General features: G+C 45.8%; 6 protein-coding genes across 6 annotated transcripts; 1 reads left to right on the top strand and 5 right to left on the bottom strand.

Moving 5' to 3' along the window:
* Positions 1-259: 259 nt before the first annotated feature.
* On the bottom strand, positions 260-2246 carry LOC109774013 (ubiquitin-ribosomal protein eL40z fusion protein). The gene is made up of 3 exons (XM_020332733.3): positions 2089-2246; positions 1812-2001; positions 260-529 (listed from the first exon to the last, which is right to left on the bottom strand). The coding sequence occupies exons 1-3, from the start codon at positions 2189-2191 to the stop codon at positions 433-435; spliced, it is 390 nt and encodes a 129-aa protein (XP_020188322.1). The 5' UTR covers positions 2192-2246; the 3' UTR covers positions 260-432.
* A 4375-nt stretch (positions 2247-6621) lies between these two features.
* Positions 6622-8157, top strand: LOC109774025 (peroxidase A2-like). The gene is made up of 3 exons (XM_073496842.1): positions 6622-6979; positions 7070-7424; positions 7546-8157. The coding sequence occupies exons 1-3, from the start codon at positions 6749-6751 to the stop codon at positions 7971-7973; spliced, it is 1014 nt and encodes a 337-aa protein (XP_073352943.1). The 5' UTR covers positions 6622-6748; the 3' UTR covers positions 7974-8157.
* Positions 8158-8450: 293 nt separating this feature from the next.
* On the bottom strand, positions 8451-14473 carry LOC109774014 (uncharacterized). Its single transcript, XM_020332734.4, has 8 exons — positions 13909-14473; positions 13321-13469; positions 13187-13235; positions 12354-12437; positions 11666-11785; positions 9678-9740; positions 9106-9179; positions 8451-8803 (listed from the first exon to the last, which is right to left on the bottom strand). The coding sequence occupies exons 1-8, from the start codon at positions 14407-14409 to the stop codon at positions 8710-8712; spliced, it is 1134 nt and encodes a 377-aa protein (XP_020188323.1). The 5' UTR covers positions 14410-14473; the 3' UTR covers positions 8451-8709.
* A 2553-nt stretch (positions 14474-17026) lies between these two features.
* Positions 17027-21784, bottom strand: LOC120962552 (uncharacterized). The gene is made up of 9 exons (XM_040386282.2): positions 20915-21784; positions 19828-19904; positions 19694-19742; positions 18956-19032; positions 18819-18867; positions 18095-18171; positions 17978-18026; positions 17245-17321; positions 17027-17159 (listed from the first exon to the last, which is right to left on the bottom strand). Exons 1-9 carry the CDS (start codon positions 21053-21055, stop codon positions 17027-17029), a joined length of 729 nt encoding a protein of 242 aa, XP_040242216.2. The 5' UTR covers positions 21056-21784.
* Positions 21785-22548: 764 nt separating this feature from the next.
* Positions 22549-24583, bottom strand: LOC109774026 (peroxidase A2). The gene is made up of 4 exons (XM_020332747.4): positions 24243-24583; positions 23937-24128; positions 23237-23402; positions 22549-23125 (listed from the first exon to the last, which is right to left on the bottom strand). The coding sequence occupies exons 1-4, from the start codon at positions 24471-24473 to the stop codon at positions 22704-22706; spliced, it is 1011 nt and encodes a 336-aa protein (XP_020188336.1). The 5' UTR covers positions 24474-24583; the 3' UTR covers positions 22549-22703.
* Positions 24584-26340: 1757 nt separating this feature from the next.
* LOC109774015 (peroxidase N) lies at positions 26341-28188 on the bottom strand. Its single transcript, XM_020332735.4, has 4 exons — positions 27841-28188; positions 27565-27747; positions 27234-27399; positions 26341-27154 (listed from the first exon to the last, which is right to left on the bottom strand). The coding sequence occupies exons 1-4, from the start codon at positions 28063-28065 to the stop codon at positions 26739-26741; spliced, it is 990 nt and encodes a 329-aa protein (XP_020188324.1). The 5' UTR covers positions 28066-28188; the 3' UTR covers positions 26341-26738.
* Between the last annotated feature and the right edge of the window lie 32760 nt (positions 28189-60948).

The following is a 60948-nucleotide window of genomic DNA, read 5'->3' as shown; positions in this document are numbered from 1 at the left end:
AGCTGGCACGGCGGAGTTTGGCATCCATGGAACCAAAACTCAAAGAGCTTAACTTACTTGAAGACTACAGTTGCTCAACTCGTGTGCAAAAGCATTTGATCATCAGCCATCTGGCATGATATCAGCCGAAGAGTGGACAATCTGAACACAGCCAACTCCTGTCCAGTAGCCCGGATGCAGAGAGAGGAAACCACAAGCGTTCGCAGAGAGATTGCCAACCAGTCAAGAATTAAACAGAACGCAGAACAAACAGAGGAGATACGGCAAAATTATAGGTTTGCTACCATATACCAATACTGTCAATTATCATCACCACAACGATTGGAGGCTGAAAGCAAAGTAAAATAAGGTTCAACGACAACGAGACGACAATAGCATAAACGCTAACACAGCAATGGATTCAACCGGTCCATGAAACTGACTAGTAGCACTCTAGTTCTTGATCTTCTTCTTGGGCCTCAGCTGGTTGCTGTGGCCACACTTCTTCTTGCGGCAGTTGACAGCCCTTGGGTGCAGGCGCGCGTAGCATCTGCAGATAGGTGAGAACATTAGAACTTGTAAGATCAAAGTGTTACTGTATTAGACTAGACTGTTCACAATGTTAATTTACAGGTGGCTTAATTTATCTGTAGAAGGCGATCAAGGAAGTAAAATAACCAGCAGAATTGAAAAGGTCGGAAAGGGCAGACAAAACGACCTAAAACCGAAACATTACCGATCAGAATTCAGCATGAAACAAGGATTCCATTGAGGCTCAGTGAAGGCCAGTTTTTTCCACATGGGAAGATAAGATCAGTGTATTAGACTAGACTGTTCACAATGTTAATTTACAGGTGGCTTAATTTATCTGTAGAAGGCGATCAAGGAAGTAAAATAACCAGCAAAATTGAGAAGGTCGGAAAGGGCAGACAAATCGACCTAAAACCCAAACATTATCAATCAGAATTCATCATGAAACAAGGATTCCATTGAGGCTCTCAGTGAAGGCCAGTTTTTTCCACATGGGAAGATCCTTCAGAAGAGACTCCTCCTGCCTCCCAGTTGAGGATCCCCAATCTCAGCGCATCCTTCTATCTCAACCTTTAGATGAAGAACAAAGTTGCAGAAACTAAATCCCGCTTAGTTCTTCACCCAAAGGAATAGACTTCACAAGGAACCGCGAGAGAGAAAGACTATACAGTAAAAGATCATCGAGCCAATAATTCATTGCCATGAATGCCAAACTCTGAGCAGCAGAAAATGCAAGAGCCCACAAGAAACGCCCACTTGAACTCTTTATTGAAGAATGCTCTAGGTTATCTCATTACAATACCCAGGTCCATAAATATAACAAAAGGACATGATACAAAGTACAAGTTCACAAATAAAACAGCAAAAAGAATAATGTGGGTATGGATTTTCTTGATGAGAAGATTGAAATGGGTGCTACATCAAGGTAGCTAAATAGTACATTGTGGGTTTATTTTACCAGTTTAAAAGTCAGCGCGGCATGATAAAACTAAACTAAAACTATGTACCCTGACGCATCATGCTAAGATGACTAACTCATTTCCAAAAGTAGCAATAGCTAAGAGGAGTTTATACGATGAAAACGTGGGCTCAACCGAAAAATCGGACATATTTCTATTCTTACTCTTGAAAACAACTGCTGTGCAAGGCATCTAAAAACATATTCTAGTGATATCAAATCTCACTATATGTAAATCATTCACAAGAGATATTTTACATCTAACAGAGAGATAAATTAATTCTGAAATGATATGTGGTCAAACGTAAAGAAACGAGCTGGCATGTCAGACGACTGCACTTACTTGCGGCAGATCATCTTCTCCTGGTTGTACTTGCGGGCAAGAGCCTGCAGGGATGGCTCGATGATGCCTCCGCGGAGCCTGAGGACGAGATGGAGGGTCGACTCCTTCTGGATGTTGTAGTCGGCAAGGGTGCGGCCGTCCTCCAACTGCTTGCCGGCGAAGATCAGCCGCTGCTGGTCCGGCGGGATCCCTGCCGGAACAAAACAGAGATTAGCCACGGCGGCCGGCAGAAATGAAAGAAAAAGGAAAGAAGAACATCTGAGAAGAAGATACTCACCCTCCTTGTCCTGGATCTTGGCCTTGACATTGTCGATGGTATCGCTGCTCTCAACCTCGAGGGTGATGGTCTTCCCCGTGAGGGTCTTGACGAAGATCTGCATTTTGGCGAAGGGTGTTGAGGCGGCGGCGGCGGCGGGTGAGGCATTTTATAGGGGTCTGGGAAGCTAGGGTTTGGTCTGAGGAAGAGGGGTGTGTGGGGAGTGGGCTGGGCTGCTGAACGGGGCTTTGGAGCCGGAGAGCGCGGCTGGACTTGTGAATTCATTGTTCTAGCCAAGGCCCAGTGAGTGGGTGCTCTGCGTCCTGTGTCGAGTGAAGAAATGGACTCCCTCAAAGAAAAAAGGAGTGAAGAAATGGACAGTCTCATTTTTTTTTAAATGGACAGTCTCGTGGAAAGAAATCTACAGAAGCGTGGGCCGCAGGCGATTTTAGGTCGGGCTGGTCCTTGTAGCGCTGAGGCTGGGTATCTATGTATCTGGTACCCCTCAAAAAAAAATCTATGTATCTGGTTTTTCTCAAAAAAAACTGTGTTTCCAGTTAAACTCATAAAACCCGCCAAAAAGTTAAACTCAAAAAGAAATCTCTCAAAAAAATAAACTGAAAAATAAAAGGAAAATGTCACGAATCTACAGACTCATCCACACTTTCGTCAACTGTGTAGCTAGCAGTTGGATCGTTTCAACAAAGGGACCATGTGAAGTCGGAGCAGACGGAATGGAAGCTTCGTGAAACCTTATCTTCTCTCTCGTTCTCTCCTATCCTATCACCGCCATCCTTATCCCCTCACTTCTCATGCTCATTTTTCTTTCTACCATTTCCACCATGGGCATAGGTGCCGATGAGCTCTGAGCCCTCTCTTTCTAGTAGCTACATAAGTGTCTCTCATCGTGTCTCTTTTTCTATTAGTTGTTGCACATGAACTATCTCCCATCCCCGTGTGGTCGCTTGGTCTAGGTCAAGGTCTAGAGGGTCTAGAGGTATCTCCCCAAGTCTCTCCATGATTGCAAGGTCGACGGCTACTGCAACAACCTTATATCCAGTGATGTGGCTCGATGTTACAAGGTGGTTGTGATGCGGACATAACATTGTCCATGTTGCGGAGTGCTAGTGCTTGTCGGCGGGCCTAAACGACTACGAGTTGCAACGTCGTCCATGCTGCGGTCACAACGGTATCTGTGTTGTAGAGCGATTGCAATTGCGGGCAAGTTGCAGATCGACGAGTGCAACATGACCCATGTTGGACTCAGCGAGCGCAACATGGCCAACGTTGCAGTCGGCAAGCGCAACATGGTCTACGTTGCAAACCCGCAGGTCACACTGAATGGCTGACGTGGTTAGATCAGACGCATGTCACACACGAAATCTAACGGCTCGAAAGCCAGCCAATCTGCTCTTTGCGTGAGCCGGCGAACGCCTAGCATCGTCCAAAAAATGTGTTTCTTGTTTCTTTTTCATTCCTTTTTTGCTAGGGACAATCAACTGTCATTACTACATGATACCCCAAGCATTGTTACAGAGGTTTTGCAACGATAATTGATGAGTTGATAAATTTCTAAAACCGTGGGAAAAAACTGAGACATACCACCAACATACGCAAACATGTCCGGCCAAGCAAGCCCCTCATAGGGTATCCGGACCACGCAATAACACTAGACTGGACGAACCGAGCAAACATGACATCGACCACCTAGCTGGCCACACATCCAGCTGACACAGGCAGAGTAGAATAACGACCCGGGTCCGTGAAACGCCAACACTGGCATGTACTTCAAGAATAGCTCGCTAGTCGGCGTGATTGGCAACCGACGATATGTGTAACCTAGGTACCGCCGGTGCATATATAAGCCGTGGGGTCTAGTCTTTAGGGACATGATTAGTAGCCCTAGGGTTTAAAACACAACATAGGATCTCGAGGTAGATCATCTTGTACTTGATACTCCATCATATCAATATAATCAAAGCAGGACGTATGATTTTACCTCTTCGAGAGGACCCGAACCTGGGTTAACATCGTCTTCTGCTTCCCCCCTGTTACCAGTGTTCCTAGATACAGTTCGGGACCCCCTACTCGAGATCCGCCGGTTTTAGTAACGACACCTAGCCTCGCTCAACGCATGCGGGCACGCCAAAAAGCCCCTATAAAAGGTGGCCCCAGTCGCGCACGCGGCTCACACGTAATGGACCCGCAAGGAAATTCTACCGAGCACGAGGCATCTGCGCACATCGAACGGCCGGGAGATCGCCAGAAAAGGCATCGACGCAGGCCTTGCACACCGAAGCCCCCAAGAGACCCCAGGAGACGAGTACCATCGTCCTTTATCGGAGTACTTACTGTCAATCTGAGCTAGTTCACGTAAGTTTATTAAGCTCCCGATGGGATGCAATCACCTCAAGTTTGGAGATACCAGTAGTACGCAGCCGGGAACCTAAGGTCCTCCAATCCGGCCGTCGGCGTGAGGAAGATGTCTACTTAACGCCCCCCCCCCGGACGATTTCACATATTAAGACTGGTACTTCATGGTGAAAACCTAGAATTTGGCCTTTGATGGTCGAATCCGGTGACAGCGACGCTTGGACGTCGTTTCCTTCCTAGAGGCGTTGCTGATGAAGAACTGAGGTTGTTGTTGAAGAACCTCGTGGCAGTGGCGGATCCAGAGGGTGGACAGGTGGGCCGCGGCCCACCCTGGGATTTTGCGACGGCCTGCATAACATAGTAGAGAAGGCCCGAGGAAAAAAAATAAAAAAGCCCAGGAAGCACTGTCTCGACCTACTGCGCACAACCACACTTGTTCCCGTCTCCTCCTTCCCCTCTCTGGCCTATGCGCCGCCGTCCCTACTCAGCTCAGCTGCTCGCCTAGCGGCGGACCTCGGCGGATCCACTGCCACATCCCGCTCCCAGGACGTCAGGAGCCACTCGTCACTCGCCCCGCCAGGCCGACGCGACAGCGACAGGCTGGCACCACCCCACGCGCGCAGTCTTGCCCGGCAGCAGGCGGTATGCAGCAGTCAGCAGGAATTCATGATTTGTCATTTGCGTAGGGTTCCCTTTGTTCACACTTCCAATTTCTAAATTCTGATTGATTGCATGTCATATTTGTTGCTATTAAGAAGAAAAAACGTGAAGAACTGCCTGGTCATCTATGATCAAGAAAATTCTATGAAGTATGAAGAACGGGAGTAATATGTGTTGACTTACGATAATTTGTGTTTTGTGAAACGGTATAGTAAATTGGAACTAGGAGTTAAAATCAAAATTGTAGTATGATGCAAAGCAACTATTTCTTGAATGGCAATTCTTCACTGCCATTTATTCCTACACATAAAACATAAGTAAAATTAGTAGTGAAGGATCGTAGGCAAAAATATTCTTTTTGCAGAAGATACTCCCTATATTGATGGTAGGCATGTCATATTTGTAGTAAATTTTTTTAAAGATGGACCACCCTGTTTCAAAATCCTAGATCCGCCACTGCCTCGTGGTCTTTGTGGTGTCTAGAGATGGTTGGTGTGGATATGGTCGATGTACTAGTTTGTCAACCGTTGTTTTGATCGCTTCGGTTTTTTTTTCTGACTTAGGCATAGCTTTGGTCATGTATGACTTTGCTCTTTGCCGGTGTTTTTCTTGTGTGTGTGCGTTAGTGTTGGCTGTGTTCATCCTAACTATGCAGAAGCTTGTGTGTGCTCAATGTCTTTGTATGTACTTGATGTTTCATTTTGAGTAAATAAAATCCGCCATTTATCGGAAAGTACAACCATTTGTTCATCACACCTGCACTAACTCGATCCTCGGGGAGGTTTCCCAGCACACGGCGATGGCTAGCTTCACTTTGATCACGTGTGATTTTTCCTGCAAAGTTCTCCTTGCAGATGACATCAAACGATAGAATTCCATCCACCTGAGGAGCATACTTCTATCCGTTACCTGCAGTGCGCCTCCCTCGTGGTATACAGACTAATTCTGTATCCGGAAAATTCACTCCCATAGACTAATTCACGAGCTAAGCAGCTAGCATCAGGAACAATTAACGTGTCAAAGAAAAAGCACCGCCCAGCCGCATCCTCAACAACTTTGCTATACGTACGACAGAATACCTGTCCAACATTGTACGATTAAAGATAATTGTAGATAACTCAATTTGTGGGCCATAGCATTTAGAGATGATATGCTCTCTTGTGGTACTGGACGGACGATAAAACCATCATACGCAGAGCAGTTTCGCATCCTCAACATATAAACGTACTCCTACACGCGCCTTTTCGAATATACCCCTTTTCTAAGAATATAAATTACGGGGTTAGTTGAGTGTGGACCCAGTGCTAAACCGTATCAGCACATAGTTTATGGTTTTACAGACCATTTCCCGCCCGCCTCTGTATATCTCGAAACCTCGGTAGTCAAGACCCTTTCAACCGCAGTGCCAAAACTACCAGATCAACCTCCGCGTTGCGTCGCGGGAGCGAGTCCACTCATCATTCCAGGAAGCCCCGCGGTAGCCTTGCTATAAGTACCGCCGTATCGGCATTGCCCGCTCCAAGAATCACAAGCACGAGCAGAGCAGATCAGCAACCAACAAGCTAGCTAGCGCGACCGAGCAAGCGAAACTGAGATCAAGATCGAATTGATTGATCTTGTTGGTTCTACTTCTCGGTAGCAAATCAAGATGGCGTCTCCTTCTCCCGCGCCAGCGACGCTGCTGGCCGTGTGCGCCTTGCTCGCCGCCATGGCGCTCTTCCAGGGCGCGCGGGCGCAGCAGCTGAGCCCGGCCTACTACGACGAGTCGTGCCCGCACGTCTACGACACGGTGCGGCGCGTCATCCAGGAGGCCCGCACCGCCGACCCGCGCATCCTCGCCAACCTCGTCCGCCTCCAGTTCCACGACTGCTTCGTCAACGTACGTACCGTCTACCTCCACCGTGCGTGCATGCGCCGCCGCTGCTAGTATATGATTTGAGCTGAAGCTAACGTGCGTGTTCGCGTGCAGGGCTGCGACGGGTCGCTGCTGCTGGACGACGGCCCGGCGATAAGCAGCGAGAAGAACGCCGCCCCGAACAACAACTCGGCGCGCGGGTTCCCGGTGGTGGACGACATCAAGGCCGCCCTGGAGAGCGCGTGCCCCGGCGTCGTCTCCTGCGCCGACATCGTCGCGCTCGCCGCCGAGGTCTCCGTCGAGCTGGCGGGAGGGCCCTACTGGAGGGTGCTGCTGGGCCGGAGGGACGGCACGACGGCCAACTTCGACGCCGCTGACAACCTCCCCAGCCCCACGGACGCCCTGAACGTCCTTAGGCAGAAGTTCGCCGACGTCGGGCTCGACGACACCGATTTCGTCGCCCTCCAAGGTACTACGACGTACTCCATTACTGATCCACCATCAGCTCCTCAGATCAGATATCGGTCTCTATATGTTAGTACACGACTGGAGCGGTACAAATGACACGTACGTCTCGCTTCATCTTCCAGGAGCACACACGATCGGCCGGGCGCAGTGCAGGTTCTTCCAGGACAGGCTCGACAACTTCGCCGGCACCGGGCAGCCGGACCCGACGCTGGACGGGGCGTACCTATCCGCCCTGCGACAGAGCTGCCCGGCGACCGGCGCCGACGCGCGCCTCAACAACCTCGACCCGGCCACGCCGGACGCGTTCGACAACAGCTACTACCACAACCTCCTGCGCAACCGCGGCCTGCTCCGGTCCGACCAGGTGATGCTCTCCGCACCGGAAGGAGCCGCGGCCTCCACGGCGCCCATCGTCGAGCGGTTCGCCGCCAGCCAGGCCGACTTCTTCCGGAGCTTCGCCACGGCGATGATCAAGATGGGCAACATCGCCCCGCTGACGGGAAGCATGGGGGAGGTCAGGAGGAACTGCAGGGTGGTGAACAGAAGCTGATCGCACCAGTGCTGTTTGTTGTTCAAAGGAGTCATTCATTTGATTTATTATTTTTTCTTTTGAAGGAATTCATTTTTTTCACGGATGGTCGTTGAAGAGTTCATGTAAAAATATATTTGTAATGCGTCTCAAAATGTTCTGAATAAATGTCCCAACTCTGGGAGAATAACTTGCACAAAGACAATAACTGTCTCACAAATTTTCTGAAGTGTAGTCAGTGAAACCCGCTCAAAGACAATAATTAGTCACCTAGGATGTGCATACGAACTACTTGCCAGCAATACGTTATTTTTCCTAGCTAAGCAAGAGAAACTCAAGCTAAGGGTTCCCCTGATGTTGAGCTCATACCCTAGCTAGGCATGCTTCGAGTCTAAATCTTCATGTTTCTAATGGCTGATAACATTTCAGTTGTCACAAAAAAAAACAGGTTAATTAGGTGACAGATGACAACTCTAATAGCTACATAAAGAGCAGAAATTATACCATGCTAGAAATAGTTCAATTGTTGGTCTAGAAAGATTCACGACACACATTTACATGGAGCAAATGTTCCAAAAAGAAAATGCTAAATTCTCCTGAAGAAAAACATTCCAAGCAAAGATGCAAAGTTTAATGTTGATTATTTGGCGGCTGGAACGAATTCTAAAACAGAGTAACAGTACAACATCTGGAATTGTCTCCGCTTCTACAGATTCGGTTACTTAACATGACAACACAATGGCAACATGGAAGTCCATCATGGCTCGCTAGGTGGGGGTGGTGGAGGAGGCAAAAGAAGTGCAAGGCGCTGCTTGTATCTCTCGATCCGGACTTGCCGCTCCTTGCGCAATCTGCCAAACAAAATTATGTTAAAATGAAAGACTAACTCAAAATCCAGCCAAGGTCATATTCGCATGTTCACATTTTTAATGCATGCTTGAGAGCTTGCCAATACAACAAGCTGACAGATCTGAACATGGAAAGGCACACCAAATTATCAAACTGAATGACAACTCGACAAACACGAAAACAATTACATTGGTCATATTTTGGAAATTATTACTGTCTGCACAATATTATTGGCCTAATCTTCTTCTGGTGATTGATTCAACCTCTATTAAAAAGACAGAAGAGGTCTGGGAGAAGTACATACTTGGCACGTATATTTTTTGCACGAGTTACATGCTCCCTCAACAAGTCAGCCGCGGTATATTCACTAGTATCATTCTGCACATAAAACATCAAATATAATGGTATCAGAGTCAAAACACTGCATCTAGTGTTTTTGGTGATAGAAAAATAAGATAAGAGGTAAAATTAACCAAAGCAGGGTGAACATACTGGGTAACAAAAGGTCATAAAACAAAGTCGCATTTTAAAATTGATCCTTCATCCATTTGGTCTCAACAAATGAGAAATAATCTACGGAATTTAACATATTTTGGTAAGGTACAACAGATGTGCCCAATCTTGCCAGCAGGTTAGGTGTGGAATGTTTAGCTATTAATGCAATGCTCACCAACCCAAATTAAACCTTCAACATGAGCAAATGAGACACAAGTTTTCACTTTCCAGAACAGACAAATAATGGACCCATAATAAGGATTAAAAGCAATCACAAGCAACAGTTAGCATATGCAGGATACAAGGCTTCAAACACTTGTATAAACAGAAAAGAAAAGGTAAAGGGTAAGGAATGAATAAAACACTGCTCATCCACATTACATTGGTCAATGCTCTGTCCATCGCGTCTCTGGTGCACAGGGCGTTCCTTTCTTGGGCATATCTCTGCAAATTGTGAGGGGATTAATACTGCCAAATATTTCTGGAAGCCTAAGATACAGATTTCTAAAGTGAATGCCAATCAGTCCATGAAAGGAAGGATATATGAGCACAACAAGCAAGGAAGTGTTCAAGGATCTTTGATATGGAGGAAAAAACAGATTTATACATCTCAATGTAATTTCAGGGCGGATCGTCAGCATTTGATTTGGCAACCCAAAATGAATAGACAACAGACTCCTACAGAGAACCAAAATGAAGCAACTCCTCATGGACTATGCTGATTCCATTGGTCTGAAAATTAATTTTCAGAAATCTTTCCTAGTACCCATCAATACTACTGGAGCTCTGGCTGTTAAATTAGCTCAAATCTTTCAGTGCTCGATCGGTTCGAAGCCATTCACCTATCTGGGACTGCCGATGGGAACTACCAGACCAACGATCACAGATCTTATGCCAGTGGTGGACAGTGTTGAGAGGCGATTGTCTTCATCGCTCAGCATGCTCTCTCATGGCAGCAAACTTCAGCTCCTGAATTCAGTCCTGACCTCTATGATAATCTACCCGATGTGCACCATTAAATTCACTCCAAAGCTGATTGAGCACCTCGACAAGATCCGAAGAAGATGTCTTTGCGTAAGAAAATGGAAAATCATGCAACTCTCTGCGCAAGCGTACGAGGAGGTCCAAGACATGCAACTGTTGACTGCCTCGACGTCACCCGATAACGCAACAAAAGGCAAATGGGCCTGCGCGATGCGCGCGCGCGGGGGGGGGGGGGGGGGGCTTCAAGGACGTCACAGCCGACAAGGCGTTCGTGTGGATCTGGAAGTCGGCCTGTATAATGAAGCTCAAGGTGTTTGCATGGCTGATCCTAGCTGACAGAATCAATACGAAAAACATGCTGAGCCATAGGCACTTCAATGTGGACGACAACGTGGACTGTGTCCTATGTGACTCGGGGTCTGAAGAAATGGTGGAGCACTTATTTTTCACGTGCTCATTCAGCAAGAAGTGTTGGGAAGACCTGCAAATGACCTGGCTCTCAGATGGCAACAGATTAAATTTGATTCACTCCGCTAGGGATGGATGGTCGAGACCAATGTTCATGGAGGTTTTCACGGCAGTCGCGTGGGGTATATGGAAAGAGAGCAACGGCAAAAATTTCCAACGAATCCCCCCCCCCCCCAACTCATAGATCCTGGATCAACAGATTCAAGCTAGACTTTGCCCTCTTAGCCCATAGAGCTAAGTCTAGACTTGGGCCTTTTATTGATTCTTTGATTAGCACCCTTGTGTAGGCGGCATCTCCCCCTTCACTGTTTTCCCTCTTTTAGCCCCCCTTCCCCTACCATCCAACCAATGTCTCTCTCACTCCCTTCTCCGGGATGGAAGATGTAGTGGCTTGTTTGACATGTAATACAAAAATTTAAATACAAGACAGTAGGAGCCTCTCCTACTGTCCTTTACCGCTCAAGAAAACAGGAACGAATGAAACAAGCCAAAACTGAAACTCCCGATCTAATCTATTCGAGTCCCAAACAAGAAAGTGAAAGGGAACTCTGTACTTGGGTACAGGAAAATGGTTCAAAACATGAATAAATGAAGCTATAGCTCCATCAATCCTCTTTTTGACAGAACACAGAACTTGTATTAGAGTGTGAAACAAACTACGCCAATTGACCTACTATTCAATGGTATTGACAACGAATTAGCAAATACCCACCCCTCACTTTAAAGGAATGTTTCAGAAAACAGATATTGCTACTGATGGAAGCTTATTAACTTTAGTGTTCAAAAGCCTAAAATTGGCTATAGGATTGGGAAAATATAGATGTCATTTACAATCCAGAATTGCCAGGAAAATATTATAACTAAGAGGTATCTCGAATCAACATACCAATGTTGTAAAGATGATTTTTACAAGATACCTGCTCTTCTTCTGAAACTTGATTTTCAACATCATGGTCCTTTTCTGACATCCTAGAATCTACAACTGAAGCAGGCAAAGGTCTTGGAAGAAGTGGTGCAACGTTTCCAACAAAGCTTGGCTGAAAACAAAAATGACACAAGTGATAAGAAATTTGAATAAGAAAATACAAATATATAACCTCTGAAAATAATATGAGGCAAACCCCAAAACACACAACAATAAATCCAGTCACACTATAGTAGGACACAGATATCTATGGATGATCTTTGTGGACAGAAAGTGAAGGTCCTGTTTAACTCAAATCATGTTTTGGAGTACAGAATACATAGATGCAATTAAAGCAAATAAGAGTGAGCATTACCAGGATTAACGAATAATAATTTCAAGAAAATATATGTGTCCTGGAATAAAAATTCTTAGATTTACTTTGACCAATACCCATAGGCCAAATTTCCTAACACAAAATTATCTAACTAATAACATGTTTTCTTTCTCAGCGAGCATATAGAATATTTATCTAAGGAACATCCATAGATTTAATCAAGGAGTCAAAGACAAAATTTTGAAGTGCAAAAACCACCAGAGAGACATCTGAAGTGCGTTTCAAAAGGAGCTGATGCAGAGAATGCCAGAGTACAGAAAATGTTCAACAAGCAGGAAAGGTGAAAGAATGGAAGTATGCCAACCTGAATTTCATGTGGAACACCATTGCGTAGCCAAGATCGACAAAGAGCATACAAGGATCCTGACTCACTGTCTAACACGTTAACCTTTGGAACAAAAAAAAAGATCAGAAGAAATGTCAGTTCTAGTATGATATCGAACTCGCCTGTCTAGATGACAAACAAGGAATTGAGAAATTTGATCAACATATATTTGTCCTTCCTGAGCCGAAGGTCTACTTTGTTACGACTCAGGTACTAAGCTCAGCCCTTAAATGGAAGTATCTGATTAGTACCCAACCATATAATCTCAGCCTCATAACCCCTTTATAATTGCTTAAAGTGGAATATTTTTATATCATTTTTCATCTCGATGGTAAAAAGACTACTCTCCATGAGGTCATATTACCATAGGAACTAAAATAGCATCTCAATAGTCAGTACAAAGTACGAACTCATGTCATGCACACATCTGATGAGCGTCAGAAATTTAAAGGCAACTAAAGATCCATTTGCATTTGCGGTAGTAACTGGACATGTTAAAACTAGTCAAATAGTATAACCATTCTACTCTTACTAGACCATTAACCATAGTACAAATGAGCACAGATATTGCATATGTCAACTCCAATCAGTACAAAATACAAATTCCACCCACCCATACATCTTCTGTGCATCACAAATATACAGGTAACTGGAGATCCATTTGCATAATTGCATTTGCAACAGTAACTGGACATGTAAACTAGTAAAAAAGTAGAATCGTTCTCCTTTTACTAGAGTGTTAACCATAGTACAAGATATCACATCTCTCAACTCTATGTGTAAAGAGGAAGTTTTAATAAAGATGGACTTACTTTGCGGTCATTGATCACCACAGTTGAAGCGTTTTCTTTGGTACTTTCTCTACAATGAATCCAAGTATTACAAAATTTCACTTCAAATTTTCAGTCCGAGAGACAAACTATAAGCTTGCAGTTTCGTTATTTACCTTTCCTTTGTGGTGACATGCTCCTGAGGAAATGGAGTAAAAGCTGGAGATGGGGTAACAGCTGGAGATGGAGTAACAACTAGAGATGGAGTAACAGCTGGAGATGGAGTAACAGCCAGAGATGGAGTAACAGCTGGAACAGCATTAACCTACATTACCCCAAAACACAAATGTTACAAGAGAACCTCACAAATCTTGACAGCATAATTTACAGGTAAGGAATATCCTAATCAGCACAATGCCTGAAAGGCCATAAATCAGAACACGAAACAGCATTGTGTAAAATCAAATAACATGTGCCCTGACAACAAGATACACCATGATTTTCTTTCTCCAATGATTTCACGGTCTATAAATCACCATCGCCTGCCCATTCACAAGGTGGCCCTATCTCAACAACAATACTTCATCAGATTGCCAAAATGAGTGCAATAAACCTCAATCTGCACATGAAACCCTAGCAACATTACCGATTAGGGATTCAGTCGGCGAGATCCAAAAGCCTTGGGGTGAGAATTAAGGGAAGGGTCGAGGTTTAGTATAATTCCCTTCCAGTCGAAGCCCGCAAACTAAAAAATAGCCATTCACCTTGAGCTGAGGATGCGGGGCTATTGGAACCCCTCGGGGAGGGTGCTCTGGACGTGGCGTCACGCCCGCCACCACCGCCCGCGGCACGGCGGCGTAGGAGCGCGGCTGCGCTGGCGCCTGGGGCTGCTGAGACGGCGCTGTGACGGGGACAGCGACGGCGTGGGCGCGCGGGTACGCGACGCCGATGGGGGGAGCGCGGCGATGGTTCGCCGCCACGGCCGCCGCGGCGGCGGCGGCGGCGGGGATGGAGGATGATGTGGCGACGGGGTAGAGGATGCCGTGCGCGGGGGAGGCGTGGCTAGGGTTAGGGTTCAATGGGCGGCCGGTGAAGAGCGGCGGCGGCGGCGGGGTCGAGTTGGCGGCGCGCTGCGGCGCGGTGGAGGTGGCGAGGAAGGCGCGCGGCAGGGGCTGCGGGGCGGTGGCCGGAGGAGGAGGGGGCGTGGCGGTAGGCGGGGGCGCAGTGGTGCTGGTTGGTGGCCGCTGTGGTGGTGGGGACGACATGGCGCTGACTCGCGAGGATCGAGAGACAGGGGTTTGGTGGGGTCTCCGCTTTGAAAAATGGCTTTGAAAACTGGCACGCGCCTCTCGGCTGGGGTTTTTATTTCGAAATTTTTGGGCTGGGCGGGGGCGGGCCGCTTTGCGGCGCTCCTCCCCTCCTGGCTGGCCCCGTCGCAATCTCGAGTAGGCGGCGCGGCCGAATGTTTTTTTTTAACACAGTACAACAGTACAAACGCAAGTGCTCATATACACGCGCATACACTCATCCCTATAAACACACACGCACACCCTATCCCTATGAGCATCTCCGAAAGACTGAGCCGTCATATCATCTTGAAATTTACAAAGTCACCGTAGGCACCTCGTCGTCGACGGGAACGTCTGCTTCCACTGAATGCGCATCGTCGGAAATCCTAAAATAACTCCAGGAATAATTGCGAGCACCTGAACTTGAACCCTGATGGACTGGGGATACCACAATCCCTCTAACCATCCAACCACATGTTGGTTCGCGGCCAAATGTTCTGTAGCCTGGACAGATAGAAGCTTCTCTATTTAAAAAGAAAAAAGAAAAAACAACTTCTCTTCGGAAAAATAAAAAGGAAATTTTTTTAGAATAAAAATGAAAAGGAATTGCTTTGGTTGGATGGTTAGATGGACAGTGGTATCTCAGCCCACCAGGGTTCAAATTATAGTACTCGCAATTATCTTGAATTTATTTTAGAATTTTGGCGATGCGCGTTCAGTGGAAGGAGACGTTCTCGTCGACTACGAGGCGCCTATGGTGACTTCGTAAAATCTCAAGATGATTCGCCGGCTCAGCCACTCGGAGGTGCTCATATGGGTAAGATGTGCATATGTACGTTTATAGGGGTGAGTGTATGCGTGTATATATGAGCGTTTGCGTCTGTACTATGTCAAAAAAAAGAATTGGTTGGTCCATTTGTGAAGCACGCACGTTCTATCAGCGTCAAGAAACAGTACAAACTGACTGGTGACATGTTACCAAGAGCGTAAAATAAAAAGGAATTGGTTGGTCAATTTGTGAAGCCCCGAATGCTTTATTTTGAGTCAATATATCCCATCCTTTGTCAAAAAACAAAAGCGTTCGGAAGTTAATCTAGTCTAAATATTCACCGGAGTCCATCCTCCAACTCCTTGTTGTTTCCCTTCGTGTCCATGTTCGACAACCATGAGCCATAGGAAGTAAAGTTGCAGTTTCTGGCGAGGAGGAGTGAAACATGGGACACGGACTTGCCCACATGAGACACGAGGCAACGCCGTCTCCCGTGTTCTACCTTCCTCATCAGAGTCTGCGGCCTGGGCATCGCCGTTGGAGGTGAGGTCAATAATGGACGTGAATAGGCCGGCCTCATGGTCGTAGCGGTGCCAATGACACACAACTGTTGGCGTTCCCATTGCAAACCGCATGAGCTTTTGATGCCACCGTGCGACCATTGCATGTGGCCCGGTCGAGCGCCCGATGCTCCTCGACGAAGTTTGGGTTCACCGCGGCCATGGCTGCCACGGCCTTCTCGCTCGCGAACTCACCGTAGATTTGGCCCCCACCAGCCGGTGATGCGCGGGGAGGGAGAGGTTGTAGTGTTGCTCCTCCTGTGCTAGTTGGAACGCCGACACACGGCGTCGGCTGCACCTCCGCCATGATGGCGGCTAAGTGTGCCTACTACTCATTCATGGTGAGGTTAACATGGATCAACGCGGGTAGGGGTGCCCGCTCATCGTCGCCCACCTCTGACGAGGTCGCTGGCATGCCTGCTTGTATCCACCATGCATGACGGCCCTGCTAGCCAGCCGCAAGGGCAGCCACCTCGTGCTTCTCCTCATCACTCTAGAGAGCTCGCGATCATGGTGGAGGTGGTGCACGAAGGAGGATTGGAAGCAGACGTAGTGTGGTGCGAATGGCATCAGGCGAGGCCATGTTTAAATAGCGAGTACCGGCAAGGCCAAGCGGTGGATTGCGTTAATGCGGGCGTTGGCGTGGGTTTCTCAACCATCGTGCATATTTACTGTTGGTTGGCTGGCGGACGGGCAACCAGTTTGAATCTGGTACATAGTCGTCCCTCCAGTAACGTCGCTCCGACATTGAACAGGCTCGGAGACTGGAATGCGGCGCATGCGGCGCTCTCTGACGGTGTGCCTTCAATGTCGGCTCCAGTGAGAGGTCGTGTCCGCTCTGGGCCAACATGGGGACGCTCACCAGCATGAATGTGGACAACCGCTTCATGTGGGAGGGGGCGTGAGATAGGATTTGAGTGGATCTCGGGTGGCGAGCGTGTAGGTGGCAGTGGTCCGAACATACGCAAAGCCCCTGGTTTGTGTCCAATTTGTGGGATTTCTGACTGGTCCGTAGACCGATGGGATACCATGTTGGATGGTAAACTATGCCCAGGCAGCTACGTCCAGACATATGTGGGCGTTTTGAGGGTTCGCGTTGAAGGTGCCCTTACGGTAGACTCTTTTGGAATAATTACACAATGGCGTGACAGGCATTGCAAACTTATGTCACACATGCACCTTATGTGGTGATAAATATATAGGTAACTAAAGATCTAATTGCATTTGAGCAGTAACTAGCCAAATAAACTAGTCAAAAGTAGAATTATTTTCGTCTTACTAGAAAATTAGCCATACGATACTTCACTTTCTCAACTCTATGTCTAAAGAGGGGTTTTAGTGCACTTACATTGAGGTCATTGATCACCACAGTTGTAGCATCTTCTTTATTACTTTCTCTGCAACGAGTTCAAGATTATAAATTTGTGCTCGCAAATTTTCATCATGGGAGACAGATTATACACTTGTAGTTATGTTCTTTACCTTTCCTTTGTGTTGGCATGCTCTAGAGGAGATGGAGTAACAGCTAGATATGGAGTAATAGTTGGAGTTGGAGTAACCTAAATTACCCACACACAAAAACCTTATAAGAGAACCTCACAAGTCATATACAACAAAATTTATGGCTCAGGAAAATCCTAGTCGACACACTACCGAAAATGGTATAAATCAGAATATAGATCAAGCGAGTTCGACAACTCCCAAGAAATACTCGCACGATCAACATCGCCTTGTCGTGCCAACAAGAAAAATGATCATCACTGAGAAAGAGGCCAAGTCTGCTACGAGAGAGGTGCAAAACAGGATCCCCCGATTGGCGAGGAAGTATACTCTCCGCTAGAAACTCGTTATTTGCAACGCTAGACACGTCACCGACCAATATCTGTGGGAGCACTTTCATGCATACTATGTGAGGCAAATCGGTTGTATGCCAACAATTGACAATACACTTTACCTATGATCTTATGATGTACCTATGAATATCTTGGAATGACTGCACAATGGTGTTCCATGTATTCCAAACCCATGTCACCCACAAATATTACGTGCATGACAATATACAGGTAATTCAGATCATGCGGCATTTGAAAACACTAGCTGGACATGTAAACTAGTAAAAAATTATAATTATTTTCCTATTACCAGACTATTAACCATAGTACGAGATATTGCACCTCTCAACTATATGTCTACAGAGGGGTTTTAATGCACTTACATTGCGATCGTTAATCACAAAAGTTGTAGCATCTTCTTTAATACTTTCTCTGCAATGAATTCAAGATTATAAATTTTCACGGAAGACATACTATACACTTGTAGTTTTGTTCTTTACCTTTCCTTTCTGTTGGCATGATCTTGAGGATATGGAGTAACGAATACATATGAAGTAATAGTTGGAACTAGAGTAACCTAAATTACCCGAAAAAAATAATGTTAAAAAAGAGCCTCACAGGTCTTATACAGTAGAATTTATGGCTAAGGAATATCCTAATCAACATAGTGCCTAAAATGGCATAAAATCAGAATATAGATCAAGCAAGTTAGACTACTCCCAAGAAACACTCGCCCGCTCTTCATCGCATTGTCGTGCCAAAAAGAAAAATGGTTGCCATTGAGAAAGGGGACAAGTCTACTATGAGATACGAGCAAACCAGGATGCCCTCATTGGTTAGGAAGTATAATTTCGGCTAGAAGCTCGTCATCTGCAACACTAGACACATCACCGACCAATATCTTTGGGAGCACTTTCATCCATACGACGCGAGGCAAATCGGGTGCATGCCAACAATTGAAAATATACTTTACATATGATTTTATTGTGTACATATGACTCTTTTGGAATGATTTCACAGTGGCCCTCCATGTATTTCAAACCCATGTCAACCACACATCTTACGTGCATAGGTAACTCCAGATTCTGTCGCATTTGAAACAGTAATTGGACATGTAAACTAGTGAAAAAGTAGCATTCCTTTCCTCTTACTCGACCATTAACCATAGTACGAGATATTGAACCTCTCAATTATATGCCTGGAGAAAGGTTTTAATGCACTTACATTGCAGTCATTAGTCACCATAGTTGTACCATCTCCTTTAGTACTTTTTCTGCAATGAATTCAGGATTACAAATTTTCACTTGTAATTTGTCATTAGGGAAGACAGATTATACACTTTTAGTTTGATTGTTCTTTACCTTTCCTTTGTGTTAGCATGCTGTTGAGGAGATGGAGTAACAGCTACATATGGAGTAACACTTGGAACCGGAGTAACCTAAATTACCAAAAAATATGTTACAAGAGAACCTCACAAGTCTTATATGGCAAAATGTATGGCTAAGGAATATCCTAATCGACACAGTACCTAAAATGGTATAAGACATAATAAAAAGCAAGTGAGTTTGACTATTCCCAACAAACACTCGCCCCACTAGTCATGCATTGTCGTGCCAAAAAGTAAATGATCGCCATTGAGAAAACGACCAAGTCTACTATGAGAGAGGGGCAAACCAGGATGCCCCCCATTGACGAGGAAGTCGACTATCTGCTAGCAGCTCGTAATTTTCAACGCTAGCTACATACGTTACCAACCAATATCTTCAGAAGCACTTTCATCCATATGACGCGAGGCAGATCAAATGTATGCCAATAATTGACAGTGTATTTGATCTATGATCTTACGATGTATCTAAGACTCTTGGAATGATTTCAGAATGGCATGTCAGGTATTGCAAACTCATGTCACCCGCACATCCAATGTATGTGATAAATATAAATACATCTGAAGATCCAGTTGCATTTGAAAGCGACTGGACATGTAAAGTAGTCAAAAAGTATAACTATTCTCTCTTACTAGACCATTAATCATAGTTACAAAGATACTGCAACTCTCAACTTTATGTATAAAGAGGAGGTGTTAATAAATGTGCACTTACTTTGCGATCATTGATCGCCATAGTTGTACAATCTTCTTTGGTACCTTCTCTGCAATGAATTCAAGATTACAAGTTTTCACTTGCTAATTTTTGTCATGGAAGATAGATAATACACATGTAGTTTTGTTCTTTACCTTTCCTTTGTGTTTACATGCTCTTGAGGAGATGAAGCAGGAACTGCAGGTGGAGTAACAATTGGAATTGGAGTAACCTAAATTACCCAAAAAACAAACATTATAAGAGAACCACAAAGTCTTGACATCATAATTTACAACTAAGGAATATCCTAATCATCACAATGCCTAAAATAGTATAATTAGAGCACAAATCATCACTATGTAAAATAGGATAACATGTGCTTCGACAACAAGATACTATGATTTTCTTATCCAGTGATGTCACAATCTATAAATCACCAGCGCATGACCATGCACATAAAACACTAGCACGTTACTAACTAGGCATGCAAATAATGAGATCCGAAAACCTTAGGGCGAGAAACCTAGCTATTCACCTTGAGCAAGGTTGCGGAGCTATGGGAACCCCTCAGGGAGGCTGCTCGGGACACGACATAACGCCCGCCGCCACCACTCGTGGCACGACACTGGGGATGGAAGGTGACGTGGCCTTATCATGCCAAAAAATGTTTGTCATTGAGAAAGAGGCCAAGTATTACGGGAGGGGAGCAGACCGGGATGCTCTCCATTGGTGAGGAAAGTCAGTGCCCCGCTAAAAGCCCATTATTTGCAAGGCCACACACGTCATTGACCAATATCATCAGGACCCCTTTCATCCATACGACGCAAGGCAAATCGGATGTATGCCAACAATTAACAGTACACTTACCTAAGATCTGATGATGTACCTAAGACTCTTTGAAATGATTCCTTAATGGCGTACCAGGCATTGCACCCTTTAAACCGATAAAAATGTTTTCATATACACCAGACAGATCTAGATCTATATCCATACCCCATGTTCAAAGGAGATATGTCAAGGGTAAGGAGGAACATTAATTGGCGCACTCGTCGACACAACTGTTCGATGTGATTCATACGATTTAAAAGTAGCATGAGATTTGAAAGGTATGAGATAAAGAAGATAAACCAACTAAAGCTCACACGATCGAGGAGCAAAATTCCCTAGAACTTTTGGTGTCATGTCTGCATTAGAGACGATGAAAAGGGGTGGGGAGGGGTTGAAGGATTCAAGCAGACCAACCTCTATAGGTGTTTCCTTCTTTGCTCGCCTTTTCTGTTGCCGTGGTCGTTGACTTCTTGGTACCCACTCATCACCGCTACTATTGGAGTTATCGCCGCGACCAGATCCGCTCGACGACATTAGAACCAAGTTGCTTACCATGTTGAGATTCGTCGGTGCTCGTTTTCTCAACGCTTACTCTTTGCTAGATCTTCGTTGCTTGACCCGGTGGTCGCAACTTGATCCCAGACCCGTCAAGTGGAGCTATTCCTTGGTCGCCCTTCACTGCCATGTTCCTCCCATGTCTTGCCTACCGCCGCCACTTGGTAGAGGGGGGAGGGGGAGGGGATGAGATCTAGGTTGGTTCAAATCAGGGCCAGGTGGTTTATATATAGTAGGGTACGTTACACATCTGAGGGTGTGGGAGATGAGCATATAAACTAAGGTGGACCCACCTGACAGCAGAGACATCAAAAAATTGAATGGCCCTTTGGCATGTTTTTTACTTAGTCCATGTTTGCAATGAAGTTAGTTTTAAACCCCTTTCCAATATCAAATCAAAACAAAGAAAACTGAATGAAATATTTTCCAAAAGGCGGTACATAGTTGTTTCCACTCTATTTTGAAATTTTCTAAAGAGCCACACACACACCACGCCAACAACACGCTATTTCAAGTAAAGGCATCCACATGTTCAAATGTTCACAACTACACAACAACACGATGAGTCAACTAAGACAACTCAACTTACACCCCATCTTTCATGTTTTATAGAGGATTTCCTCATGGAAGAATGCTTGTCTAGACAGTGGGCATGCTCAAATAATTTTGATGCATGCCGTATCTTGTGGACCAACCATGTGATGCAATCGGAGCACCCGAGGTCCACATTCTTTGCTATATGTAAAAAAAAACTCTGAAAACATCTGAGTACATGGATATGAGTATATGGCTCACATATAATGTGCTAAATATTTATTTTAAATCCGACCACAAACTCAATAAACTAAAGATAAAATCATGTTATGAATACTAGTAAATCTAAATCAGGCTATAAGTTTTTCTAAAACTCCCCGTGTTATAGTTTGAAATCGGGTTCTTGGATGTGACATATACATAATTTCTATGTTATTAGTTATTCATATATATTTTTGGTACCCCTTAGCAATGTATTTGACCTCGAGTACATGGATTACACTTAGGAATTTCTAAGATACATTCTCTAGCCCGGGAGTGGGTGGGCTCAACTAGCTATACACAATAGCAATAGAGGAAAACTAGGCTAAAAGCTACATTCTCATGGTCATGAGTCGTGCGAGATCCTTGGTCATCTCCAGAGTTAGACTTAATAGATGAGATTATGTTACAATTAACATTGAATCAATGACTAAGTATGTTAGAGAGATGTAACCTTTTCTAGAGCAAGGATAATAATAGAGTCAATTGTTTGTTATATCTTCTTGCCACGTCTCATATAGCCAATCTAATACTAGTAGCTTGCATAGTACTCCCTTTGTCCGAAAAAGTTTATCCCAAACTTGTTCTCTTGCCACGTCTCATATAGACAAGTTTTTTCGGACGGAGGGAGTAGTTAGCTATAATTCTATAAATATGCAGTACTTGTTAATACATGACCCATGTTAGTATCTCGGGTGTAAATCACATACAAATTCATAAATTAAAGTATGTTCACAAATAGACTTTTTGAATAAATTAAAGAGGTTCAACAATGTAGTACGTACATGCTTGCATGCATGACACAGAAATGGTACATGGTACAAGCTAAACCACGCTTCCTCACTCGGTCACTCTAGCTTCCATTGACTCTCCTGCAGTTCCTCCGAACCTCCCCCTGCCCGCCCGTCAGCGGCTTGATATTCCCCATGTTGATCATGGCCGCGGCAAAGCTCCTGAAGAAAGCCTTCTCGTCGCTCGCGAACCGGCCGACGATCGCCGCCGTGGTCGCGCCGGGCACCGCGAGCAGCTCCTGGTCGGACTGGAGGAACCCGCGGTTGCCCTGGAGGTTGGTGAAGTAGTTCTTGTCGAAGGCGTCGGGCGTGGTCGTGTCGAGGTCGTTGAGTGCCGACCTGTTCCCGTGCCGCCGCGGGCAGCTCCCGGCGAGCTGCGCCCGGTAGCTCCCGTCCAGCGTCGGGTCTGGCATGCCCGTCTTGCTGAAGTTGTAGAGCCGGTCCGTCACGAACTGGCACTGCGCGCGCCCGAACGTGTGCGCGCCTGCAATCCACGACCCAAACAAGATCCTGGATCAACCACGGGGGGCACGTCGAGTTCGATGGATAGGATGGTGATGAACTGATGATCGAGAAGTTTGGGTGTTCTACGTACCTGAGAGGGCGACGAGGTCGGTGTCGTCGAGGCCGACGGCGGCGAACTTGCGCTGGAGCATGGTGAGGTTGTTGCGGGGGCTGGGAAGGAGGCTGTTGGCGGCGGTGAGGTTGGCCGTGGTGCCGTCGCGGCGGCCGAGCTGGACGCGCCACCGGGGGCCTCCGGACTGCATGCATGCGCATGGGAACAAACGCGCGTGAGCAAGGATGGGGACGTTCGTCGTGCATGTGACCATGCCATGCTTGTTGGATTAAAGAGAGGCACGAAGTGAAGGCTGGTGTGATCGATCGACAGCCGGTGCGATGTGGACTTTGCCATATCCCCACCTCGTACTAGCTAGGTTCCGTCTTTTACGGTTTTTGATTGACATGGAACCACGTGCCAGCCCGCTTTACAACTAGCAACATACGATGCTGTCGATCTCTCCAGTCTACGTAAGCCATCGTTTGCATGCAGCTCAATTATTTTGCACCGACGGTTTCTGAATTATTGCCGCGGGCTCTGGCATATATGAGCTAGGCTATACCTACTGCACCTTTTAGCTAGTACCTTGCCAGCCGCATTGCCACATTGGCAGCGCCTGGTCCGTGAACCACGATGTTGCCATTTTTCAATGATGAAGCTGATGAATGTGAGCAGTGAAAAGAACACATGCATGCACACGTACATCGCCGGCAGATTAGCACATGTATGCACGTACCAGTTCGACGGAGACCTTGGCGGCGATGGTGAGGATGTCGGCGCAGGAGACGACGCCGGGGCAGGCCTTCTCGAGCGCCGCCTTGACGTCGTCCACCACCGTGAACCCGCGCACCGAGTTGTTGTTCGGCTTGGCGTACTTCTCCGACACGATGCTCGTGCTGTTGTCCAGCAGAATCGACCCGTCGCACCCCTGAAAACACACGCGCGCGCAAGACGGACGTGTCAAAAACCTTGGACGAAGCACGTACGACCCAAGCGAACGCCGTAAGGTTTGCATGGAGCACGCATGCAGCTGGTTGCTTACCTGGACGAAGCAGTCGTGGAAGTGGAGGCGCGTGAGGCTGGCGTAGATGCGGACGTCGGCCTTGTGCGCCTCCCTCAGCACCCGCCGCACGACCTTGTGGACGCCGGGGCAGGACCCGTCGTAGAACTTGTCGTCCAGCTGGGCCGCGCCGCCGCGGGCGCCGAGGCCGAGCGCGACGGCGACGGCCAGGAGGACGGCGCACGCACCGCCGTAATGGATGCCACGAACCATCTTTGCCTGCCTTGGTACACTCTGTCTGCGAGCACGTCGTTCGTGTTTGCCCTTTGCAGGTGCAGGGGCTCACTGTGTGTGCATGTGCCGACTTAGGTGGTTCACGGCCGGTCTGAGGAGTCCCACGAGCTGAAGAGCACACGGGCTTTATAGCCAGGCCTGGTGGTCACGGACACGGAGAGGCCCTTTGCTTGGATCCGAAGGATGGCTCAATCAATCATTTGCTGTTCATGGTAGTCCGTCAGGGCGTCGTTTTCAGAGGCCAGTTCATGCAGGTGGGGTATGCGTATATGCCAACAAAAGCACTTTGCATGCATGCAGCATGCCCGGTTTACTATCCACGTGCCTGATTTTGTTCTTTGGGTCAGTCAAATTGGTCCCAACCGTTGGATGAAAAAGTAACGGTCAGATCTCCTTCTTCTACTTCCCTCCTGAAGCAAACTGTTCATCATCTTCCTCCCCACCATCTGAACTTGTTCTTTTTTTTTTGACGCGTCAACGGCGGGCTTACACCGGCCTGAACCTTATATTACGGAAACATAACAAAGTACAGGGGCAGATCTAAACCTGTTCTTCATCTGGCCGCCCTCCACCCCAGGCCGAACCGCCCGCCGCCGACGCCCCCCCTCGCCAGGCTTCTTCCCCCTGGACCCTAAGATAGACAAGGAGCCTTTTTCTTCCCTTGCACCTAAGGTAGACGAGATCCATCCTGCCGCCCGCGTGCGGCTTCGGTGCTCTACAGTTGATGCTTCCTTCTCAACCGAATTGACTGGCCCAAATTGTAAATTCAGGTGACTTACGTCCAGCAAAAACCGACCAACAAACTTGCCGGCCTTTGCACTTTTGAATAATACGGTACCAACAAACCGGGCCCTGGATATAGTTGGTGGTAGGTGAATCTACAGTGCATGTGCGGACAAATAGTGAAAATCCTGGAGAAATGCTACACTTTAGTTGTCGTCGCTAGTACAGCAAAGACAGTACGCAAACAAATAATTCAACGCCTACTCATCATCTCGTACGGCGTTCTTGTCAGTTACTCCTACAAGTTTAGTACTACTCTCTCCACCGGTCGGTAACCACCAAAGTGATGAAGATACTGCCTTTCAATAAACACATTAGCTAAATGCCAGTCGACTGACTTCGGTTTGGGGTCAGTTGATTTTGAGAGTTCATCGGTGGGAAGCCGGATGGAACGAAGGAGAAGGAAAGAGCTCATCGGAGGGTTACCCCAATATCTATCTTCGAGTGGGGGATGTGGTAGAAGAACGGTGGTGGGGGTGGTGGTGGCGCGGTGGTGCAACTTCGCCGAAGAAAATCTCCGTCGGCACCAGGGCTAGAGGGATGGTTGGGGGCGGCGCAAGACCGGATGGCGGTGGTTCCAGAGAGGGCGGGACGGCGAGGCTGCGCGGGACCACCAACGTCCGCGGGTGGTGGTCACAAATGGGTTCGGCCGGCGGCGGCAGGGCGGTTCAGCGTGGAGAAGGGAGAAGGAAGCAGAGTTGTTATTTTGCATCGGGCGGTTGAAAAAATCAACTGACCCCATAAAAATAATTTAGACGACTGGCACGTGGCCACGCCCTACAGTGAACACCGGACAACCTGAACTCTGAAGTACTCTACCTTGGCATCTGCCTGTCAAATTCAGCAGCAAAGATGATAACCGCTGCGCCCACGGTGTTTTGCTCCCCAATCAGAGCGCCAGATCGCATTCGCCACAGTACGGTAACGCCAATCGGTCGATGCCTGCCTACTATTTTAACCACGTTGATGCGATTGGCGCTGTCGCTACCCGCTAGTCACTGCATCATGTCCCACGCTTAACCGAAAAGCTCCGGCCTTACAGGGACGCAGGACCTGAAAGTCCTTGAGATTTAACTGAACTTGCTTGTTCAAGACTTCAAGTGCACATCATTCAGGGAAGTAGGGCACGATGCAGACTTCATGCGGCTAGCTACACATTCCATTATTCATTTTGTGCGCTACTATCACACAGCCCTGATAGGCACTACCACAGTACCACTCACTCACCCGTCAACCGACACACTGTACGAGCCAGCTTATTACTCCTGGCTGGAGAATCCTAGCTAGCTTGAACCCGACGAAACGGTACACAGGACAACCTTCACACGAACGTACACGTACACGTACGCATCCAGACGCACGATATGATGACTGTTGACAACGCGAGATGGGCATGCACCAAGGTCAGGTGCATGCAGCATCTGTCTTCTTCGCCGGCAAGCTAGATGCAGTGGCGCCGGCTCAGTTGGCGGCGCTGCATTTCTTGCGGATCTGGCCGGCGGAGCCGGTGAGGGGGGCGATGTTGCCCATCCTGACCATGGCGTCCCCGAAGTCGCAGAGGAAGCGCTGGCTGTTGTAGCTGTAGGCCTGCACGAGGGCCCTGGTGGCGGCGGCGCCGTCGGGGCTGGAGACGAGGCCCTGGTCCGAGGAGAGGAGGCCCTTCTTGGCCAGCAGGTTCTTGAAGTAGTGGTTGTCGAAGGCGTCCGCGGAGCCGGCGTCCAGCGCGGCCGTCTGGTTGCCATCGCCGCCCCGGCACAGCTGCTGCAGGCTGGACGCCAGCGCCGGGTCCATCGTCGGGTCCACCGAGTTGGCCGCCGAGAAGTTGGCCAGCCGGCCGCTGAAGAGCACGCACCGCGACCGCCCGATCGTGTGGGCTCCTGCGTGCATGCATGGTTGGATTTGCTGGCTTTCGTTGCGTACAACATACAGTAGTGGTGAGTCTAGTACAGTACGTACCTGATAAGATGACCACGTCTGTTGTATTAAGACCGACGTCCTTGAACCTCTGTATGATTACGGTGATGTTGTCGAACGGGCTTGGCAGGTTGTTGTTGGCCAAGGTCTGGTTCGCCACCAGCCCGTCCCTTCTTCCCAGAAGGACATCATAGTCAGGCCCTCCACTCTGAACATGCCAACAAAATTAGTACTACACTCAACAAAGCAGTACTGGTAGTACGGTTCTCAAACAGTTCTTTCGGGTGCACAACTGAATTATTTGGTAGTTAGTTGGTTAGCTATGTTGGAGTGGTGGTGAATTCGGAGGGAGTGAAGGAAGGAAGGAACGTACGAGGAGTACGCCGTATTTAGCGGCGAGCGCGACGACGTCGGCGCAGGAGACGAGCCCCGGGCAGGCCTTCTCGAGGTCGGCCTTGATGGCGTCGATGACCTCGTACCCCCTCACCGAGTTGAGGTTCGGCGCCGCCAGCTTCTCGCTCTCGGCCCCGTCCAGAAGGATCGACCCGTCACACCCCTGCATGCATGCATGTAGACAACAATTAACGATCTTCACTTGAGAGTCTAAGAACGCATACGTGCCAAGTGTGTGTTACGGAGACGGACGTACGTTGACGAAGCAGTCGTGGAAGTGGAGCCGGAGCAGGGAGGCGCCCATCCGTATCTCGGCCTTCATCGCGGCGGCCACGCGCGCCTGCACGATGCTCTCCAGCTTCGGGCAGCTGTCGTCGTAGAAGTCGTCGCTCAGCTGGCCCCGAGCCGCGCCGCTCAGCCACAGCAGCACCACGGCGGCGACCAGCAAGCGGCTCGCACCATGGTCTCTGAGAGGCTCCATTTCTGATGATATGTCTCTGAACCACTGTCACCGTATGTGCGTGCCGGTTTGATAGATCACCGGCACTGGATCTATGTATCGAATGTACGTACTGCGTGCCTGTCCGCTCGATCTCTGCCGGCTCATTGCAAGGTTATATAGATAGATAGCTAGCTTAAAGTGATGCGTGATATTACTAGCTAAATGGACTTGTATATTTTTTATTATCAGTATCCTTGACTGTTCGTGGACTAAATGGGCGGCTTGGCTTGGCAACGTGCCAACGTGTCGTCAGCATGCATATGCCGAGGGATCACTGTGATTGTGCGCTTTTTACTGCGCGCATGGCTCAACTAGCTGACTAAACGTGCACTGGCCGCACTTGCCGCTGCTAATTTTCTGTTTATGAAACACAAGTGGTGCGTGCATAATGGAGCACCAGCCAAATTAATTAGGTGCGGCCGCTGTATATATTGCACGTTTCGGCGATGCAAGTCTACAATTAACCTGCGGTGCATGCATCTAGCTAGGTGTGGCAGCCGTACGGTGGAGCGTGACAGAGATGCTGGTATGCATGCGAGCACTGGTGTTGGTGTGTTAGGCAGAGACGTGCACTAGTAAGTGAGTCAATTATGGGGCCTCAGCAAGATTGGCATGAATGGGATCAGATTACGTTTGAGATGAGAGTTGGGGCCTGACCATCCCATTGTTAGAGTCTGAAGCAATATGAAGCCTTTTTAGGGCGTCACGATTTATCCTGATCATCAAATCTTAAGATGGAATGATCCTAGCCGTCGGATCTTCAGCGATGTGACAACCAACGAATAGTGCCTGCTATTCTTCCCCGGTCCACCACCCTCATACACAATGATAGGCGGGGCCCAGGCGAGGTGGGGCTCGGTCGTCAGCGACCGCGGGGTAAGCTGCGCACAGTGCTGGTTCTTGTGCACGATGGGCGTGCCACCGCCTGTGATTTTCGGTGGCCGCCGAGGGAACTTTTGGTATTTCACGTGCTCGCCCTTGCATGGCGCTCGCCTGTGGCTGGCTTTTGGGGGTAAAGGCGAGGAGCCTGATTGGCTGAGCCAGAACCCTAGCCTTCCTCTCTGTTTCGTCGTTCTCCCCTTCCTCTCTTGCATCCCGGCGCCATCGTCTCGCTGCCTATCCCGCCGTCGATCCTCAGGTCTGGTCCACGTCTCCGCCTGTCATCTCTTAGTTAAGACGTGCGTGCCTATCTTCTGATGCGGTGATGTTGTTTGTAGCTTCAACTGACAACTAGGGTTGGATTTCTGTTGTGGACGATGCCTCTTGGTTCCTCACCCGGTTGATTGCGATGGATGAGGTAATTTGTCACGTTGTGCTCTGCTTTACGCTCGATCCATAATCTCATGTTGATTGCTTGAATTTGTTTCCGACCGATGCGCAGGATTGGGGTTAGGGTATGCTGAAATTTGACCCTTGGTCTTGGGTTGTCATGTCATCCTCGTCTTTGGCTTCTAAGGGATTGGATCTGGTGTGGGTGTTTCTTGTTGGGGTGTCTGTCGACGGTCCCGGGGTAGGTACTTTTCAGGATTCCTTTTTTTGTGTCGCTTGTCTGCTTATATGCTCGTCCTGTTGGTTGTATGGTCAATTTGGTTGTTCCATAGGAGTGCTATGTGTGGATATGCTTTGTTGTATGAGTACATGGTCATGGCTTTGATCTGTATTAGTAGATGGACTTCGTACGGAGAGGATATTTTGGTAGGCCTATTGTTTGTTGGTTGTGATGCTTTGTGCCATTGATGGAGGTTGTGAGTCTCTATTTAAGCCTTGGGTCATGAGGATCCAGATATAGGCGGTTCATATGTTAATTGGTTATGATTTACTTGTGTTGATTGGTGGCCTTTGACGGTTCTTTTTATTTGTGTTGTGGTTCAGAGGCTTAATTAAAGCTCATGATTCATCTTAGGCTAATTTTGGCTATGGATTTGAGCTGGTCATGCGTTTAGATATAGTTGTTCGGGCTTAAATATGGAATTTTGCTTTGACTGAAGTCTATTTTCAGTCTGTAGGGTTTGCTTCTTGAAGCTTGTCCCGGCTGTATGCATGAAGAGCCTGACTGATATTTTAGTTTATGTGTCGTGTTCTCGGGTATAGTGAGCATGTCAGTTGATGTTTGAATTCATGTGTGCTGACAGAATAGATAGGATGAACGATTGTCAGGTTCTAATGGTGCAGCGTGCTGAAGACAATCAGGTGAATTATGTGTTCTATTTCTTGGTGTGTTAATTCATGGTTCTGGGGTTTTCTGTTTGTGTGGTCTACTTCTCTTATATGTTTTGTTCCTGTCTGGGTGCTTTGTGTTGGTTTTCTGAACCGAAGGATCTAACATTTGTTCCTGTTTTTTTCTCTTTCTTGTGTGGAGTGGGCTTACTTTTTGATGGGTACTATCTGTGGCAGGATGTTTGTTGTGAGTTGTTCGTATGTGCATCTGTTGGATGCCGTCGCCTCTTGATGTCGTTTGCCATTTCACCTGTACCTGCGAGAGGTTATGGAAGATGGTGATTTGCTCAATGGAGTTGAGATTGAGGTTGATGTTCCTGGGAGTGATGCATTAACAATCAGGAGGTTTTTCTGGTCCCAGGCCAACGTGGGCTTGTCCATTTATGAAAAAGCTGCTTTCAAGGCAATTTGTTTTCTATAGGGGGTGTATGGGTTCGTTGTGTTGGATTACAATTATAGGAGTATGTCTACTTATCGAGAGCTTGCTCGCTCTGCGGTAGTTCTGGCTGCGTCGTTGGTCCAGACCACGCCGCTTGTTGCCCATGCCGATGGGTCTGTCGTTGTGGGTGACGTTCGTGTTGTGGCGCAACAACAGATGCTCCATGCTGCCATTGTTACAGTGGCATGTGCTTTATAGCACCAGTGTAGGGTTTCTTTGGTTTTCTTTTTCCTTTCGATGGTTTGTTTTTTGCTTGTTCCGGGTTTTGCGTATTCGAGTTATGATGTATATGCTGCTATCTGCTACCGAGTGTTGTATGCTACTTCTTGAGCTTGCGTTGGTTTTTTCCTTGAAGAGGAAACGGTGATGCAACAAAGTAGAGATAAGTATTTCCCTCAGTTAGAGAACCAAGGTATCAATCCAGTAGGAGACAACGCACAAATCACCAATACCTGCACAAACAATCAAACAACTTGCACCCAACGCGATAAAGAAGTTGTCAATCCCTTCACGGTCACCTGCAAAAGTGAGATCTGATAGAGATAAATAAAACTAAACAAAAGATAAAGTAAATAATTTTGGGTTTTTTGGTTTATAGATCAGAAAGTAAAATATTGCAAAATAGTAGATCGGAAACTTATATGATGAAAAATAGACCCGGGGCCATAGGTTTCACTAGAGGCTTCTCTCAAGATAGCAAATAATACGGTGGGTGAACAAATTACTGTCGAGCAATTGATAGAAAAGCGCAAAGTTATGATGATATCTAAGGCAATGATTATGAAATATAGGCATCACGTCCGTGTCAAGTAGACCGACTCCTGCCTACATCTACTACTATTACTCCACACTCGACCGACTCCTTCCTGCATCTAGAGTATTAAGTTCATGAAGAACAGAGTAACACATTAAGTAAGATGACATGATGTAGAGGAATAAACTCAAGCAATATGATGTAAACCCCATATTTTTATCCTCGATAGCAACAATACAATACGTGCCTTGCTGCCCCTACTATCACCGGGAAAGGACACCGCAAGATTGAACCCAAAGCTAAGCACTTCTCCCATTGCAAGAAAAACCAATCTAGTTGACCAAACCAAACCGATAGTTCGAAGAGAATTACAAAGATATCAAATCATGCATAAAAGAATTCAGAGAAGATTCAAATAATATTCATAGATGAGCTGATCATAAACCCACAATTCATCGGATCTTGACAAACACACCGCAAAAGATGATTACATCGGATAGATCTCCAAGAACATCGAGGGGAACATGGTATTAAGAATCAAAGAGAGATAAGAAGCCATCTAGCTACTAGCTATGGGCTCGTACGTCTGTGGTAAACTACTCACACTTCATCGGAAGGGCAATAGAGTTGATGTAGATGCCCTCCGTGATCGAATCCCCCTCCGGCAGGATGCCGGAAAAGGCCCCAAGATGGGATCTCACGGAACATCTATCTACCGTCCCCTTCCTCCTGTTCAGAGGGGGGGATCGTGGCAGAGATCCCCCGGCTGTGGCCGAGGCATGTCGCCGTGGCAACCATCCGCCCTCCCCCATGGCGCCTACTTGACGCCCCCGAGCCCCGAACGAACCCTAGCTGCCCCCAGATCTCACTTCCCCTTCCTCCCTCGCTCCTCTGCTCGCGTTCGAGCGTGCCCGTCGGCGTTGTTCGCTGCCACCGCGACCACCGTCGTTCCCATGCTCTTCCGCCTTGTCCCCGAGCTCCGCAACGAAGCACTCGGCCCCTCCATCGAGTCACACGAGCTCGAACGCCCTGCAACACCGTCTCCATCGCCGTCTTCGAGCTTCGGTCACCGAGGTCGCCACCGTCGATTCAACGCCACTGAGCCCTCCCCGAGCACATTCGGCTTCTCTCCGAGTCCGCTGTGAGCCCCGCCATCCTTCCCCTTCCTTTCCCGCTGTCGGTTCCTCGCCGTAGATCCGTTCCCGCCCGAGGCCGCCATGGACGGGAGCGAAGCTCCTGTGTGCGCCCGCGCGATGTTGCTGCTGCTGTCGCCAGGCCCTGCCTCGCCTCTGGCCGCGACCCTCGCGCATGCCCGACTACGCCCCTCGCTGACCATCGATTCCCCGCGCGCCAGCAAGCCCTCTAGCCGCCTGCTACCGCCGTGAGTCGCGCCCTCGCTGCCGCTATGCTGCGGCGCTGCTGCTTGCTTCTGCTGCTGCCTGCTACGAGCCGATGCGTGCCGCTGCTGCCGCCGCCGCTTACTGCTGCTCTAGCTGCTCCGGGCTGCTAGCTATTGCTGCTCTAGCCGCTGCTAGTCGTTAATGGCCATGGCCGTGGCCTTGTCCAAACACGTGCGGTGTGCGTGTGTATGCACAGCCACCACCGGCCGGCCCGTGAAAATTAGATTAGGGGATAATTACTAGTTAGTTTAACTACTAGCCAATGACAGTGGCCCCCACTGTTAGTTAATCTAATTTACTTAAAGTCTTGCTAACCACAGACAATGACATGTGGGTCCCCTGTCCAGTTTGACCAGTCAAACTGTTGACTTGGTTGACCCGGTCTATGACAGGTAGGCCCTGTAGGACCCTGTTGACCAGTCAACTGTGGACCAGTCAACTATTGACTATGCAGTTGACTGGCCCCACTGTCAGCCACTAGTGCAACGCTGGGTGCACTGCACCAGGTGCACACAGCCCGTTCTGCCTTTTGTTTAATATGAGTTTATTTATTAAAATAATTTCAAAAATGAATTAAAACTTTGGAAAATCATATTTATTAATCCGTAGCTCGGATGAAAAAACTTTCTACATGAAAGTTGCTCAGAACGACGAGACAAATCCGAATACGCAGTCCGTTCGTTCACCACATGTCCCTAGCAATCCACCTCTTGTTCGTTTGTCCGAAAACGCGAAACACCGGGAATACTTTCCCGGATGTTTCCCCCCTTTGCCGGTATCACCTAGTACTGCATTAGGTCACCTCTAGCACCGCGTATTGTCATGTTATGCTTTGTGATGCTTTGATTGCTCTGTTATTTATTGTGTTCCCCCTCCGTTACTTCTTTCCGGTAGACCCGAGACCGCTGCTGGTACCCTTGTGATCGACTACATCGACGATGAACCCTTCTCTTGTCAGAGCAACCAGGCAAGCCCCCCCTGATCACCAGATATTGCCTATTCCTTCTCTCTACTGCTTGCATTAGAGTAGTGTAGCATGTTACTGCTTTCGGTTAATCCTATTCTGATGCATAGCCTATCATTGTTGCTATAGTTGTTACCCCTACCTGCTATCCTAATGCTTAGTATGGGATGCTAGTGTTCCATCAGTGGCCCTACACTCTTGTCCGTCTGCCATGCTATACTACTGGGCCGTGATCACTTCGGGAGGTGATCACGGGCATATGCTATATACTTTATACTGTTACATTACTTATGATACTGTTCGGAGATGGGGGCTGAAGGGGCAGGTGGCTCCATCCCCGTAGAGGTGGGCCTGGGTCCCCGACGGCCCCCGACTGTTACTTTGTGGCGGAGCGATAGGGCAGGTTGAGACCACCTAGGAGAGAGGTGGGCCTGGCCCTTGTCGGCGTTCGCGGTTACATCAATTAACACGCTTAACGAGATCTTGGTATTTGATCTGAGTCTGGCCACTGGCCTATACGCACTAACCAACTACGCGGGAACAGTTATGGGCACTCGACGTCGTGGTATCAGCCGAAGCCTTCGTGACGTCAGCGACTGGGCGGCGCGCGCCGGATTGGACTGGAACGCCTGCTAGGCTAGGTCTGCTTCCGTCCGCCCACGCAATGTGCAGGTGTGCAATGGGCGATGGGCCGAGACCCCTGCGCCATAGGATTTAGACCGGCGTGCTGACCTCTCTGTTGTGCCAGGTGGGCTGCGACGTGTTGATCTTCCGAGGCCGGGCATGACCCAGGAAAGTGTGTCCAGCCAAAGGGGATCCAGCGTGTTGGGTAATGTGGTGCACACCTGCAGGGAAGTTTATCTATTCGAATAGTCGTGTCCCTCGGTAAAAGGACGACCCGGAGTTGTACCTTGACCATATGACAACTAGAACTAGATACTTAATAAAACACACCCTTCCAAGTGCCAGATATAACCCGGTGATCGCTCTCACACAGGGCGACGAGGGGAGGATCACCGGGTAGGATTATGCTATGCGATGATACTTGGTGAACTTACCATCTACTCTCTTCTACATGCTGCAAGATGGAGGCTGCCAGAAGCGTAGTCTTCGACAGGACTAGCTATCCCCCTCTTATTCTGGCATTCTGCAGTTCAGTCTATCGATATTGCCCCTTTACATTGATACCCATGCATATGTAGTATAGATCCTTGCTTGCGAGTACTTTGGATGAGTACTCACGGTTGCTTTTCTCCCTCTTTTCCCCTTTCCATTCTTCTCGGTTGTCGCAACCAGATGCTGGAGCCCAGGAGCCAGACGCTACCATCGACGATGACTCCTACTACAACGAGGGTGCCTACTACTATGTGCAGGCCATCGACGACGACCAGGAGTAGTTTAGGAGGATCCCAGGCAGGAGGCCTGCGCCTCTTTTGATCTGTATCCCAGTTTGTGCTAGCCATCTTATGGCAACTTGTTTAACTTATGTCTGTACTCAGATATTGTTGCTTCCGCTGACTCGTCTATGATCGAGCACTTGTATTCGAGCCCTCGAGGCCCCTAGCTTGTATTATGATGCTTGTATGACTTATTTTATTTTTAGAGTTGTGTTGTGATATCTTCCCGTGAGTCCCTGATCTTGATCGTACACGTTTGTGTGTATGATTAGTGTACGATTGAATCGGGGGCGTCACAAGTTGGTATCAGGGACGACTGCCTGTAGGAATCCCCCTTTCTAACTCCTTGGCCGAAGTTGAGTCTAGTCATTGCAAAACTTTTACTAACATGGTAGTGTGGCTTACGGGCCCACGTCGCCATTGGGTGGTATTAGGATCTTTTATTCCTCGTCTATACTCTGGGATTCTAATCTCTCTTCTTTTCGGGTTAAATGATTTTCTAAAAATCTAACTTTAGGTTCTCGAAAACACTTTCTCCCGGAGAGCCCCTTCAGTCCAGATGATCGCCGGCTGCACCAGAAGATTTCGAAGTTACTCTCCGATACTCTTTTGAGACTTGGTGCCCGTTGCTTTTGCAATTCCCTACCACCGAAATATCCCTATGGATAAATACATACACTTGCCGTTCTTACTTTTATTCCCAGTTGATCTTGTTATTACAAGATACCTTGAAATCCTTTCTATTGTCCCGAGAATACTTTGTGCCTACTGCCTTGCAGTTCTTTGCCACCTGAATACCCCTACGAATAATTTCTCGCACTTACCGAGCATCCACTCATCCCCAGTTGATTCATGTATGTCACCAATCTTCGAAATATCATTCGAACTTCCGAAAATCCTCAGCAGCCTATTGCTCTTGAAATTCTTGCTTGATTACATTATGGTTAATCCCATAAGTCTTGTAATCTCATTAGCATCCTTTGTCACCATCATTTTGAGTCCGTCGATTCAATATGCTGCGGATGCTTGCAATCCTCAGGATTTACCCTTCCGGCTCAGACATCGTTTTAAACATGAGCTGGTTCTCGACCAATCGGATTGCCATCGATTGTACCCCTAAGTCTACGGAACTTATCCATCATTAATCAGAGCGTTTGCTTCTGATCCCTTGATTGGAAATCATAATTCTTTTGCATTTGAGCTTTGAATTAGTCAGTTGTTTTAAAGTTTGATCTCCTTGCATTGTTTCTTCCTCTGGTTAAGTACCGATGCTCACATTAGATCCCTTGAGGACCACCGGATCCTTTGTTGGATTTTATCCGATAGCGTCCTTCATATTCAATCACTTTGGAAGTTATTTTTCCATTGGTAAATCCTATCCTCTGATTGACCAACCATGCTCTGCTTTCGAGCTTGTGTTATTTACTCCTGAAGTTTGTGGTATATGTTCCTAAGAGACCCTAATGGGTTGAACCTATGCCTTTTCCTAATCTATGTGAGCCCGAAAGATTTCACGGGTCATACTCATCTGGTATTTCACCAGCTAAAACTTTCAACACTAATGCCATTATCGAAACGAGAAGTGAATGTAAGGTTATGCTTTGGAGAAGTGGGAGTCGACCTTGAACCCTGTGTTCATGCCCATGGACACGATGTATACCTTATCATGGAAGCTTCTCTTAAAATAATTATCCCCTTGTTATAAGTTCATCTTGTATCTGTGGACGTGGTTCTAACCATGTTTCTCCTTGATTCCATTTCTCGTGCAAGTTTGAGCACTTGTCTTCTGCAGAGCAATACCCTAGTCCAACCTCTACTTTGATCTGTCGTCGAGTATTACCCCCTGGTATCTCGAGATTATCATGGAACTGCATAACTTCTAATGAGTTCTTCATCAAGTGCTTCATTCTCACTGATTCCAATTTTTCACGGGCTCTGAGTTATTAAACACTCAAAGACACCGATAACTGACTTGTGTCCGCACCGCGATTAAACAACTCTTGGTAACCTTCATTACCTACGACTTTGAACTCGATCACGTCATTCCTAGCTTGCTCGGCTATATCATTATCGTGACGATTTTAACTGTGCTACCTGGTCCTTAATCCCGAAGCACAACTTTCAACGATGAGCTAAGCTTACGTCGATCTTTCTTGTCATATCATTTCGCCTTGAACAACAAGCTTGATTTTGAATTTGTGTCATACCCATGGTTCCAATAACCTTTTGCTTCATAATTCCTTTCACTTGATGTCATTGCCGATCGATTACATCTTCATGAAATCTCTTGACAAATGTGTCATGATCATCATCAGCATTCTAAGCTCTTCCAGGATATCAATTGAATTCATGATGAGAAGTACCATCCTTGCCCTCGATGATTTGTCTTATCATCGACCACTTCATTGCCTTCCCTCCAACACAACCATGATCGTGTTTTGTGTTATACCTTGAGTTCCTTGCTATCCAGCGTTTGTTCTTCTTTACCTTGGAATATTACCATCTTTTATGTCAAGTATGTCGTGAGAATTTCACCACCTCTTATGAATTATTGATGCAAGTGATGCTTCTCACCATCACCATTCTTTTCATGGCCCCCGTGTTCCAACCGGAATACCGACAAATGGACTGTGATGTGAAAAATTCAAAACTTCTAGCAACCCTATTGCTTGCAAGTTAATGAACGATAGTTACATTCTTTGTGTATTGGATATCGAATCACCCTTCTATCATTGATCTTGCTACCTAAGCCCATAATTTGGGTGCACCGTTCAAACCAATGTTTAAGTTGTGTATGTTTTCCTCGAGCATACATCATTATATCATTTGATCTGACAAATGTTATCTCCTTGTTCACATAATTGAGGGCATCCATCTTTTTGGAAATCTCAATGAATTGTCACTGAGACCATCAACCACCTCCTCATCCTCTTCTTGGTTTTAATGATGGACTCTTGTTTCGGAACTTGCTTCCATAGTTCATTTCCCGAGAATCTACAATGTCATCTCGTCAATTTGTGTCTCACCTTTTTCTTCTCAGGCATCCTGAGTCTGAGGTATCCTGACACCAATCAGATCTGAATCTCGGTCAGATATGATGGTTGGAACATATTTCCAAGAGTTATAAACGTTGGTCTTTATATGGCCCGGTAAGGTGATGTCATGCCTAGCATACCTGGCTGGATGACCCATTGTTATAGTTCTTCCTTTTTTAGCAAGGTTAGCCATTCTTCCATAAGAAAATGGTAAGACTTATTCTATGAGTTGTTCCTGATGGATCCCTTGTGTTTCCAAAATCTGACCTTTGCTTGAAGACCATGTCAATGCTATCTTGAAGCATGTCTATGGTGCTCCGATTTTCAATAAGAGCATTGAAAGCGCAATGCTAAGTTTTCTTTATCCATTATGCAAACACCGTTGTATGGGTAATGCCATGAAAATTCCTCTCCCATTACCTAAATGGTTTTCTACTTTCTATCCTGTCATGGATATCGTGCTCTGCTTGTCCTTGGGAAGGATATACCCCTGGAATATATGTTTTAACACATTTTCCTTTCCATTGTTCTGTTTAATCTGATAATCATATTTTCCTTTCCATTGTTTGGTTTAACCTTTCTTGTGATCTATATGATCTAAGCAGTAATATTCTCCTGCTTATGTAAACCCCTCGGTGTACAATTCTGTCAGCAAGACCCTGTTTCTACTGTTGATGACATCCCGGTAACCGCCGATGGACGAGAACTTTGCCTATTGGCCTGCCTCGTTCAACAAGCAGGAAAATGGTTCTCTTCGTCCCTCGCCCTTGGTACCGATGTTGATGCCGACATAATTGAAAGGTTATTCCCTGACATGCCTTGCTATCATGACCATGCAAGATGTCGCCCCCCTCTTACTTTAACCCACATGGTGGGCCCATAACCCACAGCTCCTCAGGATCAAAACCTGACTCTTCTCTATATCCCTGTCTCCAAAGTTATTTCTCAAGCATGGCTACGTATGTAATTCACGGGCCACCTTCCTAGTGATCTATTCTGGTGTCAGACACAATACTTATTTGCGTTGCCCTGAAACCCTTTCACCTTCTGATGAGGCATCGAACAATTGCCTATTCGTTTGAAACTTCTCATGGTATCTTCTTACTTTGCTCTCGGTATCTTCTTAAGTTTCAATTCGATAGATACTTATGCTTCTTCCCCTGAGTTAATCGTCTGATGCTCGATCTTGTTAGAATCCGTCCTTATAGAGTTTTCCCTTCTCACCCTTTCTTAAGTACGGTGAATATCCTGAAGGTAGGACGACAACTTCATCATGATGACCTGAAGCAGAGAAATGATACATCAATGTAATGGATCGACCTCTTCGAGAAGAGCAACTAAGACCAAGAAGATTCGTTAGAATTTCATAATCGAAACTTCCTCCCTTACTCCACCTCCTAAATCTCGGGACAAGATTTCTTGTAGTGGAGGAGAATTGTGACGCCCGGATAATTAAGCTACAGTGAACCCCTGCTAATGATGCCACGTCACTGAGATTACTGTTGTTAACCTCACGATGATTCAAAACCAATTCAAAATTCAAACTTAAAATAAAGTCAAACAATAAAAGTTTTCAAATATCAAAACTAAAAAGTACAAACTAAGACAATTAAATCATAAATAATATTGGTGAAGAAACCACATTTTTATAATGAGTTTAGATGCAAAAATTAATTAAAACAGCAGCAAAAACAATTATTTAAATGCCTTTTATAATTAATAAAATATTAAACTAATTTATTTGTCGACTAACCCTTATGTGGTAGTAGCATATTTAGTTATACTAATTTAGGAGCTATTCCTATATTTTAGAATTAAAATTAATGTAAGAATAAAATTTAAACAGTAAAGAATAAATAAAATAAGAAAAAGAAAGGTAAGTAAAAACAAAAAAAGTCCCTCCTCCCCCGCTGGGCCTCGGCCCAGCTGGCCATCAGGCCGATCAGGCCGGCCCATCTATCTACTGTCCCCTTCCTCCTGTTCATAGGGGGGGTCGTGGCAGAGATCCCCCGGCTGTGGCCGAGGCATGTCGCCGTGGCAACCATCCGCCCTCCCCCACAGCGCCTAATTGACGCCCCCGAGCCCCGGACGAACCCTAGCTGCCCCCAGATCTCACTTCCCCTTCCTCCCTCGCTCCTCTGCTCGCGTTCGAGCGTGCCCGTCGGCGTTGTTCGCTGCCACCGCGACCACCGTCGTTCCCATGCTCTTCCGCATTGTCCCTGAGCTCCGCAACGAAGCAATCGTCCCCTCCATCGAGTCACACGAGCTCGAACGCCCTGCAACACCGTCTCCATCGCCGTCTTCGAGCTTCGGTCACCGAGGTTGCCACCGTCGATTCAACGCCACCGAGCCCTCCCTGAGCACACCCGGCTTCTCTCCGAATCCGCTGTGAGCCCCGCCATCCTTCCCCTCCCTTTCCCGCTGTCGGTTCCTCGCCGTAGACCCGTCCCCACCCGAGTCCGCCATGGACGGGAGCGAAGCTCCTGTGTGTGCCCGCGCGATGTTGCTGTTGCTGTCGCCAGGCCCTGCCTCGCCTCTGGCCGCGACCCTCGCTGACCATCGATTCCCCGCGCGCCAGCAAGCCCTCTAGCCGCCTGCTACCGCCGTGAGTCGCGCCCTCGCTGCCGCTATGCTGCGGCGCTGCTGCTTGCTTCTGCTGTGAGCTGCTGCTGCCTGCTACGAGCCGATGCGTGCCGTTGCTGTTGTCGCCGCTTACTGCTGCTCTAGCTGCTCCGGGCTGCTAGCTATTGCTGCTCTAGCCGCTGCTAGTCGTTAATAGCCATGGCCGTGGCCTTGTCCAAACACGTGTGGTGTGCGTGTGTATGCACAGCCACCACCGGTCGGCCCGTGAAAATTAGATTAGGGGATAATTACTAGTTAGTTTAACTACTAGCCAATGACAGTGGCCCCCATTGTTAGTTAATCTAATTTACTTAAAGTCTAGCTAACCACGGACAATGACATGTGGGTCCCCTGTCCAGTTTGACCAGTCAAACTGTTGACTTGGTTGACCCGGTCTATGACAGGTAGGCCCTGTAGGACCCTGTTGACCAGTCAACTGTGGACCAGTCAACCGTTGACTATGCAGTTGACTGGCCCCACTGTCAGCCACTAGTGCAACGCTGGGTGCACTGCACCAGGTGCACACAGCCCGTTCTGCCTTTTGTTTAATCTGAGTTTATTTATTAAAATAATTTCAGAAATGAATTAAAACTTTGGAAAATCATATTTATTAATCCGTAGCTCGGATGAAACAACTTTGTACATGAAAGTTGCTCAGAACGACGAGATAAATCCGAATACGCAGTCCGTTCGTTCACCACACGTCCCTAGCATAGCGAACATGCAACAATCCACCTCCTGTTCGTTTGTCCGAAAACGCGAAACACCGGGAATACTTTCCCGGATGTTCCCCCCTTGCCGGTATCACCTAGTACTGCATTAGGTCACCTCTAGCACCGCGTATTGTCATATTATAGGCTTTGTGATGCTTTGATTGCTCTGTTATTTATCGTGTTCCCCCTCCGTTACTTCTTTCCGGTAGACCCGAGACCGCTGCCGGTACCCCTGTGATCGACTACATCGACGATGAACCCTTCTCTTGTCAGAGCAACCAGGCAAGCCCCCCCTTGATCACCAGATAGCGCCTATTCCTTCTCTCTACTGCTTGCATTAGAGTAGTGTAGCATGTTACTGCTTTCGGTTAATCCTGTTCTGATGGATAGTCTATCATTGTTGCTACAGTTGTTACCCCTACCTGCTATCCTAATGCTTAGTATAGGATGCTAGTGTTCCATCAGTGGCCCTACACTCTTGTCCGTCTGCCATGCTATACTACTGGGCCGTGATCACTTCGGGAGGTGATCACGAGCATATGCTATATACTTTATACTGTTACATTACTTATGATACTGTTCGGAGATGGGGGCTGAAGGGGCAGGTGGCTCCATCCCGGTAGAGGTGGGCCTGGGTCCCCGACGGCCCCCGACTGTTACTTTGTGGCGGAGCGACAGGGAAGGTTGAGACCACCTAGGAGAGAGATGGGCCTGGCCCTTGCGGCGTTCGCGGTTACATCAATTAACATGCTTAACGAGATCTTGGTATTTGATCTGAGTCTGGCCACTGGCCTATACGCACTAACCAACTTCGCGGGAACAGTTATGGTATCAGCCGAAGCCTTCGTGACGTCAGCGACTGAGGGGCACGCGCCGGATTGGACTGGAACGCCTGCTAGGCTAGGCCTGCTTCCGGCCGCCCACGCAACGTGCAAGTGTGCAATGGGCGATGGGCCGAGACCCCTGCGCCATAGGATTTAGACCGGCGTGCTGACCTCTCTGTTGTGCCTAGGTGGGGCTGCGACGTGTTGATCTTCCGAGGCCGGGCATGACCCAGGAAAGTGTGTCCGGCCAAAGGGGATCGAGCGTGTTGGGTAATGTGGTGCACCCCTGTAGGAAGTTTATCTGTTCAAATGGCCGTGTCCCTCGGTAAAAGGATGACCCGGAGTTGTACCTTGACCTTATGACAACTAGAACCGGATACTTAATAAAACACACCCTTCCAAGTGCCAGATATAACCCGGTGATCGCTCTCACACAGGGCGACAAGGGGAGGATCGCCGGGTAGGATTATGCTATGCGATGATACTTGGTGAACTTACCATCTACTCTGTTCTACATGCTGCAAGATGGAGGCTACCAGAAGCGTAGTCTTCGACATGACTAGCTATCCCCCTCTTATTCTGGCATTCTACAGTTCAGTCCATCGATATTGCCCCTTTACACTGATACCCATGCATATGTAGTATAGATCCTTGCTTGCGAGTACTTTGGATGAGTACTCACGGTTGCTTTTCTCCCTCTTTTCCCCCTTTCCATTCTTCTCGGTTGTCGCAACCAGATGCTGGAGCCCAGGAGCCAGACGCTACCGTCGACGACGACTCCTACTACACCGAGGGTGCCTACTACTACGTGCATGCCATCGACGACGACCAGGAGTAGTTTAGGAGGATCCCTGGCAGGAGGCCTGCGCCTCTTTCGATCTATATCCCAGTTTGTGCTAGCCATCTTATGGCAACTTGTTTAACTTATGTCTGTACTCAGATATTGTTGCTTCCGCTGACTCATCTATGATCGAGCACTTGTATTTGAGCCCTCGAGGCCCCTGGCTTGTATTATGATGCTTGTATGACTTATTTTATTTTTAGAGTTGTGTTGTGATATCTTCCCGTGAGTCCCTGATCTTGATCGTACACGTTTGCGTGTATGATTAGTGTACGATTGAATCGGGGGCGTCACAACAGGTGTCTCCAAAGGTACTTGTTGGGTTGGCGTATTTCGAGATTAGGATTTGTCACTCCAATTGTCGGAGAGGTATCTCTGGGCCCACTCGGTAATGCACATCACTATAAGCCTTGCAAGCATTGTAACCAATGAGTTAGTTGCGGGATGATGTATTACAGAACGAGTAACGAGACTTGCCGGTAACGAGATTGAACTAGGTATTGAGATACCGACGATCGAATCTCGGGCAAGTAACATACCGATGACAAAGGGAACAACGTATGTTGTTATGCGGTTTGACCGATAAAGATCTTCGTAGAATATGTAGGAACCAATATGAGCATCCAGGTTCCGCTATTGGTTATTGACCGGAGACGTGTCTCGGTCATGCCTACATAGTTCTCAAACCCTTAGGGTCCGCACGCTTAAAGTTCTGTGACGATTTGTATTATGATTTTATGTGTTTTGATGTACCGAAGGTAGTTCAGAGTCCCGGATGAGATCGGGGACATGACGAGGAGTCTCGAAATGGTCGAGACGTAAAGATCGATATATTGGACGACTATATTTGGACATCGGAAAGGTTCCGAGTGATTCGGGTATTTTCGGAGTACCGGGGAGTTACGGGAATTCACCGGGAGAAGTATTGGGCCTTATTGGGCCATACGGGAATAGAGGAGAGAGGCCAAAAGGAAGGAGGCGCGCCCCCCCCTCTGGTCCGAATTGGACAAGGGGTGCAGCCCCCTTTTCCTTCTCCCTCTCCCCCTCTTTCCTTCTCTCCTACTCCGGAAAAGAAAGGGGAATCCTACTAGGACTTGGGAGTCCTAGTAGGACTCCCCACACTTGGCGCACCCCCTCTAGGGCCGGCCTCTCCCTCCCTCCTTTATATACGGGGGCAGGGGGGCACCTCTAGACACAACAATTGATCTCTTGATCTCTTAGCCGTGTGCGGTGCCCCCCTCCACCATAATCCACCTCGACCATATCGAAGCGGTGCTTAGGCGAAGCCCTACGTCGGTAGCATCATCATCACCGTCATCACGCCGTCGTGCTGACGGAACTCTCCCTCGAAGCTCTGCTGGATCGGAGTTCGTGGGACGTCATCGATCTGAACGTGTGCTGAACTCAGAGGTGCCGTGCGTTCGGTACTTGGATCGATCGGATCGTGAAGACGTACGACTACATCAACCGCGTTGTCATAACGCTTCCGCTTTCGGTCTACGAGGGTACGTGGACAACACTCTCCCCTCTCGTTGCTATGCATCACCATGATCCTGTGTGTGTGCGTAGGATTTTTTTTGAAATAATACGTTCCCCAACAGTGGCATCCGAGCCTGGTTTTATGCGTAGATGTTATATGCACGAGTAGAACACAAGTGAGTTGTGGGCGATACAAGTCATACTGCTTACCAGCATGTCATACTTTGGTTCGGCGGTATTGTTGGATGAAGCGGCCCGGACCGACATTACGCGTACGCTTACGCGAGACTGGTTCTACCGACGTGCTTTGCACATAGGTGGCTGGCGGGTGTCAGTTTCTCCAACTTTAGTTGAACCGAGTGTGGCTACGCCCGGTCCTTGAGAAGGTTAAAACAGCACTGACTTGACGAACTATCGTTGTGGTTTTGATGCGTAGGTAAGAATGGTTCTTGCTCAGCCCGTAGCAGCCACGTAAAACTTGCAACAAAAAAGTAGATGACGTCTAACTTGTTTTTGCAGGGCATGTTGTGATGTGATATGGTCAAGGCATGATGCTATATTTTATTGTATGAGATGATCATGTTTTGTAACTGAGTTATCGGCAACTGGCAGGAGCCATATGGTTGTCGCTTTATTGTATGCAATGCAATCGCCCTGTAATTGCTTTACTTTATCACTAAGCGGTAGCGATAGTCGTAGAAGCAATAGTTGGCGAGACGACAACGATGCTACGATGGAGTTCAAGGTGTCGCGCCGGTGACGATGGTGATCATGACGGTGCTTCGGAGATGGAGATCACAAGCACAAGATGATGATGGCCATATCATATCACTTACATTGATTGCATGTGATGTTTATCTTTTATGCATCTTATTTTGCTTAGATCGACGGTAGCATTATAAGATGATCTCTCACTAAATTTCAAGGTATAAGTGTTCTCCCTGAGTATGCACCGCTGCGAAAGTTCTTCGTGCTGAGACACCACGTGATGATCGGGTGTGATAAGCTCTACGTTCAAATACAACAGGTGCAAAACAGTTGCACACGCGGAATACTCAGGTTAAACTTGACGAGCCTAGCATATGCAGATATGGCCTCGGAACACTGAGACCGAAAGGTCGAGCGTGAATCATATAGTAGATATGATCAACATAGTGATGTTCACCATTGAAACTACTCCATCTCACGTGATGATCGGACATGGTTTAGTTGATATGGATCACGTGATCACTTAGAGGATTAGAGGGATGTCTATCTAAGTGGGAGTTCTTTAATAATATGATTAACTGAACTTTAATTTATCATGAACTTAGTCCTGGTAGTATTAGCATATCTATGTTGTAGATCAATAGCTCGCGTTTAGCTCCCCTGTTTATTTTAATATGTTCCTAGAGAAAACTAAGTTGAAAGATGTTTGTAGCAATGATGCGGATTGGATCTGTGATCTCAGGATTATCCTCATTGCTGCACAGAAGAATTATGTCCTTGATGCACCGCTAGGTGACAGACCTATTGCAGGAGCAGATGCAGACGTTATGAACGTTTGGCTAGCTCAATATGATGACTACTTGATAGTTTAGTGCACCATGCTTAACGGCTTAGAATCGGGACTTCAAAGACGTTTTGAGTGTCATGGACCATATGAGATGTTCCAGGAGTTGAAGTTAATATTTCAAGCAAATACCCGAGTTGAGAGATATGAAGTCTCCAACAAGTTCTATAGCTAAAAGATGGAGGAGAATAGCTCAAGCAATGAGCATGTGCTCAGATTGTCTGGGTACTACAATCGCTTGAATCAAGTGGGAGTTAATCTTCCAGATAAAATAGTGATTGGCAGAATTCTCTAGTCACCATCACCAAGTTAGTAGAACTTCGTGATGAACTATAGTATGCAAGGGATGATGAAAACGATTCCCGAGCTTTTCATGATGATGAAATCGATGAAGGTAAAATCAAGAAAGAGCATCAAGTGTTGATGATTAACAAGACCACTAGTTTCAAGAAAAGGGCAAAGGGAAGAAAAGGGAACTTCAAGAAGAACGGCAAGCAAGTTGCTGCTCAAGTGAAAAAGCCCAAGTCTGGACCTAAGCCTGAAACTGAGTGCTTCTACTGCAAAGGGACTGGTCACTAGAAGTGGAACTGCCCCAAGTATTTGGTGGATAAGAAGGATGGCAAAGTGAACCAAGCTATATTTGATATACATGTTATTGATGTGTACTATACTAGTGTTTATAGCAACCCCTCGGTATTTGATACTGGTTCAGTTGCTAAGAGTAGTAACTCGAAACGGAGTTGCAGAATGAACAGAGACTAGTTAAGGGTGAAGTGACGATGTGTATTGGAAGTGGTTCCAAGATTGATATGATCATCATCGCACACTTCCTATACTTTCGGGATTAGTGTTGAACCTAAATAAGTGTTATTTGGTGTTTGCGTTGAGCATGAATATGATTTGATCATGTTTATTGCAATACGGTCATTCATTTAAGTTAGAGAATAATTGTTGTTTTGTTAAATGAATAAAACCTTCTATGGTCATACACCCAATGAAAATGGTTTGTTGGATCTCGATCGTAGTGATACACATATTCATAATATTGAAGCCAAAAGATGCAAAGTTAATAATGATAGTGCAACTGATTTGTGGCACTGCCGTTTAGGTCATATTGGTGTAAAACGCATGAAGAAACTCCATGCTGATGGGATTTTGGAATCACTTGATTATGAATCACTTGATGCTTGCGAACCATGCCTCATGGGCAAGATGACTAAGACTCCATTCTCCGGAACAATGGAGCGAGCAACAGATTTGTTGGAAATCATACATACTGATGTATGTGGTCCGATGAATATTGAGGCTCGTGGCGGGTATCATTATTTTCTGACCTTCACAGATGATTTGAGCAGATATGGGTATATCTACTTGATGAAACACAAGTCTGAAACATTTGAAAAGTTCAAAGAATTTCAAAGTGAAGTGGAGAATCATCGTAACAAAATAAAAGTTTCTACGATATGATCGCAGAGGTAAAATATTTGAGTTACGAGTTTGGCCTTCAGTTAAAACATTGTGAAATAGTTTCACTACTCACGCCACCTGGAACACCACAGTGTAATGGTGTGTCCGAACGTCGTAACCGTACTTTATTAGATATGGTGCGATCTATGATGTCTCTTACCGATCTACCACTATCATTTTGGGGTTATGCATTAGAGACAGCTACATTCACGTTAATAGGGCACCATCTAAATCCGTTGAGACGACACCGTATGAACTATGGTTTGGCAGGAAATCTAAGCTGTCGTTTCTTAAAGTTTGAGGTTGTAATGCTTATGTGAATAAGTTTCAACCTGATAAGCTCAAACCCAAATCGGAGAAGTGCGTCTTCATAAGATACCCAAAAGAAAATGTTGGGTACACCTTCTATCACAGATCCGAAGGCAAGATATTCGTTGCTGAGAATGGATCCTTTCTAAAGAAGGAGTTTCTCTCGAAAGAAGTGAGTGGGAGGAAAGTAGAACTTGATGAGGTAACTGTACCTGCTCCCTTATTGGAAAGTAGTTCATCACAGAAACTGGTTCCTGTGACACCTGCACCAATTAGTGAGGAAGCTAATGATGATGATCATGAAACTTCAGATCAAGTTACTACCGAACCTCGTAGGTCAACCAGAGTAAGATCCGCACCAGTGTGGTATGGTAATCCTGTTGTGGAGGTCATGTTACTTGACCATGACGAACCTACGAACTATGAGGAAGCGATAATGAGCCCAGATTCCGCAAAATGGCTTGAGGCCATGAAATCTGAGATGGGATCCATGTATGAGAACAAAGTGTGGACTTTGGTTGACTTGCCTGATGATCGGCAAGCCATAGAAAATAAATGGATCTTCAAGAGGAATACAGATGCTGATAGTAGTGTTACTATCTACAAAGCTAGAATTGTCGCAAAATGTTTTCGACAAGTTCAAGGTGTTGACTATGATGAGAGTTTCTCACTCGTATCTATGCTTAAGTCTGTCCGAATCATGCTAGCAATTGCCGCATTTTATGAAATCTAGCAAATGGATAAACAAAACTGCATTCCTTAATGGATTTATTAAAGAAGAGTTGTATATGATGCAACCAGAAGGTTTTGTCAATCCTAAAGGTGCTAACAAAATATGCAAGCTCCAGCGATCCATCTGTGGACTGGTGCAAGCATCTCGGAGTTGGAATATACGCTTTGATGAGTTGATTAAAGCATACAGTTTTATACAGACTTGGGGTGAAGCCTGTATTTACAAGAAAGTGAATGGGAGCACTACAGCCTTTCTGATAAGTATATGTAAATGACATATTGTCGATTAGAAATGATGTAGAATTTTCTGGAAAGCATAAAGGAGTATTTGAAAGGAGTTCTTCAAAGAAAGACCTCGGTGAAGTTGCTTACATGTTGAGCATCAAGATCTATAGAGATAGATCAAGACAGCGATAAAGATTTTCAATGAGTATGTACCTTGACAAGATTTTGAATTACTTCAAAATGGAACAGTCAAAGAAAGAGTTCTTGCCTACGTTGCAAGGTGTGAAATTGAGTAAGACTCAAAGCTGACCACGGCAGAAGATAGAAAGAGAATGAAAGTCATTCCCTATGCCTCAGCCATAGGTTCTATAAAGTATGCCATGCTGTGTACCAGATCTATTGTATACCCTGCACTAAGTTTGGCAAGGGAGTACAATAGTGATCCAGGAGTAGATCGCTGAACAGCGGTCAAAATTATCCTTAGTGGAATAAGGATATGTTTCTCGATTATGGAGGTGGCAAAAGGTTCGTCGTAAACGGTTACGTCGATGCAAGCTTTGACACAGATCTGGATAACTCTATGTCTCGATCTAGATACATATTGAAAGTGGGAGCTATTAGCTAGAGTAGCTCCGTGCAGAGCATTGTAAACATTAGAAATTTGCAAAATACTTACGGATCTGAATGTGACAGACCCGTTGACTAAAATTATCTCACAAGCAAAACATGATCACACCTTAGTACTCTTTGGGTGTTAATCACATAGCGATGTGAACTAGATTACTGACTCTAGTAAACCCTTTGGGTGTTGGTCACATGTCGATGTGAACTATGGGTGTTAACCACATAAAGATGTGAACCATTGATGTTAAATCACATGGCGATGTGAAATAGATTATTGACTCTAGTGCAAGTGGGAGACTGAAGGAAATATGCCCTAGAGGCAATAATAAAGTTATTATTTATTTCCTTATATCATGATAAATGTTTATTATTCATGCTAGAATTGTATTAACCGGAAACATGATACATGTGTGAATACATAGACAAACAGAGTGTCACTACTATGCCTCTACTTGACTAGCTCGTTGATCAAAGATGGTTATGTTTCCTAACCATAGACATGAGTTGTCATTTGATTAACGGGATCACATCATTAGGAGAATGATGTGATTGACTTGACCCATTCCGTTAGCTTAGCACTTGATCGTTTAGTATGTTGCTATTGCTTTCTTCATGACTTATACATGTTCCTATGACTATGAGATTATGCAACTCCCGTTTACCGGAGGAACACTTTGTGTGCTACCAAACGTCACAATGTAACTGGGTGATTATAAAGGTGCTCTACAGGTGTCTCCAAAGGTACTTGTTGGGTTGGCGTATTTCGAGTTTAGGATTTGTCACTCCAATTGTCGGAGAGGTATCTCTGGGCCCACTCGGTAATGCACATCACTATAAGCCTTGCAAGCATTGTAACCAATGAGTTAGTTGCGGGATGATGTATTACAGAACGAGTAAAGAGACTTGCCGGTAACGAGATTGAACTAGGTATTGAGATACCGACGATCGAATCTCGGGCAAGTAACATACCGATGACAAAGGGAACAACGTATGTTGTTATGCGGTTTAACCGATAAAGATCTTCGTAGAATATGTAGGAACCAATATGAGCATCCAGGTTCCGCTATTGGTTATTGACCGGAGACGTGTCTCAGTCTTGTCTACATAGTTCTCGAACCCGTAGGGTCCGCACGCTTAAAGTTCTGTGACGATTTGTATTATGAGTTTATGTGTTTTGATGTACCGAAGGTAGTTCGGAGTCCCGGATGAGATCGGGGACATGACGAGGAGTCTCGAAATGGTCGAGACATAAAGATCGATATATTGGACGACTATATTCGGACATCGGAAAGGTTCCGAGTGATTCGGGTATTTTCGGAGTACCGGGGAGTTACGAGAATTCACCGGGAGAAGTATTGGGCCTTATTGGGCCATACGGGAATAGAGGAGAGAGGCCAAAAGGAAGGAGGCGCCCCCCATCTGGTCCGAATTGGACAAGGGGTGCAGCCCCCTTTTCCTTCTCCCTCTCCCCCTCTTTCCTTCTCTCCTACTCCGGAAAGGAAAGGGGAATCCTACTAGGACTTGGGAGTCCTAGTAGGACTCCCCACACTTGGCGCGCCCCCTGTAGGGCTGGCCTCTCCCTCCCTCCTTTATATACGGGGGCAGGGGAGCACCTCTAGACACAACAATTGATCTCTTGATCTCTTAGCCGTGTGCGGTGCCTGCCTCCACCATAATCCACCTTGATCATATCGTAGCGGTGCTTAGGCGAAGCCCTGCGTCGGTAGCATCATCATCACCGTCATCACGCCGTCGTGCTGACGGAACTCTCCCTCGAAGCTCTGCTGGATCAGAGTTCGTGGGACGTCATCGAGCTGAACGTGTGCTGAACTCGGAGGTGCCGTGCGTTCGGTACTTGGATCGGTCGGATCATGAAGATGTACGACTACATCAACCGCGTTGTCATAACGCTTCCGCCTTCGGTCTACGAGGGTACATGGACAACACTCTCCTCTCTCGTTGCTATGCATCACCATGATCCTGTGTGTGTGCGTAGGAATTTTTTTGAAATTACTACGTTCCCCAACAAGTTTGATAGTTTTGATAATAGTGGCAGCAGCAACAGTAACAGTAACAGTGATAGCAGTAATTTTGTAGCAAGTGTAACAGTAACGATAGCAATAGTAACTTAGCAAGAACAATATAAGATAAATTCATAGGCATTGGATCAGTGACTTGTTGGATGATATTCATCATGTGACAGTTATAACCTAGGGCGATACGGCACTAGCTCCAGTTCATCGATATAATGTAGGCATGTATTTCGTAAATAGTCATACATGCTTTATTAAAAGAACTTGCATGACATTTTTTGTCCTACCCTCGCGTGGCAGCGGGGTCCATATTGGAAACTAAGGGATATTAAGGCCTCCTTTTAATAGAGAACCGGAACAAAGCATTAACACATAGTGAATACATGAACTCCTCAAACTACGGTCATCACCGAGAGTGGGCCCGGTTGTTGTCACTCCGGGGTTGTCGGATCATAACACGTAGTAGGTGACTATAACTTGCAAGATCGGATCTAAAACATGGATATAATGATGAATTCTTAAACGGTTCAGATCTGAGTTCATGGCACCCAGGCCCAAAGTGACAAGCATTAAGCATAGCAAAGTCATAGCAACATCAATCTAAGAACATAGTGGATACTAGGGATCGGGCCCTAACAAAACTAACTCGATTACATGATGAATCTCATCCAACTCCTCACCGACCAGCGAGCCTACGAAGGAATTACTCAATCCCGGCGGGGAGCATCATGGAATTAGCGATGGAGATGGGTTGGTGATGACAAAGAACGAAGATCCCCCTCTCCGAAGCCCTAAACGGACTCCAGATCTGCCCTCCCGAGGAAGAACAGGGCTTGGCGGCGGCTCCGTCTCGTGGAACGCGATAATTCTTTCTCCCTGATTTTTTTCCTGGAAATACGTGATTTTATAGCGTCAGGGGGATCGTCTGCGGGGCCACCAGGTGAGTACAACCCACCTGGGCGCGCTAGGAGAGGGGGGCGTGCCCTGGTGGGTTGTGCGCACCCAGGTGCCCCTCTCCGGCAGGTCTTGGCTCCAGAAATTCTTATTATTGTATAAAAAATCCTCGCAAAGTTTCATTCCATTCCGAGAACTTTTATTTCTGCACAAAAACAACACCATGGTAGTTCTGCTGAAAACAACGTCAGTCTGGGGTTAGTTTCATTCAAATCATGCAAATTAGAGTCCAAAACAAGAGGAAAAGCGTGAGAAAAAGTAGATACGTTGTAGACGTATCAACTCCCCCAAGCTGAAACATTTGCTTGTCCTCAAGCAATTCAGTTGATAAACTGAAAGTGAGAAAGAAAAACTTTTACGAACTCTTTTGCTCTTGTTTGCATAAATAAGCTTAAACAACACCCAGGTTTTCAGCCAGCATTATAACTAACCATGTCGACAGTAACACTTAAAGATTATAATGACTCATATATATGACATAATCAGCTAGTGAGCAATAATAAGATATCTCAAACAGCAACACGTTGTCAAAACAACCATGATATAATATGACAATAGTGGTATCTGGCTAGCCCTTTCTGAGACCGCAAAATATAAATGCAGAGCACCTCCAAAGTTCAAGCAGCGACTAAATATTGTAATTCATGGTAGAAAAGATCCAGTCATGATACACCCAACATTAGCTATACACAATGCATAAATCATGACAACTGTGCTCTACTCAGTTTCTGGCGCTTGTTTTAGAAGGTGATGACACAACATAAAAGTAAATAGAAAGTCCCTTCACAGAGGGAAGTAGTGATTTGCAGAGGTGCCAGAGCTCAATTTTTAAAACAGAGATAAATGATATTTTGAGACATGCACCCTTCTTATTCACTTCACGACCATCAGTTATCAACATCTTCCATGCTAAGCACGCTAGTGGAGGTTCCCAAGCGATAAAAGTAAAGGTTTACTTCCCTTCCACCATCAATCACACTCCACGGCTTGTCTGAAACAACGGGTGCCGTCACACCAAAATCAGTCCCGGGAGAGTTTTGTTTAATTATTTGCATTTTTGAATTCGGGACTGGGAATCCCTATTACTGCCCATTTTTTCATGCGATGGTGAGTGAATAAACACTCGACCTGAGGATAACCCGCTTAGCATGGAAGATATCGACCACCTCCTGTCGTTCCATGAACGATTCAGTCACACAAAAAGGATAATTTTTAGAAGTTTTTAGAGGTGGCACATGCAAATATACTTAGGACGGCAGGGTAATACCGCATATAGGTAGGTATGGTGGACTCATCTGGAATAACTTTGGGTTCAAGGTTTTTGATGTACAAGCAGAGTTCCCACTTAGTACAGGCGAAGGCTAGCAATTAGATTGAGAAGCGGCCAGCTAGATAGCAGCAATGATCATAACCATGCATTATGCATAACTAACATTGGACACTAGCATGAGTAGGATATGAACACCATGAACATAAATATTATAGAGGCTATGTTGGTTTTGATTCAACTACAAGCATGAACATGTGCCAAGTCAAACCACTCGAACATTTAGAGAAGGATACCATATCATCATACTACATCACAATCATTTTAACGCTATGTTGATATCCAAGATAAATCATTATCAACTCCCAGCTACTTATGCATGGCATGAGAAACTATAATCTCTAATTGTCATTGCAAACATGTTTAATCATAATGGGCTGAAGTCTGGATACTAGGTTAAACATATTTACACAAACAGAACAAGTCGAGTTCATACCAGTTTCTCCTTGCCACGGCCAGTTCATCGAATATCGTCATTATTGCCTTTCACTTGCATGATCGAATGATATGAAAATAATAATAGTGCAAGAGTGCCATGGACTAAGCTGGAATCTGCAAACATTTTATTCAACAGAAGAAGACAAGGTAAAATGGGCTCTTTATTAGTTCAACAATTATTCATATGCGAGCCACTCGACATTTTCACTGTGGTCTTCTCCTCGGTAGGACTCGAATAAAAAGAAAAGTAATTCAGAGAAACACACTGAAATATTTTTGGAGTTTTTGGTTTTTTTGAACAAGCAAATAAAAAGGAAAAGCAAAAACGAGAAAAACTATTTACACGGGAAAGCTCCCAACAAGCAAAAGAAGAACAAGGAAATCTTTTTGGATTTTCTTTTTAATTCTACTACTAAGCATGCATAGAAAGTAAATTACTACAACTATTTTTTAGTTTTTTTTAGTTTTTCAAACACATAAGAAGAAAGCAAGAAAATAAATCTAAGCATGGATGATACAATGAAAAAGTGTGAACACCGACAAATGAAAATAATTGGACATGAATGTAATGTCTGTGAGAACACGTACTCCCCCAAGCTTAGGCTTTTGGCCTAGCTTGGTAGTCAGTCAGTAGCCTGGAGGGTAGTAGTCGGCGTGGTAGCTCACAGAGGCTCTCGGTGCGGAGGCCTCAGCCTGCTGTGCTGCCTTCACTGCTGCGTTGTGAGCTCGAGCCTCGCTCTCAAGAACAAAATGTCTTCCTCTGCTGTGATAATCAAAGAGAGCAGGCGCAGGCAAATATGTGTCCACAACATATGATTGGTTAAACAATAGATTATAAGTGAAGTTATCAGCCTTTCCCTTGAGAATCTTATGCTCTTTTAAGGTGTCAAAATCTAAATACTACGTGGGCAGGATGGGATCAAATGGTAAAGGTGAAACACCCAGCCCTCGTGCTAAACGCGTGGCGTAAATTCCACCATAGAACCAACCACTTTTGGCATTATGCTGAAGTCTACGTGCAACAATCACTCCAAGGTTAGAATTCCTTTCACCAGTGAGAGCGGTGTGAATGAGGCTCAAGTCTGGCGCACAAAGTATGCTACAGTCTTACTTGCCTACTATGCATTTCCCATTAAATAATGCAAAATACTGAATTGCGGGAAAGTGAATGCTCTTTATTCTTCCTTGTCTCACTCCCCTATTTTCATCGTAACAAAGGCTAGTCAAGAAGACTCATACTCAGCCGTTGGTGGCTCATCAAGCGAACCCTAAAATGGAAGTTTACAATGGTAAGCAAAGTTCTCTAGTGGAATAGTAAATGACCTATCATAAAGCATAAATGACACCCTAGACTCACGGGGAAAGAATTTAAACTCTTTGACAAATGATTCAGTGAGAAGTTGGCGTTGTTCACACTTATCTGAAAGGTAGGGACCAAGACCGGCATTGTGAACATATTGCTCAAATTCCTCCTTAATGCCCACTCGCATCATATACTCATCGCAAGGCCATAAGCATGTTTTGGTAGCGGCACTTCATGTGGAACTTCCACTTGGTTCAACATAAGACCGGCGGGCGGAACTGTCACTAGAAGATGCCCCCGAGGATCTTCTCCTCGAAGAACTCCTTCCAAACAAGTTCATAATGTCCGCATACAATTTTCCCTATGAACAAAAATCTGAATTGTTAGTCCACAAAATTTTCTCAACAAAACTTCACAAAATTGATAGCAACTACTCATAGGGATACATAGAGGCCATAGCAATCATTCAAACTACTTAGAACACTAAGAATTCAGCATTCAAGCTCATCTACAACAGCACCAAGAGTAGCTAATTATTCAAAGTACAAACCACTAAAACTAAAACTAATTGGACAAACGGTGGAGTCACATACCAAGCAACAATCCCCCAAAACAGTTTCGGAAACGGAGCTTCGAGCAAAGAGATCGAAATCCGCGGGTTTGAGCTCAAGAACACGGGAGAGAGAGCAATGGGATTTTTTCTGGAGGTAAGTGATGATGTGGGATGAAGAGGTAAGTGAGGGGGCCCACATGGGGCCCACAACCCACCAGGGTGCGCCTGGGGGTCCTGGCGCACCCAGGTGGGTTGTGCCCACCTGGTGCACCTCCCTCTGGTATTATTTGCACCAGAAATTCAGAAATATTCAGAAAAAATCGTATAAAATTTTCAGGGCATTCTGAGAACTTTTATTTTTGGGTCATTTTTTTATTGCACTGGAAAATTCAGGAAACGGACAAAACAAGGCATTTATTTTATTTAATTAATAAAAACAGAAAACAAAAATTAAGGACAAAAGGTAGTGCTTACTAAATTCATCAACTTCATACGCTCAAAAATGATTCATTAATAAGGTTGATCAGGTCTTATTAACAACCACTTCCGATTAGCATGAAACCGAAGAACTTTCGTAAATCACTAAGTTACCTCAATGGGGATATGTATGTTCGCAACAATAAGCATTTCATATTTCTTTTTGACAGTAGGTAGAGGTATTTGAAAACTTCCAATAGTGATTGTCGGAGATTTTTCAATAACATTAATACCATTCACTTGGAATTGTTTCTTCGAAAAGTGCGCCGTATGCTCATTACCATTAATATGAAAAGTGACCTTGCTTTTATTGCAATCAATAACAGCCCCTGCAGTGTTCAAGAAGGGTCTACCAAGGATAATCGACATGTTGTCATCCTCGGGCATCTCAAGTATAACAAAGTCAGTCAAAATAGTAACATTAGCAACAACGATGGGCACATCCTTACAGATACCGATAGGTATGGCAGTTGACTTGTCAGCCGTTTGCAAAGATATTTCAGTAGGTGTGAGTTTATTCAAGTCAAGTCTTTTATATAAAGAGAAAGGCATAACACTAACACCAGCTCCTAAATCACACAAAGCAGTTTTCACATAATTCTTTTTGATAGAGCAAGGTATAGTTGGTATTCTCGGATCTCCAAGTTTTTTAGGTACTCCATCTTTGAAAGTATAATTAGCAAGCATAGTGGAGATTTCAGCTTCCGGTATTTTTCTCTTATTTGTGATGATGTCTTTCATATACTTTGCATAAGGAGGCATTTTCAAGATATCAGTCAAGCGAGTACGCAAAAAGACTGGCCTCAGCATTTCAGCAAAGCGTTCAAATTCTTCATCATCATTCTTTTTAGTTGACTTGGGTGGAAAAGGCATGGGTTTTTGAACCCACAGTTCTCTTTCTTTACTGTGTTTTCTAGCAACAAAGTCTCTTTTAGCATACCTTTTATTCTTAGGTTGTGGGTTATCAAGATCAACTGATGGTTCTATCTCAACATCATTATCTAGTTCTTTTTCATTTGGTTGAGCATCTTCATGAACATAAGCATTTTTTTCATTATCACTAGGTGGATGTTCATTACCAGACTGAGTTTCAGCATCTGAGATAGAAGTTTCATTTTCATTATCAGGAGGTTTTTCTACTTCAGGTTCACTAGAAGCATGCAAAGTCCTATCATTTTTCTTTTTCTTTTTCTTTCTAGAAGGACTAGGTGCACTAGTGTTATTTCTTTGTGAATCTTGTTCAATTCTTTTTGGGTGTCCCTCGGGATAAAGTGGTTCCTGAGTCATTTTACCTCCTTGATACGTCTCCAACGTATCTATAATTTTTGATTGTTCCATGCTATTACATATTATGTTTTGGACGTTCCATGGGCTTTATTATACACTTTTATATTATTTTTGGGACTAACCTATTAACCGGAGGCCCAGCCCAAATTGCTATTTTTTTCTATTTCAGTGTTTCGAAGGAAAGGAATATCAAACGGAGTCCAAACGGAATGAAACCTTCGGGAACGTGATTTTCTTAACAAACGTGATCCAGAGGACTTGGAGTGGACGTCAAGCAATCAACAAGGAGGCCACGAGGCAGGGGGCGCGCCTACCCACCTGGGCGCGCCCTCCACCCTCGTGGGCCCCTCGTAGCTCCACCGACCTACTTCTTCCTCCTATATATACCTACGTACCCCGAAAATGTCAGAAGAGGAGAAAAAACCCTATTTCCACCTCCGCAACCTTCTGTACCCGTGAGATCCCATCTTGGGGCCTTTTCTGGCGCTCCGCCGGAGGGGACATCGATCACGGAGGGCTTCTACATCAACACCATAGCCTCTCCGATGATGTGTGAGTAGATTACCTCAGACCTTCGGGTCCATAGTTATTAGCTAGATGGCTTCTTCTCTCTCTTTGGATCTCAATAAAAAGTTCTCGTCGATTCTCTTGGAGATCTATTTGATGTAATCTTCTTTTGCGGTGTGTTTGTCGAGATCCGATGAATTGTGGGTTTATGATCAAGATTATCTATGAACAATATTTGAATCTCCTCTGAATTCTTTTATGTATGATTGGTTATCTTTGCAAGTCTCTTCGAATTATCAGTTTGGTTTGGCCTACTAGATTGATCTTTCTTGCAATGGGAGAAGTGCTTAGCTTTGGGTTCAATCTTGCGGTGCTCGATCCCAGTGACAGTAGGGGAAATGACATGTATTGTATTGTTGCCATCGAGGATAAAAAGATGGGGTTTATATCATATTGCATGAGTTTATCCCTCCACATCATGTCATCTTGCTTAAAGCGTTACTCTGTTCTTACGAACTTAATACTCTAGATGCATGCTGGATAGCGGTCAATGTGTGGAGTAATAGTAGTAGATGCAGGCAGGAGTCGGTCTACTTGTCACGGACGTGATGCCTATATACATGATCATACCTAGATATTCTCATAACTATGCTCAATTCTATCAATTGCTCGACAGTAATTTGTTCACCCACCGTAATACTTATGCTATCTTGAGAGAAGCCACTAGTGAAACCTATGGCCCCTGGGTCTATTTTCCATCATATTAATCTCCCGTCAACAAGCTATTTCTATTACCGTTTATTTTGCTTTCTTTACTTTTAGTCTTTATCATAAAAATACCAAAAATATTATCTTATCATCTCTATCAGATCTCACTTTTGCAAGTGGCCGTGAAGGGATTGAAAACCCCTTTATCGCGTTGGTTGCAAGGTTCTTATTTGTTTGTGTAGGTGTGTGGGACTTGAGCGCGGTCTCCTACTGGATTGATACCTTGGTTCTAAAAAACTGAGGGAAATACTTACGCTACTTTACTGCATCACCCTTTCCTCTTCAAGGGAAAACCAACGCATTCCTCAAGAGGTAGCAAGAAGGATTTCTGGCGCCGTTGCCGGGGAGTCTACGCACAAGTCAAGACATACCAAGTACCCATCACAAACTCTTATCCCTCGTATTACATTATTTGCCATTTGCCTCTCGTTTTCCTCTCCCCCACTTCACCCTTGCCGTTTTATTCGCTCTCTCTTTCCGTTTGCCTCTTTCCATCTGTTTTTCTTGTGCCATGGCCGAATCAAAAAGGGCCAAGGGCTCTCTTCATGGTTTTAATACTTTGGATAGTCCCTCTGTCCTCTCTAAGCTCATAAATAATGATGCTATGGAAAGACCTACCGGGGTTGTCAATGAGAGTTTGAATAATTTCGATGAAGATGATCCCGAATTTTTTTGTTATTTACTTGATGAGTCTTTGAAAGATGCGTGGGATAGGCTTTTAAGGATCCGAGCTAGCTATGTGCCCCAATATCAAATTGAGGTATACCTAAAAGGCTTTTATGTTGGGTTGCCCGCTTCGTTCAAGTAAGTTTTAAATTCTATTTTTGAATAGGGTCTTGAAGGGGATCCCATAGATACTTATGAAAAGATGAAAACTATATTTAGGCACCCCATGAGTGAGAAGGTTGAATCCACCTCTCTCTTGTGCTTTTATCAAAACGAAATTATCAAAGAGATGAAGGCTAGCTTAGATGCAAATTTCCGTAGCATGCTTAATCTTTCTTCCTCCATTAATGGCCATGTGCTTACTCAAAATAGAAAGATAAATGCTATAGATAAGAAATTTTCTCTTTTCTTTCCCAATACCAAAGATGGCAATACTTAGATCTATCCTTACTTTTATGCCTAGCTAGAGGCGTAAAACGATAGCGCTTGTTGGGAGGCAACCCAATTTATTTTAATTTTCTTGTTTTTTTCTGTTTAGTAATAAATCTTTGATCTAGCCTCTGGTTAGATGTGTTTTTATGTTTTAATTAGTGTTTGTGCCAAGTGAAACCTATAGGATCTTCTTGGATGATAGTTATTTGATCTTGCTGAAAATTCCAGAAACTTTCTGTTCACGAAAACAATTGTTTAAAATCACCAGAACGTGATAAAATACTGATTCCAATTGCAGTAGATCAATAAACAAATTATCTAGGTCTTCCTATTTTGGTAGATTTTTCTGAGTTCCAGAAGCTTGTGTTTGATACAGATTACTACAGACTGTTCTGTTTTTGACAGATTCTGTTTTTCGTGTGTTGTTTGCTTATTCTGATAAAGCTATGGCTAGTAAAAGAGTTTATAAACCATAGAGAAGTTGGAATACAGTAGGTTTAAAACCAATATAAATAAATAATGA

The sequence above is a fragment of the Aegilops tauschii genome, chromosome 4, assembly GCF_002575655.3.
Source record: "Aegilops tauschii subsp. strangulata cultivar AL8/78 chromosome 4, Aet v6.0, whole genome shotgun sequence".
NCBI classification, from domain to species: Eukaryota; Viridiplantae; Streptophyta; class Magnoliopsida; order Poales; family Poaceae; genus Aegilops; species Aegilops tauschii.
This window is presented reverse-complemented; position numbering and strand designations above follow the sequence as displayed.

Excerpts from the sequence above, each read along its gene's own strand:
- LOC109774013 (XM_020332733.3), bottom strand. The coding sequence starts at position 2,191 with ATGCAGATCTTCGTCAAGACCCTCACGGGGAAGACCATCACCCTCGAG. Across the intron at positions 2,002-2,088 it reads CAAGATCCAGGACAAGGAGG|GGATCCCGCCGGACCAGCAG; the intron begins GTGAGTATCTTC and ends TTGTTCCGGCAG. Across the intron at positions 530-1,811 it reads GAGAAGATGATCTGCCGCAA|ATGCTACGCGCGCCTGCACC; the intron begins GTAAGTGCAGTC and ends ACCTATCTGCAG.
- LOC109774025 (XM_073496842.1), top strand. The coding sequence starts at position 6,749 with ATGGCGTCTCCTTCTCCCGCGCCAGCGACGCTGCTGGCCGTGTGCGCC. Across the intron at positions 6,980-7,069 it reads TCCACGACTGCTTCGTCAAC|GGCTGCGACGGGTCGCTGCT; the intron begins GTACGTACCGTC and ends GTTCGCGTGCAG. Across the intron at positions 7,425-7,545 it reads CGATTTCGTCGCCCTCCAAG|GAGCACACACGATCGGCCGG; the intron begins GTACTACGACGT and ends TTCATCTTCCAG.
- LOC109774014 (XM_020332734.4), bottom strand. The coding sequence starts at position 14,409 with ATGTCGTCCCCACCACCACAGCGGCCACCAACCAGCACCACTGCGCCC. Across the intron at positions 11,786-12,353 it reads GTGTTCCACATGAAATTCAG|CCAAGCTTTGTTGGAAACGT; the intron begins GTTGGCATACTT and ends TTTTGTTTTCAG. Across the intron at positions 8,804-9,105 it reads GCAAAAAATATACGTGCCAA|ATTGCGCAAGGAGCGGCAAG; the intron begins GTATGTACTTCT and ends TTTGTTTGGCAG.
- LOC120962552 (XM_040386282.2), bottom strand. The coding sequence starts at position 21,055 with ATGGTAAGCAACTTGGTTCTAATGTCGTCGAGCGGATCTGGTCGCGGC. Across the intron at positions 18,172-18,818 it reads TGGTGACTAATGACTGCAAT|GTTACTCTAGTTCCAACTAT; the intron begins GTAAGTGCATTA and ends CGGGTAATTTAG. Across the intron at positions 17,322-17,977 it reads TTGTGATTAACGATCGCAAT|GTTACTCCAACTCCAACTAT; the intron begins GTAAGTGCATTA and ends TGGGTAATTTAG.
- LOC109774026 (XM_020332747.4), bottom strand. The coding sequence starts at position 24,473 with ATGGTTCGTGGCATCCATTACGGCGGTGCGTGCGCCGTCCTCCTGGCC. Across the intron at positions 24,129-24,242 it reads TCCACGACTGCTTCGTCCAG|GGGTGCGACGGGTCGATTCT; the intron begins GTAAGCAACCAG and ends GTGTGTTTTCAG. Across the intron at positions 23,403-23,936 it reads CCAAGGTCTCCGTCGAACTG|TCCGGAGGCCCCCGGTGGCG; the intron begins GTACGTGCATAC and ends GCATGCATGCAG.
- LOC109774015 (XM_020332735.4), bottom strand. The coding sequence starts at position 28,065 with ATGGAGCCTCTCAGAGACCATGGTGCGAGCCGCTTGCTGGTCGCCGCC. Across the intron at positions 27,748-27,840 it reads TCCACGACTGCTTCGTCAAC|GGGTGTGACGGGTCGATCCT; the intron begins GTACGTCCGTCT and ends GCATGCATGCAG. Across the intron at positions 27,400-27,564 it reads CTAAATACGGCGTACTCCTC|AGTGGAGGGCCTGACTATGA; the intron begins GTACGTTCCTTC and ends TGGCATGTTCAG.